This window comes from Gigantopelta aegis, chromosome 3, assembly GCF_016097555.1.
Source record: "Gigantopelta aegis isolate Gae_Host chromosome 3, Gae_host_genome, whole genome shotgun sequence".
NCBI classification, from domain to species: Eukaryota; Metazoa; Mollusca; class Gastropoda; order Neomphalida; family Peltospiridae; genus Gigantopelta; species Gigantopelta aegis.
In genome coordinates this window covers 93,026,263-93,087,210 of record NC_054701.1, presented here as the reverse complement: position 1 = coordinate 93,087,210, position 60,948 = coordinate 93,026,263, and the positions used below count along the sequence as shown (strand labels likewise).

General features: G+C 37.0%; 2 protein-coding genes across 3 annotated transcripts; one reads left to right on the top strand and one right to left on the bottom strand.

The window, feature by feature from the left end:
* Nucleotides 1-231: 231 nt before the first annotated feature.
* On the bottom strand, nucleotides 232-26,791 carry LOC121369362 (acetoacetyl-CoA synthetase-like). 2 transcript variants are annotated; one of them, XM_041494393.1, is made up of 19 exons: nucleotides 26,774-26,791; nucleotides 26,127-26,266; nucleotides 19,789-19,892; nucleotides 18,962-19,079; nucleotides 18,396-18,509; nucleotides 17,815-17,912; nucleotides 16,440-16,554; nucleotides 16,172-16,250; nucleotides 15,280-15,421; nucleotides 14,222-14,302; nucleotides 11,627-11,751; nucleotides 11,273-11,337; nucleotides 10,251-10,373; nucleotides 9,812-9,925; nucleotides 9,125-9,250; nucleotides 8,184-8,253; nucleotides 6,549-6,607; nucleotides 5,928-6,133; nucleotides 232-2,664 (listed from the first exon to the last, which is right to left on the bottom strand). In XM_041494393.1, exons 2-19 carry the CDS (start codon nucleotides 26,239-26,241, stop codon nucleotides 2,527-2,529), a joined length of 1,992 nt encoding a protein of 663 aa, XP_041350327.1. In that variant the 5' UTR covers nucleotides 26,242-26,266; nucleotides 26,774-26,791; the 3' UTR covers nucleotides 232-2,526. The 2 variants fall into 2 exon arrangements, with proteins under 2 accessions (XP_041350327.1, XP_041350326.1); XM_041494392.1 differs by lacking the exon at nucleotides 26,774-26,791 and having other exon boundaries at nucleotides 26,127-26,484.
* A 14,913-nt stretch (nucleotides 26,792-41,704) lies between these two features.
* LOC121369361 (peroxisomal acyl-coenzyme A oxidase 3-like) lies at nucleotides 41,705-60,226 on the top strand. The gene is made up of 15 exons (XM_041494391.1): nucleotides 41,705-42,315; nucleotides 44,028-44,258; nucleotides 45,760-45,834; nucleotides 47,425-47,514; nucleotides 47,916-48,148; nucleotides 50,103-50,199; nucleotides 52,487-52,666; nucleotides 54,191-54,313; nucleotides 54,791-54,911; nucleotides 55,604-55,732; nucleotides 56,150-56,260; nucleotides 57,021-57,175; nucleotides 58,186-58,330; nucleotides 58,701-58,855; nucleotides 59,461-60,226. The coding sequence occupies exons 1-15, from the start codon at nucleotides 42,154-42,156 to the stop codon at nucleotides 59,563-59,565; spliced, it is 2,112 nt and encodes a 703-aa protein (XP_041350325.1). The 5' UTR covers nucleotides 41,705-42,153; the 3' UTR covers nucleotides 59,566-60,226.
* Nucleotides 60,227-60,948: the final 722 nt, after the last annotated feature.

Below are 60,948 nucleotides of genomic sequence, written 5' to 3'. Positions count from 1 at the left end.
GAAATATCACATGAGAAGATAACGTCACTTAACAAATTGATCTCCTTTGGTTTCAATAGTTAATAATGAATAATGTGGGAGGAGGAAAATAACACCCATGAGTTTTTTCACCATGTAATAATAAAAATGTTTATTTACTGTATGTACTACAGTAATATTCTAATAAAAACAAGATTCTTCAATAAAAACAAGATTCTTCAATAAAAACAAGATTCTTCAATAAAAACAAGATTCTTCAAGGATTGTAGTTTATTCACTGTAATAGGTACTAAATACCCTTCTTAAAAGTCAAATTATACATTATTAACGACAATGGTTATTCACAGTAACGGTTGGTACTTTCAACAATGAAAGAAGATATCAATATTGACTGCCCTAACAGTTAACTAATACCCTTAATAGTTAACAATACCCATAAACAATAAATGGAAATAACAAGTGGTTTATTCCATGTAACAGGAATGAGTCAACATATACCTTTTCAGTAACAAATGATATGCTGTTACCAAGATATCAAGAACAATGGTTTATCTACTTGACAATAAACGAAACAGTGTTAAAAACAATGGTGGATTCAAAGACTTTCAACAATAATAACAGTGTTTACAGCATGTTCACAGGATCACTGTAACCTGATGATGGGTTTTAAAGCTATAGGTACTGAACAGAATTATGTAAATGCATACTGGTCTAATACTACTACTAATAATGTGTGTCTGTCACGACTGTTTATTACCACATTAATTGAAAAATGACACACATGTCAACTCATCTTTGGTACCATCTAAATACTGTTGTAAATAATACCCTCTGAGGTAAAATCAATGATGCAACCAATCCAAATGGACAATTTGGAAAACAGGAAAACAAAATCAAATAAAGCAAGGTGAAAATGGATAAAATATAGCTTTTTAGATCAGAAGGACAAACTATTCGAAACATTTTATAAAAGAAATTCTTATAAAAGAAAGTCCTTGTTTGTTATTTTTATACAAAATTTAAAAATAACAAAAAACATTGATTCTTGAATATCATTAGGGCAGTATACAATTTAAAAACATTACTCTAGAATAATTGTAAATGAAGTTAGTTTCCACCTATGTTTTACAAAAAGTATCCAGTTTGGGGTTTTTTTTATATATAAAATGTTTGTTCTGTTTTTGTTCCTTTTCCCCCAGTATTTCTGGTTGTGTTTACAAAATGCATATGTAGAGGATTTTAATAAAGTAACATGACTAAACACACTTTACAGGTAGGCTGCTTATTGAGTGTACTGGTACATGCTGACTATAGTTCATTTTTCTCTCTTACTTGCATAGGTAGAGGATAATAAACAAATTACCAGTTATCAAATTTATCTTCTGAGTGAAATAATTTTCACTTGTCACAAGCTTTAGCTTTATGCACTGTTCTGAGTGTTGCTACAACTTTGTATTTTAATCATGTTCACAGATCATTTTCAAAAATCAAAACTTTAACACTGAAAACAGAAAGCCATAAAAGCAAACTCTTTTGATTACATGACATCATTTTGCCAAATAGTAACGTCATATTCAGTGCTGACGCAGTCATTGGTTTGCAGTCATTGGTTTGCAGTCATTGGTTTGTAAGCGGCAATCATCCAATAGATTTTGTATGTTACACCAGTGCACAATACTTCTCACTGAGAAAATATTTAAAATATTTTCCCCATTATGAATGACTGCTGGGGTAATAAAATACATCATGTGAGTCATAAAATGTATTCAAAATCAGTAACAATAGAACAGCAGCTATAGTAACAGTTTCAACAAGATCATAATAAATACTTTGTAACTAAAAGTGTCCTAAACTAGATAAAAAAAACCCAAACACATGCCATGTGAAATAACAAAAATTCAACAATCTTTAAACTCTTAAAACTAAACAATAGGGATAGAGAATTAAAATATAATTTTTTTAAATAAAAAATGCCCAGTATAATTGTTCGTCATCATTAATACTTGGTGATCATTTGAGCATGTTACCAGTAGTTGAAAATAATCAAACAAAGGAAAATGGCTATAAGCAGTTTGAAGTTACTAAGACTTCACATGTAAATTCTCAAATATGAATACTGAGCAGAAATTAGCAAATCTGTCTAGCGATATACCACATACCTCCTATGTATGTCCTTACAAGGACTGCCATAGTTGCAAATAAAACTTTACAACACATTTATTACCATTTTAAAAACCACAACACCCAATTATATATTTCTTGTTCTCCACTAAATCTACATTCACCGGTTAACAAATACTCCCGATAAAGAATTCATCAACTTAACAGTTATTTTCATCAATCATCTTTCCAACTGTATATTATATCATTAAGAAATATAATATTGTATTGAAAATAACACTTCAGATATCATTAAGAAATGTAATATTATGTCGATCATAACGCTATAAATATTAGAGAAAAATAAAAGCACATTATGTCATGTTATATGTGATGACACACAGTTTACCACTAATATTAAGTAGGCTGATGATACTGTCATGGGAGTTAATATCCATTCAGTGATTTGATGTTGTAATACAGGTCGACGGAGTCAGGGTTTGACAGCGCCCCTCTCTGTGGGACGTCCTTCCCTGCTATTGCCAGCTTCACTGCAACCTCCACTTTCTTGCCACTGATTGTATGCTGAAATAAAATGATGAAAAACTACTTCATTTTTCAACACTAAAGGAAAATAACCATTATGATATAAAATAAGCAAAACACCTTCAAATTCATGTCTAGTGAGCACGCTATATACTTACAGGAATATAGCAACTGGCAGAAACACAGCTGTGACGTGTCTGGCAAAGAGACTATATACTCACAGGAATATCAGTGATTGGCAGAAACACAGCTGAGACGTGTCTGGCGGAGAGACTATATACTTACAGGAATATCAGTGATTGGCAGAAACACAGCTGGGACGTGTCTGGCGGAGAGACTATATACTTACAGGAATATCAGTGATTGGCAGAAACACAGCTGAGACGTGTCTGGCGGAGAGACTATATACTTACAGGAATATCAGTGATTGGCAGAAACACAGCTGAGACGTGTCTGGTGGAGAGACTATATACTCACAGGAATATCAGTGATTGGCAGAAACACAGCTGAGACGTGTCTGGCGGAGAGACTATATACTTACAGGAATATCAGTGATTGGCAGAAACACAGCTGAGACTGTATACTTACAGGAATATCAGTGATTGGCAGAAACACAGCTGAGACATGTCTGGTAAAGACACTATATACTTACAGGAATATTAGTGATTGGCAGAAACACAGCTGGGACATGTCTGGCAGAGAGACTATATACTTACAGGAATATCAGTGATTGGCAGCAACACAGTTGAGACGTGTCTGGCGGAGAGACTATATACTTACACAGGGGACAATATTTCGAAGTCTGAGGTAACCGGAAGTCGGTTCACGTGTTTTTTACCTAGGTAACCAGTTGTTCGGTTACGTGAATTATATTTGCATAACCCATGGGTTATCTGATCGGTTACCTCAAAATTACGTTGAAATTATATTTTAAATACATAGTTTTTAGGTGAACATAAAGTTAAAACAAATACAAAAGAACAAAATTTTACCCAAAAAAGAAGAAGTCTTTAATGCTTGTTAAAGTTAACAATATTATAAAAGAACTGAATATTAGCCCCAGTACTGAAACAAAATACAGGGTCGTAGCCAAAAAATTTCTTAGAATTACGCACGCCAAAGGCGTGCCCGAGCAGGGGGATTCAGGGGGGCCTCCACCTGTGAAAATTTTGAAACTCAGGACACCTGTAGATGCATTTTTAAAAATCTGCTTTCGAGTCAATTTTAAGAGGATATTCTATAGAACAATTACAGACAGCCTCGACCTATTCACGGATTTTGTTTTTGCATTACACACATGCGTACTGTCTACTGTCTAAAACATTTGTCGGAATACCAATAGTATGTCTGCATGAATAAACTTCCTGTAATCGTGAAGTTTGCAAGTTTTCATTTCTGAACGTTTACAGGTCATGACGTAACCGATTTGCGGTTCGCGTAAATTTAATTTTGCGTAACCGGCACGTGAACAGAACGGCGGTTCGCGTGAAATATTGTGCCCTGCTTACAGGAATATCAGTGATTGGCAGAAACACAGCTGAGACGTGTCTGGCGGAGAGACTATATACTTACAGGAATATCAGTGATTGGCAGAAACACAGCTGAGACTGTATACTTACAGGAATATCAGTGATTGGCAGAAACACAGCTGAGACATGTCTGGTAAAGACACTATATACTTACAGGAATATTAGTGATTGGCAGAAACACAGCTGGGACATGTCTGGCAGAGAGACTATATACTTACAGGAATATCAGTGATTGGCAGCAACACAGTTGAGACGTGTCTGGCGGAGAGACTATATACTTACACAGGGGACAATATTTCGAAGTCTGAGGTAACCGGAAGTCGGTTCACGTGTTTTTTACCTAGGTAACCAGTTGTTCGGTTACGTGAATTATATTTGCATAACCCATGGGTTATCTGATCGGTTACCTCAAAATTACGTTGAAATTATATTTTAAATACATAGTTTTTAGGTGAACATAAAGTTAAAACAAATACAAAAGAACAAAATTTTACCCAAAAAAAGAAGAAGTCTTTAATGCTTGTTAAAGTTAACAATATTATAAAAGAACTGAATATTAGCCCCAGTACTGAAACAAAATACAGGGTCGTAGCCAAAAAATTTCTTAGAATTACGCACGCCAAAGGCGTGCCCGAGCAGGGGGATTCAGGGGGGCCTCCACCTGTGAAAATTTTGAAACTCAGGACACCTGTAGATGCATTTTTAAAAATCTGCTTTCGAGTCAATTTTAAGAGGATATTCTATAGAACAATTACAGACAGCCTCGACCTATTCACGGATTTTGTTTTTGCATTACACACATGCGTACTGTCTACTGTCTAAAACATTTGTCGGAATACCAATAGTATGTCTGCATGAATAAACTTCCTGTAATCGTGAAGTTTGCAAGTTTTCATTTCTGAACGTTTACAGGTCATGACGTAACCGATTTGCGGTTCGCGTAAATTTAATTTTGCGTAACCGGCACGTGAACAGAACGGCGGTTCGCGTGAAATATTGTGCCCTGCTTACAGGAATATCAGTGATTGGCAGAAACACAGCTGAGACGTGTCTGGCGGAGACTATATACTTACAGGAATATCAGTGATTGGCAGAAACACAGCTGGGACGTGTCTGGCGGAGAGACTATATACTCACAGGAATATCAGTGATTGGCAGAAACACAGCTGGGACGTGTCTGGCGGAGAGACTATATACTCACAGGAATATCAGTGATTGGCAGAAACACAGCTGAGACGTGTCTGGCGGAGACTATATACTTACAGGAATATCAGTGATTGGCAGAAACACAGCTGGGACGTGTCTGGCGGAGAGACTATATACTTACAGGAATATCAGTGATTGGCAGAAACACAGCTGGGACGTGTCTGGCGGAGAGACTATATACTTACAGGAATATCAGTGATTGGCAGAAACACAGCTGGGACGTGTCTGGCGGAGAGACTATATACTTACAGGAATATCAGTGATTGGCAGAAACACAGCTGGGACGTGTCTGGCGGAGAGACTATATACTTACAGGAATACCAGTGATTGGCAGAAACACAGCTGGGACGTGTCTGGCGGAGAGACTATATACTTACAGGAATACCAGTGATTGGCAGAAACACAGCTGGGACGTGTCTGGCGGAGAGACTATATACTTACAGGAATACCAGTGATTGGCAGAAACACAGCTGGGTGGTGTCTGGCGGAGAGTATATACTTACAGGAATACCAGTGATTGGCAGAAACACGGCTGGGACATGTCTGGCGGAGAGACTATATACTTACAGGAATACCAGTGATTGGCAGAAACACAGCTGGGACGTGTCTGGCAGAGAGACTCATGCGAATGCTCGCCTTGAGGCTGGTCACGAGATCCTGACTGAACTCACTGCCGGGCGCCATCTTGAGAAAGAGTATGACCCGCTCCTCCATGTTGTCAGAGCTCCGCTGGGCCACACACACGCTGTCCTGGATCTCTTTGAACGACTCAACTGTAACAACAGCAGTTCACTTAACTTAGCAAATTTAATATTGTACTGTAACAAAGCATTCAGCAAATTTAATATTCAATTGTGACTATAGCATTTTAACAAATTTAATATTCGACTGTAACCATGACATTTTAACTATTTCAATACTCAACTACAACAATGCCATCTAACAATTTTAATATTTAACTGTAGTCATGGCATTTTAACAAATTTAATATTTAACTGCTTGATCCACTAATGAAATGTTGGCAGAGGTTACAGGAAAATTTACTTACATGGACAAGATGGACAGATAGTATCTTGTTCATGGCTTTTCATCATAGAATCATTTTTAGATACACATTCTGTATAAGTAACACTTTAATAAATACTGTAATATTAAGCTACACTAAAAATAAATTGAAGTGCAGCTCACCTATATTATAAATCTCGGCACTGCCAAACCTCACGCCATTGGGATTTAAAGTGCCATCGCTGAAAATAAATAAATGTTAATATTCATTACTGATCAATGTAACACTATTACACACATCTCAGAACTGTATTTTGTTACAATCGTTAGTTCCTGTAACAAAAAACAAAAAAAAGCATTATAATTACTAGGGTCAACAACAGACAATTTCCACACAATCATTTTGGCTTCATTCAAAATAAATGTAAAATATCTAAACGCAATTAAATTTTGAAAAAGTATTCTAATGGCAATTTTGATCTGAAAGTTTGCCAGAGCACTACGCACCCATTTTATTATAGGGAGATGCAAAGTGACTGCATTTGATACTGAAGTCATTCAAATTAAAAATATAGTGATATTGTTACTTTGTTTTTCCACATATAAAAAAGTTTACATTCACCCTTGTCAAAAATGTACTAAAAATAGTACCATATGTAGAGAAAATATTAAGTTAATATTTAATGAAACAAAAAAGTACCATTCATCAAATATAACTAGTCGACCTTTGATAACTCAAACTTCGATCTTTCAAAAACGTCGATCTCTCGAAGTGAAACGGTGGTCCCAGCCGAACTGCTATACAAACTAGTAATAACAGACTTCGAACATTCAAACTTCGAACATTCGAAAAACTATCTCTCAAAGTAATTTTTTGGTCCCACCATAAAAAATTAAGGGATATTGCACTTCCAAAACTCAAGTTTGTGGAGTGACTGAGCCTTTTAACTGTACCAGTAATACTTTAAAGAAAAATGAATTGTCACCCAAGCCAAGCGTGAGTGCCCCCGACTGGTCTCGGCTATCGATGATACACGCAGTAATTACAGAATAATAGATCGCCAACTATGCGGAACGAAATGATCCTACATGCCTGCATTTGGTTGTCGGTGTTTGTACACAGCAGCGGACCTCATTACACAAAGTACGGAGAGTCTTGTAATCTTCAAAGAACTGTTGTAATAACAATTAACGCTGTTTGTATTTTCTCTTAAACGAGTGAATCATGTCAAATTTGTTATTTGCTATTTAAGTGTGAATTCAAAATGATTCATTACTAGTCATTTAGTTATGTTAGAAACTGATACATCAGAGATCGAGCAATCTGGGGAAGGACCCGGCAACGGGGTGATAGCCAGATCGGTTAAGAGTCACGCTTTCTTGTCATCCAAGCAATCTGGCAAAGGGCCCAGAAATGAGGGGATAGCCAGATTGGAGACATAAAGAAAGGGTGTGAAATGCTGCTGAATCTGTGCAAGATCAACGAAATGATAATACTACAATGCAGTTTCACTTTGGGGTCTGCTGTACGAATTTCGAAAACTCAAACTCCCTGAAACTCGAACTATTTCGTCGTCCCCTTCAACTTCGAGTTAACGAAGTTCGACTGTATGTCATATAAAACAAATACCATTGTAGGTTATATTTATTGTGTTCAAAGCCAAAATGAGTCATCAACCGTATTACATTATTTTGTTTTATGAAGGAATTTAAACAGCAATTTATGAATACAAGGAAAGCCATTTTATTTCAATTTTTGGGGATGATTCAACAGGAAGGTGTCCAGACATGGTGATGTTTTTCTAAATTATAGCTCACCTCCGACCGAGCATTACGACTCCGCCCGTTAACTCATTGAAGATACAGAAGTCCCCATGAGCCCACACACCTGCAATACACAGTGATTGAGGTCAGCTAAAAACCAAATGGAAATAGTCTTTAGTTACAAAGCCAGAGGGGGCATGGGGCCATGCCCCACTCTAATGATAGCTCATTTTACCCCGTCACCACCTTTAACATTTGCCTGTTGCCCATAACACGACTCATAGACAGTGTTGGTACTCCATACCTAATATGATATCCTCATTATGCCAATGGTAACATGCTGTTTTGTTCATGTACTTTGAATTACCATAACATTTTATGCATGAAGATGAAGATACATGACCAAGTTTTGAATTATCAGAGTTCTGACTAAATATCCATAAATGGTAGAAATAGCATTCCAAAGTTTGAGATTCATGACTATTAGAATGACAGCCCTATCAACAACAACAGATGCCGACTGCTGGTCAGAACAGAGTGATGGATGGTTAGTTAAAGTTTGTTTTGTTTAATAATGCCATTAGAGCATATCGATTTATTAATCATCTGCCAATGGATGTCAAAACATTTAGTAATTTTTACATATAGTCAAGAGAGGAAACCTGCTACATTTTTCCATTAGTAGCAAGGGATCTTTTATTTGCACCATCCCAGAGAGGATAGCACATACCACAGCCTTTGATATACCAGTCGTGGTGCACTGGCTGGAACGAGAAAGAGCCCAATATGCCCACTAACGAGTAATGAATGGAGACCATGAATAATGTAAAATATTAATCTTAACACAAGTTAAAATATAACACTTAAATCCTTAAACAATAAATTAAAGCCAGCTAATGGCATGCAATAAATGCAAGAAAAATATAATAGGTAGGTCTAATTAAAAAAAACATAACACAAAAATTAACAATAGGAAAACCTAGCACATGATTGACCTGGGAATTTGTTAAAGTAAGCTTGCTTGTACTTGACTCCTTCGGGGTCATCCCAGAAAAAGACTGGCATGGATGGGAATGGAGTGAGACAAACCAGTTCGCCACTCGTGTTGTACACAGGTTTACCTACAATACAAAAACAAGAGTTAACTGTCAGGTATCAGGGTTTTTTACTCATGGAAAAGGTTGTGAAGACATTCCAAGTATGTGACTGAAACACAAAGAATGAATGAATGAATGACACCATGCGTGAGAAATATAATAGCTGTTGGGTGTCAAAGCTGAAATAATGGATCATTTATAATATACAGCATATCTAATGTAATAACAGTATAAAGGATAATTAAAATGTAAACAATATAAATTGTTTTTGCAAATGTCGCACATTATAACAAACTTATAAACTGTACAATAAATGGAAATATAATGCTACAAAACTTTTTAATTTGTTACAAATGTTTTGCAGTGGCTATATACATATTTTTAAATACTGAAAACTGGATTAATATTTTGACATTTTACAAACAGCAGTTGGTATCTGCAACAAAAATAATATGTGCATCTAAATTGTGTGACATGAGGTTGTGTACGAAAGACCCAAAATAAAATATGCACATATTTTCCCCAGCTTAAAGAACATACTAAATTAATAAGACTCATGCTAAAGAGATCCTTTGTGTTGCATACCCTCTTCATTCCACGCCTGCATATTACAACCAAGAATGCTGCACTGTATTTCACTGCGATACACCGGAAGTGTCCACGTCTGACCCATGAAACAAGCAATGATGTCTGTCCCACCTAAAAAACACAAAACAAGTTACTCAAATACCCACATCTGGCATACAGACTCATACCAGTTCATCTCAGTTAAACAATGCAGCAGAGAAGTCAAAGAAGAAACAATAACCCTATTTACTCACCTGAACTAAATTTGTAATCAAATGTCTACATTCTACAAGTGAAATACAGGTTATATTCAAACAAATATATAATTTTCTATTTTTATTACACACAGAATACACTTTTTATACAGGGTAACGCAGAGATCATATTGCTAAAATATAGGTCTTAATAGGATAGATGGAAAGCCTGTATTAAGACATAAAAATCTTTATAAAAATACCTGTTATTGATGCAAGAAGAAGATCTTTCTTGATGTCACGGTAAACATAGTCATACGAGAGTGGCTTCAACGGAGAACCAGTCGACAATATCATCTTGAGTGTATCCAACTTGTGAGACTGAGCTGGAATAGTGCAATAGGCATCATTAGTTTTAGATTTCATTCCATTATTATGCAGATGACATACAAGAATAACCACACACTTACTCCAGTAACAGATGGGTTACATGAAGATTTTGCATCACATATACAGTCTAGATAGTTCGAGTCATACCCATAAACGTTTTCTAATAAGTAAAATGTTATTAAATCATATGAATTACTTAATATTTGCATCGATGTGACCTTAAAGCAAGAATATTTCACACTTTATTTTAACTACCAGTAGTTGGTTTGAGTATCCATTCACAAGAATTCTCATTTAAAAGATATTTTTAAGTGTAGGTTAATGTTGCACAGTAACAATATGCTATGAAAGAGTATAAGACTATCATATGCAGTCATGTGGGATAGAAAAAGTACACCCAAGGTGGTGAAAATTTCGACCTGGGACGAGGCTTGCAGAGTCCCGTGGTCGAAATTTTCACCACCGAGGGTGTACTTTTTCTATCCCACATGACCGCACACAATGGAGTCTTTTTCTCTCATTCATGCGGTAAATAAACCATTATTTACATGAACAGACAAAGATGTTAACTTTTTTATTTGACAATTTTATCATAAATAAACTACACTATTGTATTTGCAGTGTTTCCATCTGTTAAATCAAATTCAACACTACAAATTAACAAGATAGTTTTTAAAATGAAGGTAACAAAATATTATTTTAAAACTGTCCTCATGACCTCACGTCACCACCGCACTTTAAGATGACGTCATATATTACCCACGACATCATGTTAAACGCAAGCATGTGATATCCCATGTAAGATAGAAATTTCTTACATGGCTTTCTTTATTGGGATAGCTCTGTCCCATATACCTGAGGATGAGAGAGAATGACTATCTTAATGTAACAATACCTGGTTTAACTTCCTTGTCCTCAAGAACAGCCAGCCATTTCGCACCAGTTCCCAACACAGTGATTCTTCAGAAAAAAAGAAAAACCCCACATTCACTACATATTCCAGAGCAAACTACATAAAATATATTTTAAAATAGTGTCCTTACCTTTTTGTTCACATAATAATTATAAATTACTGAATAAGATTTATTAAAAATTATGAATAACTGTCCTTTAAAAGATTTGAAACAAACAAAAATGAAATTGGATACACTCAGCTAATATTGTACACCTCTATCAAGATTAAATCATAGAGATTTTTTAAGTTTAATAAATAATTTGGCAAATTTTCTGCTCACTCAGAGCAACTTACCCGATTTTATCAATAAGGTTCCACAAAATGTCAGGGTGAGGTACCAGCGGTGAGCCGTCGTACAGTACAATCGAAGCACCAACCGCCAGTACTGACACCATCCAATTCCACATCATCCAACCAGTCTACAGAAAAAAACCACTCATGACAAGCATTCTCACAGAACCGCTAAAGCTCCCATTGGTTGTTAACTTTTACATATCCTAAATTCAAGAGCCATAACTCAAAAATAAGGGCAGGATTTAGCTCAGTTGGTCGAGCGCTTGCTTGAGATGTTTGCATCGCAAGATCGAACTACCTCGGTGGATCCATTCAACTGATAAAAAAATTACATGTTCCAAGCAGTGCACCACAACTGGTCAAAGGCCATGGTATGTGCTTTTCTGTCTGTGGGAAAGTGCATATAAAAGATCCCTTGCTGCATTAGGAAACATGTAGCAGGCTTCCTCTGATGACTACGTGTCAGAATTACTAAATGTTTGACATCCAATAGCCAATGATTAATTAATTGCTGTGCTGTAGTGAAGTCAGTAAACAAAACGAACTTTAAAAAATGTCAAAAATGAAAAGTTAAAAAAATGATTAAGTTATATGTGGGACAGACAAACTACAAGAATGAATGAATGAATGAATTTTTAAATCGGCTATTGGGTGTCAAACTATGGTAATGCAAATAAATAAAGTGATGATCAACATCAATATAAAAATTCAAGGTTTAAACAAAAACAATGTGCTAAAATACAAATACAAATATCACAGATCTTGAACAATTATATGTGGGACAGACAAACTGACAAGACTACATAAATCAAGGGTGGGTATTTTATATACGGTTAAAGAGATCTAAATGCACCATTATTATATCAATGTTGGTTCAAGGTGGCCAAACAATCAACTGTGTAATAGAAAACTACTGCCTTATAAAATATATTTCCAAATACATTCAACAAAATTGTAGTCTTAAATGAAGACAATCTGTTTTGCTTATTTAGTTCACACAAATCGTAACACTTTGAGATATTCCTAACACAGCGGTTGCAAAACAAGGTGTCGCGCATCACGTGCGACGTTTACTACCCTCATTTCCGACGTCTATTTTCACCACAGTTGCTCAGACGCCAGTTCATATTATCTTGAACACATACTATCGTACGAAAACAAAAGAAACATCTAAAAGTCACTTTTTTCGATTTGCTGTCACATGCAATATTTCACTGACAAATAGTTGATCACAAGTAATCTTTGACTCATCCACGACATCAATATACCTACCGATGTAACTTTATTCAAATTATAAAATGTAAACATTGAAAAAAAAAAAAAGTTCATCGTATCACCGTCATTTTGTTGTTTTCCTTGCACTGGAATCCAAATATTTGTTCCTTTGATACTAATATTAATAGAGTGCCAAACGGTAACCAGTATTTTATTAGTTTAAAGGTTGCAAGCCACCATTTACGTTTGCAAAACTTTAAAAGTAGAAATTATTAATTTAATTTATAAAATATCAAATAAATTGAAAAAATATATATAAAAAAATAATATAATTAAATGCACAATATCATGGAATATATAAATTTCACAAAGTATCTATATTGAAAAATTACTAATTTGGTGTGTGGTGTGTGGGGTGGAATTGTATGTCTCAACCTATAATACATGAACAGTTTATGCTAATAAATGTTCTTGTTTCTTTTTGAGGTTTTTTTTTATTTTATTTTTTTTGGGGGTGGGGGAGGAATTCCCATTTATAAGTAAATAAATATATACACATTTTTAAGTCATAAAATATTAATTTGTTTTTAATGCGTTTAATTGTTCTAATAGGTAACATGGATAGTTTTTATAACTTAGGTGGTATTAGTGGAAACAATTATTTTTAAATATTAATAAGTAATATTATTCTAAACTGATGAAAATTGTTTGCATGTTTTTCTAAACATACCATAAAATATGCCCAATGAGCATGTTGTGTAAACTGACAAATTGATTTAACATGATCTTAGCATGCAAAATGTATATTATAAAGTTAATTTTTTCAATTTAATGGGGTTTTGTGTTTTATAAACAGTTAAAATTGGGCAAGTGAATTTTTCACCATGACCAGTAAATTTTCAAATCCACTGGTCCCATGGCAAGTGAATTTAAAAAATAAACAAATCTAGAACCCCATGTACATGGAACGCTTGTAACAGTTGGATATCGCTTATTCCTGCATTGACCAATCACATTCAAGGATAGAAATGTGAGTCATACTTGTTCCAATATAGGGCCAACAATTTCACCAGCTATATGCATTACTAGTGGACTACATTGCACACTTCTGGGGTAACCGACTCCTCCCCCCCCCCCCCCCCCCCCGTTACTGAGTGTCTGTAGCTCTCGATACCCCCCCACCCCCCCCAACTCCTACTCTGACAGTTCCAACGCCTTCTAGTACTTCATTTTGCAACCGCTGTATCAGCTAGCAATTATGCTAATAAAAAATATTACACACAGTAAAATAAGTACTAAAGTCTCATTAACTATGTTCACTGAATATCAACAACAATTGTATTGATTATCTAGCACAGCTTGTGATATGGGTACACTTACTGTTGTGTAATACAGCATGATATCATCACAGTCAAGGTCACCCTGTATAACGTGCTCTTCAAGGTGTTTGAGTAATGTCCCCTGAAAACAGCACATTAAACAGGTCAATCTACATTTTATAGTGCCTGAAATTCTTTTGGATATAGGCACATAAATAAAGTAACAGTAACATCTTAAAATATATCCGATACCCATATTATTTATTCCTGTAAAATTAGTCGGGAGGTTTAGAGGATTTTTTTAAATCTCTATTAACCAAGGCATTCATTCATTATACTTATTTTCGTGCTTCTATCCAATTAAAGATTCAAGCACGCTGTCCTGGGCATACACCTCAGCTATCTGGGCTATCTGTCCAGGACAGTGGTTAGTTATTAAGTTATTAGTTGTTAGTGGTTAGTGAGAGAGAAGAGGGTGTAGTGGCCTTACACCTACCCAACCGAGTCATTAAAACTCACTCTGGTACCAGCCTTATGTCCGATGGCTTAACCACGACACCACCGAGGTCGAATGTACCATACTTTTTGTATCATACCAGGTTTCATGCACTTTATAATCCAAATTCAAAACATCTTACTGTATTTATCAACATAATCGAATAATTTTTAAATATCTTGATGGAAATTACCAACCTTTTTTCATATTATTTAACTCTTTGCATGTGATAAAAAAATCAGAAAGAAATGGAAACATACCCTGGTCCCTGACACTTCACAAAATCATATTATCAATAAATTTTTAGTTTCCACAATTAATACATGATGTACAGAGGATGGTTTATTATTTCTACTGATCCCGACAGAATGGACCATACACTTGGGTATCCCAGTGGTGCCGGATCAATAAACTATGTACAGTGCATGGTTTATTATTTCTACTGACCCCGACAGAATGGACCATACACTTGGGTATCCCAGTGGTGCCGGATCAATTCACTATGTACAGTGCATGGTTTATTATTTCTACTGACCCCGACAGAATGGACCATACACTTGGGTATCCCAGTGGTGCCGGATCAATTCACTATGTACAGTGCATGGTTTATTATTTCTACTGACCCCGACAGAATGGACCATACACTTGGGTATCCCAGTGGTGCCGGATGAATACATGATGTACAGAGGATGGTTGAATGGAACTTGCTCAAACTCTATTTCTGACACCTCATCACCATCTTGCAGGAATTCCTCCATTTTACACCTGCAATAAGAAAATTGAGTTTCTAACTATTCATCTGTTCCAATCTCCACTCATGATAATTGTGAGTTACAATGTATTGTAAAGTTACGTTTGATAATTACCCTGAAAGTCTTCAAATGAATTATATATAACAGTCATAAAAATACAATATTATTCTGGGGACAATATTTTAAAATCTAAGTAACAGGAAGTAAGTTCACATGAGGTTTACTTAGGTAACCAATTGTTTGGTTACGTGAATATAGTTCTTGTAACAATGAGTTAGACCTACATAAACTTAATCCTAAAACACTTGAACTACAGTTCTATGCTACATTGGTGTTTGAAATGTACTGAAAAACAAACTGATTTTCACTTTCATTACAGATATATGGTACTTTTAATTTTAGAATGTAATTGTTCACCACGTAACCGACTGGCGGTTTTTGTGATTTTAAAGTTGTGTAACCAACACACGAACAGAATAACAGTTCTCGTAAAATATTTGTATATTTGTATATGCAATACCCCAAGATTGTTTTCTTGAACAGTTCTTACGACAGATCGGGACGCTGGAATTTAGATGTTACTGTTACTTTATTTATGTGCTAAAGCACATTTATTTCTACAATAATTGATCTTGAGTACAGTAATATCAACTTTTAAACATGTCCCCCAATTACTGTCGTAAAGTTTACTCAAAGAGTTCAAGCGACCTGACAAATATATTAAACTTTATTCAATCGAGAATCAGAAAAGTAGAATATTTACCCATTTGAAATATTGGAAAGGTCGACTGGGACCTCTTCAACAAATGGAATTACAACACACTTTTGTAAATCAGGCAGACCTAGAAAACAAAAGAACTCACTTAATAGTTTAATCAAAACATTTCCGTTAAGTCCAGGATGCTATAAAACAAAGAACCAATAAACATGTTAATTCTAATATTGGCTTTATAGTGAAATTATTTTTAAACATATTTTAAACGAAGTAAACTAAAGCAAAATGAACGCGTAAGAAGACAAAACGTTCAGACCTCGAACGACTTTGGTGAGCTTCTCTGTATGGTTGTGAATCTTCCCATTGTAGTGGACAGCATTCACACTGAAAATTAGCTTGGGTCGAATCTGGCTAAATCTCTCTAAAACACCCTAACAACAGACAAAAATCAAAGTGATATTTACAATAGAGATAACAATTACAATAAATAAAAGACTCCAAAATCTAGGACATTTTCCATCTGCTTGTTTAGTATTAATAGCTATAAAAAGTATTGATTTTGACACCATAATTTATTAAATGGTCAGTTTTGTAAATAAAAATGGTACAATGATTGTTAATGGTAATGTTTATATGTTGAATTATGGCTTAAGTGAGTAGAAAGCAGAGTTAAAACGTATTTATGCCACTATAGAGCTTCTAAATATGACTTAACACATGGCTTTTAGACAAAGAAGAAGAAGAAGGAAATGTTTTATTTAACGACGCACTCAACACATTTTTATTTACAGTTATATGGCGTCAGACATATGGTTAAGGATCACATATATTGAGAGAGGAAACCCGCTGTCGCCACTTCATGGGCTACTCTTTTCGATTAGCAGCAAGGGATCTTTTATATGCACCATCCCATAGACAGGATAGCACATACTATGGCCTTTGATGCACCAGTCGTGGTGCACTGGCTGGATTTAGACAGTTGAAATACAAACAACAATGTACCATATATCGCTGTGTATCAGCCGACTCTGTGTATTAGCTGATTCTGTGGATAAGCCGACCCCTTAGTTTGACCCTCAGTATCTGGTACAAAAAGGTTGGTATGATGTATTTTGCAGTTGAAACGGGCAAAAATATACATATTTCCAATCGATATAATGTTGGTCTCGTGCAACAATCAATTTGTTTTAGTGAACCGATCAAAGTACAATGTCCAAAAACTATTTTAATAAAGATTTTAAGATAGCTAAAAAATAATAAAGGTTTATAAAAAAATTCCCTAATGTTGGGTAACATTGTTCTGTTCTATCATTTCTGTGTTTTTCAATTGAATGAATCACATGGTCTTCGCTAGCTGACAGTGACAAATATAGTTTCACTTTTATAAGGCAGTGTAACTATTTAACACCCACAAGCCAACATTTTGTCTTATTTTCCTAGACAATTTTGTTGACTCCGTGTATTGGCCGACCACTCTTCTCATGGTATTTAGAGGCTTGAAAAGTCAGCTAATACACAGCGATATACGGTACTGAAGAAAGATATCTCACATTTTATAGACAGGTGATTGTTATACAAGATTCCTCTCTCTCTCTTTATAAAACATATCTCTCTCTCTCCTCCCTCCCTCTCTCACACCATTAGACAAGTGTAAATGATTAAGTGTGATGAGTATATATAATTAGACATACCACTACTCCGAAGTCTGGAGACGTTGAGCTCCATATTGCACCAATACTGGTTGCAGCTAGCATCGCTTCCACTGCTTCCACACAGTTCGGGATATAGCCTGTTGATTAAAGAACACAATAGATGGATAAATAGATGAGGGAACCAGCTAAATGAATGAGTCTCCAGCTGGAGCAAAACCACTGGTTACCATGAGTCAGTGTAATTAAAACAATAGATATTGAATCATTAAAATACAATATAATACTCTTTCATAGTGCATTATATACTGAGAATCCCATGTGATTAAAGGTTTGGAGAACAGATGTCTTAACCCATTACGTACATGTCTGTAACAAATATGGCTTAAGATGGGTTGTTGTTTACTTACTCATTATTATGTAACCTATGTCTGACAATGCTAAACAACTGACCTGTCACCTGTTGATAAATATTAAACAATCAAACTATTAAATGAAAATTCTCACAAGATTGCACCTGAACAATGGTAAATGAATGTGATGTCAGTGATGATGATGATGAGTGTAAATATCTGCTGTCAGTGATCAGCAGTGTTCATTGTGTCAGTGTAAGGTTGGCTTACCTACAACTCTGTCTCCCTTGACAATACCCATTTTTTTCATGGCAGACGCAAACCGTGCAACGGACTGGTATAACTGTGAGAAGGTTTTCTTCATAATTTCGGTCCTGCCCTCTCCTGGAACCAAGTAAAGAAGTCTTGTTATTATTACTAAATAACTAACATTCTCCATTAACCTTAATTCTTACCTTAAAACATTAAATATAGATTCAGATGTTTAACAACAGAAGAGAATTTTACATGAATAAAAATTCAATGCAGACACTGATAAGAAAAAATTTAGGGCAGTTATTAATATTTCCCTAATTTAGCATGTTACCAAATTCACTTGCAAAGTGGAAATAAAACTTACTTTTCTTTAACTATTTTCAAGGGAGTGACAGGGAGCACGAGTGAAGCTCCCCTGAAGTGACAAGGTCTGTAATGGTTATTAATTGCCATGAATAACTGATGGCCAATTTCCAAAATTTCACATACAGAACCAATCACTTCACATATATGTTGTGTATCCAAATTCCAATTCATGCAACAGCAGATTAGAACACCATTCATTTACATCACTTGCTCACCTGTGGAATATATAGCTATTCTATCATCCCTGTATCTCAGTAAATTCTCAGCAAAATTGAGTCTAGCCCCATGAAACCACTCAGGAATATCAGCAATACCCTTAGTTTTATCAATAACCTGGAATTAAAAAGGAATGCTTTATTTTAACAACACTATAGAAAACTTTTATTTATTCAGAAACAAGACCGAGAACAAGTGTTTTTCAAGAAAAATAGCTTCTTATAGTGTAAAATGCATGACAACGAGTGCTAACATTCAGTCGCTTAACCCTTAAATCAAAGATGTTCATTCACCAAGAAGAAAATAAAACAACCACCACTACCCTTCTTTTTAAAGGGACATTCCCGACTTTGCTCCATTGTAAGATGTTTCCGACAAATAAAACATTTCTACGATTAAATTTACATATTAAATATATTTTCTTGTTTAGAATATCAGTATCTGTATATTCAATGTGTTTCTGGTCGTCTTAATATTTGTAAGAAGCCCAAACTGGATTTTGTCTTCAAATAATTTCGTACGTACGAAAAAATCCTTTTTAGGAAATAAAATTAAATTTAACCTTTTACAAATATTAGAACGATTAGAAACACATTTAATATACAGCCACTAATATTTTATGCAGAAAAATATATTTGATATGTAATTACAGTCGTGAAAAAGTATCTTTTAGTCGATAACATCTTAAAACTTGCAGAAAACTCAGGAATGTCCCTTTAACTGGATTTTTGATGTATTCATAAAAAATGCAAACAATGAAAATAAATCATTTTACAGCATCGGAATACCACTAAAGATTGGGACAAACAAATAAAAACATACTCACTTCCTCATGTGGTTTGGAATGTACGATTTTTGTAAACTTCCAAGTTTGTTCCCAAAAATCTGCATAGTGATCACAAGACCACCTGTGGAACTGCTGATATGTTTCTGAAAATAATAACTGGGTCATTAGCAAACAAAACATTTCAATCCCAGATCTCGTATTTATTGTTGCCATGTAAAAACAGTCAAGACACTCTCTAAATACTCAAGCATATATATTTATATGTGGATATGAACTCATATACATGTATATATATAGTGAAACATCTTTAAACTCTATATACTGTAAATCCTGAAATTAATGTTTCCTTAAATTAATGTGTGTGGCGGTAGTCAAAATAAAGAGGCAGTGTTTGAAATAAGCACTTTTGCATTTGTCCTGACAAGTGATAATCTGCTGGTACGAGCAAAATGTACATTAGTGGTTGTTAGTGGACAAGTAAAACTATATAATGCTGTTTCATTTTGAGCAATCAAAAACATTGTCCTTGCTCTTAAATAAAACTAACAATTTATTTGGACAAGTAAAAATATTAATGGACAAGTAGATTTGTAGATGTACTTGTCTGGTGGACTAACAAAAAATTCTGCTTATTTCTATCACTGAAAGGTGACATGAAAGTAATGCGAATGGCCTCCCTTAAAATACAACCTTTTTTAAAAATAAACATTTTTGCAGCCTTTAATTAAATCTGAGGTACAAATGTCTTCATTAAAATCAAGTCATTACGGACAACACAGCATACCTGTGTACCAATCAATGGTGATTTCAAAGTGACAATGCAAGAACAATTAACAAAGGTGTGCAGTGAACACTGCAGTCAGTTTATATAAACAATAAGACAAAACAATGACCAGCCGTGAGATTAGTGAAAACTACTGGGTATTCACAAGTACTTGTGATGGGAGTGGTAATATTATTACCAGCGTTTACTGCAACCTGCACTGGTGGCCGACAGCAGCCTGGACTATTGATTCAGTAATTATACTTTATTACATACATGTACACTGAATTGTGTTTTATAAAATATATACTAGTATTTGAATATTAATAACCTGCAATACAAAGGAAAGTTACAAATAAATGTGTCAGTTTATTAATGCAAATAACATCACCTTGTATTTTTTGCATTAAAGGAGACCGGACACCAAACCATATATACAGCGTAATGAATTGTTTGCCGTCATAAACCACAACACGCAACTACCGCGCTCCCCTTATTGACTAAGTTAAGCGTGCCAGTCTTGGTTGGGGGTTTTTTTCGCCGATTTCCGATGTTTGCCGGAAACTGTCGACAATTGATGAGCTAGACCCGTGACGTCATCGATGAGAGGAAAACTGAAGAAACTACCAAGCAGCATGGACAAACTTAGCGATTCGAGTGACGAAGAATTGTGTCCAGCTTGTGCTAATGGCATCAAACCGTATCAGTTTGAACCACTTATCAGACTTTGTCCCTAATCCTGGAAATGTTGTCTTAGACGAAAATTCGGATGAATCAACTGCCGACGAAGACAAGGAAGCCACACGGTCATAGACTAGCATACAAGCATTTTTTTTAAACATAATTTTTTATGACATTTTTAATGTAAACTGAAGCAAATGGACCTTATTAGAAGAAAAGCACACAAAATTCAATAATATTTCATCATAAATCTTGTTCAGCATAGATGTAAATATGACATGTCAGTGGATATTCCATAGGCCGATTTCGCAAATTTGCAAAAAGCGTCCCCTCTTCACCAAAGCAAGATATAATAATTTAACAAAAAACTTTGTTCTCTTAACTAGTTACCCTCCAAGTTTTAATGTGTTTGGTTAAACCGTGTATTTTTAATTATTAAGAAAATGTGTTACCAGTCTGCCGAAACTGTCCACAGCCGGGTACAGAAACACAGAAATGTTGGGAAATATTATACTGTTGCCATTTACTGATAATCACTTATCGACAATATAAAATACAACAGACCCGTAGGAACTGGGGAGGGGCGGGCCTAGGGGCTTGTTCTCCACCACACACTCTAGGATGAAAATGTATGTTTTAAGTTTTCACTACTTTGCATAAATAATGCATAAATAAAGATGATATAAAGATAAAAATCTAGTTTGTATCCCTCACTAGAGACTGTATTCCCCCTCCCCCCACAAATGTAGATACTATGTAGAGAGTGAGGTTAGGAACCAGTTCCTTTTATCTTTAGGATTTTGTAATCATGATTTCAAACCAACTGTTTCAGGTAATTTGCTCCACATACTGACATAAAACACATTTGTTATATATTGGAATAAAATAAAAATAATTACAATATATCCAGTGTTATTTTCTTTAATCATTCATGGAGGAAGAAGGAAGTCCTGATGAAAATATATTACAGGTAAAACAAAATAATATATGATGCTTATTCCATGTGGTAACTATTGTTAATTTTGATTTAAATTGCTAGATGCCAAAAGTGATTAATTATATTATTTTATGGTAACAGTCGAAAATTAGACGACCAATTGTTTCAACCTCTGCCAAAGGTACCAGGTGGGGGTGGGGGTTGGGGGGGGGGGGGGGTGGTGTGCCCTCCACTTGTGAGCTTTTCTTTATCACATTAAGTTTTGCCATTGTAACCAAAATCTGATGTAGAGTTTATACCCGGTCCGTCAGTGACCTCCACCCCCCTCCCAAGTCGTTCCTGCGGGCCTGTAAAAACTAAATATATTCAAAGGAGTATATTGGGTGGTTATGGGTTTGAAATGGGGTTTTTTACTGAACATTTTATTTCATGCACTTTTATACATTTTAAACAGCAATTATGTTACTATAATCTATCGAAAAAATAAAACATTTATATATATATATATATACACATTAATTTCTGAGATTATTTAGTACATACATGTAAGTTTACCCTCCGCACCCTCTGGCAGAAACCCAGGGTAGGTATTAAAATAATTATGTGGTGTAGAGTATTTTTAATATGACATACAATTTTATTATGCTTTAATAATCGACATTAGCTTTAAAACTAATTAACCATCATTCCTTCTGGCCACAGTACATATGTTGTTCCTGCCAAAGTGTTAGCATTTTAATTTTAATGACAAAATACTCAACTGACTATAAACATTGTTAACTAACGTAATAATTCACGTTTTGAAGGTGTTTTGTTATAAGGTTAACAAACCAACTAGATCAAGAGACGTTAGTATGGAGTCGTTATGGGCTGTCGGTGAAAATTAATTTGGTAATTATAGGTAAATAAATGTGAAGTTTAAATATTCGTATGTGAACAAATTGCAATACCTTTATTTAATGTATATCTTAAGTACATACTTGTTTTAATTTTCACATTGTAAATGTACCATAACCTGCTGTATGTAGTTGGTGTAAAGTCCATTCGACGACAATAATGCGTCCATGTTTTAAAACAACTTTCGTTTTTTTGGAAATCGAAACCATGATGTTGGCCGTTTCTTGGGATGCATTGCTGTTACTGTTGCAGTTAAACACTGCGCAGTTAACCATCATATAATTACGTCGACAGTATATAATAACACTAATTATCTAGTAAACTAAATTTCCGATAAACCTGGAGACAAAAAAAGAAGAAGAAAAGACGACTAAAAGGCACAACCAAAGAATCAACACGTATACCAGTATTGCTTGTTAACTCTCACCGATGACGTATTGCCTCGCTTTCGTTCAGATCTATGCATAATCCCGCCCACTTCTGTTTTTACCCCAAACCTAAGACGCGCAGCTGACTGGTGCCTCGCAGCGAGCCGGGCGTTAGAGTAATGCGGTCTTTGACGCTAACTTAATCCATTACACACTACATGTCTTTTGGTGTCCGGTCTCCTTTAATATTATGATTGTATTAATTTTGAGATCTACATAAAAATACTGACCATAATATCTATGATACACGAATAATGCAACTAATGTGTACATTTAACTGTTCTATCAATATTGAAATTGAATATATTATTTGACACATTATATTTATAAGCATACACATACAAACAAGTATAAATTGCAACATCTATTTTTAAATAAACTAAGCTGGCTTGTCTCTTCCCAAATGATCAATCATTAAGCCTTGCCTATTCCAAAAGCACAATGGGATTTACTCCATCCAAATATATATACTATGCATATATACTCACACACAATTATCAGCTAGTGGGAAGGAAGGAAACGTTTTATTTAACAACACACACAACATGTTTTATTTATGGTTATATGGCGTCGGACAACTAGTGGGTGTTAAATATTTCACAATTATAACGACATCTTGCCTTAATTAGTGCCACGCTGCCCTGAGATTAAACAGGCCTTTTTTTTTTCTTTTCTTTTTTTATTCCAGTGCCCCCTTTCCTTTCTCTCCTTTGAATTCCATCTCATTTCTTCCCGATCTGGCAACTCCTCCTATCTTTCAACTTCTTTCGCTGTCCACCTCCACATCCCAGTCCTTGTCTCTCCAACCGCGACAGGTGCTTGTCTCTTGTGGCTATCTCTGCCACACACCTGTTCCCCATCAGCTTTTAGCTGTGGGCTTAGTCTGACCACTTCGGGGAGTGTTCAGTAGTTACTTCTGGCATTGTTAAGAGGCACTTGTAACCACCTACTATGCACCCCTACTACCGGCAGTCGTTAGTTAGTGCCGTGGGTCAGACCAGCTTTATTAGCGGCAGAGGACGAGGATGCCAGGTGGGTGCAGGGATATACACAGAGACTGCACCCGTGGAGGAAGTTGAGACAGGTAGGCGATGGTGTGGACAGCTCAGAAGACAGAGTCAGAGGAAATTGACAGAAAGGGTCAAAACAAGACTGTAATCATGGGAGAAATTGGGAAGTTTTTTATATTAAGATAATGAGAATGATAGGCAGAGGGTGATAGATGAGAAAGATGAATGAATGTGTGAGCCAGCTTTGACGGGATTAAACAGGCCTTTTTTTAATAATTATAAAATTGTCTTTATAAAAAACACTGAAAAATTTATTATTAAATTAATAAAATATCCCTGTTATATATTTTGTCATTAATTTATGAAAGCAAGCACATTAATTACATTTATTTTTTTATTTCAACTGGGTTTTTTTTAAAGTGCCCTGAAAATGGGAAAAATGCACCCTCAATATTTAGTGTACCGTGCCTTGCCAATTAAATTTGTAGGGAAAACACTACGGTAGTCTTTTAAAAAAAACATGCTTATTTCTCACTGGTTATATTATGGTATGGCGTACACCCACTTTCAATAATGTTCCGGTTAAATACATACATGCTATCAGGGTTTTTTCCTAAAGTGTGTGTATTATTTTAACACTAAACATAGGATTGTTGTATTAGAGTGGGAATCTTTAACTACTGTTTGGTAGGCACATATTGCACAGTTCTGATATAGTTTACTCTGACCAAAATGAGAGCATCATAACTGTCAAAATGTCCATCTTGCTCTCTTACGGACAGAATTACTATGATTTGGAGCTGAAGGACGGGCAAACACAGCACAACTAACAGAACATGCATTTAATCTCTGACAGAATAAGGCATGAGGGAGAGGCCACAAAGATTTAGATCAAAATACGTAAAGACTTCCGACTGTTCGAGCATGTATTGGATAGCGATATCAAAAGTGGACATTGCATTAAACACTACAAATGACGTAGTGCTAGGGTCTGGGATTCAAATATAAACATTATGTTGCTTTTATAGAACAAAATGTTTAAAAAAGTATTGTATATAACTAACCCTATCCCTAACTTTACATTAATTCTAACAAATATAAATTATACCACCTGAATGAACTGAATGCTGCAACAGTCGTTAGTCTTGCTCAAAATACACCTGGGGCAAAACAAACCAGATAAAGGGCAAAATGACCATACCGAGGGACGAAACGACTCGGGGTAAAAATGCATAAGGGCGAAATGACACAGGTTGAAGTTCGAAACTGTTTTGGGACGAAACGACCTAGATTTATTTAAAGGGGGGGGGGGTAAACAGTCGAACTCATAACAAATCCCATTGAATAAAAAAAAGCGTTCTGTGTGATGCACTATACACTGTGGGGAGTGAAGTTTACAGGAGGGTCGACTCTTACTCCTCTGGAAAATCTATTGAAAAAAATTGCTTCAGCAGTGATTAGACACCGATTCGGAAATCTCCCCACCCTCCTGCACTCGCGCCTGAAAATATTGGACCCCCGCCCCTTCCTAACGATATATCCTGCATTTGTCTCATAAACATATAGTTTGGTGGGGTTGCCCGCGAATATTTTCACAAAATGTGGACAAACCCCCAAAAATATTATAACATTAGATTAGTTAAATCATAACACCAGCCTACCCAACTTCACTCCAAACTGTTCATTGATTCTTTCCTTCAGACGATCCATTTTCGTGAGTCGATTTTTGTTCGGTTCCCACATGACACGTGGATTGCCATCACCAGCGGCATCCATCTTGTGCACTGTCTAATGCCAAATTCTAAAATAAGAAATATACCCTTGCAGCTGTCAATTAAACAATAAAATTGCCAAAGCAGTTTTGACAACATGTGCCGATCAAAAGAACAGTTGTCAAAAGCCACTGAACGCTCCAACGGAAGTACAGCCGCCAAATATAGTTCCTGTCAAAAATTATGCAGTTATACCCTCAAAAATATGCAGCACGTGTATTATATTTTAGTTCTGTTAATTATGTGTCACTGTAGTTAATATTAGCTTATACAAGAGCTAGCTAATAATTTCTTCCACCACGCCAGTATCCTTGACGGTTCACTTGATAAAATGTTCCTGTATTAAGACGCGGATATTTTTTGTCGTCTGATTGGCTTTCATTCATCGGAAGAGAAGAGTTCTTTGAACTGCGGGCCGTTTCACATGCGCGTATTACATGTTTAAATTTATCGACTAGTACCGTTACGGACAATCAAAGTGACATACATGACACGTAATTTGTCACACACACACACACACACACACACCCCTCTACCTGTCTGTTTCTCTCAGCCTGGACACACACCCATGGATCAGACGGCATGGACCAGCACCCCGTTGCATTAGAAATGTACTTAGAAGACGTGTGAACATTTTAACACCTAGTCTTGCTCGGTCCGTGGTGTATAAGTGTATCAGAAAACATTTCATATACATCACCATTTAGCTCAGTCGATTGAGCGCTCGCTTGATGTGCTTGCCTCGCATGATCGAACCACATCAGTGGATCCGTTCAACTGATTGGGTTTTTCTCGTTCCTACCAGTGCAACACAACTGGTCAAAGGCCGTGCATGGTATGTGCATTCCTGTCTGTGGGAAAGTGCATATAAAAGATCCCATGCTGCATTGAGAAAATGTAGCGGGTTTCCTGTTGACTACGAGTCAGAATTACCAAATGTTTCACATCCAATAGCCGATGATCAATATATGAATAAAAACACTTTATTTCGACACCTAGCCTTTCCCAGTCCATGGGTTTTAGGTGCATTAAAATATATTGCATATGTACATGATTATGCACTTTTAAATATATTAATTTGGCGACTGGCTGTTGGAAACCGACGTCGTTTTTGTGGGATAGATGGCATGGACCACCACCCCACTGCATTAGTAATGTAATAAAGATATTGTGTGAAAATTTTGACACCTCGTCTTGTCCGGTCCATGGGTATAAGTGTATCAAAGTACATTAAGTATACATCATTACGCTTTTTCTGCTAAGTTTCATTATGACGAGACGCCATCCACAAACGACGTCGTTTCTGTGGGATATTCGGCATGGACCACCACCGCATTGTAATAGGAATATACTAAGAACAGCTGTGAACATTTTGACACCTTGCGTTGTCCGGTCCCTGGACTATAAGTGTATCAAAATATATTGCATATGCATGATTATGCGTTTTTGCTAATTTTCGGATCATCATTTCTGTAAGTTTCTGAACTGTTTTTAAAGCATTTAAATCCCCAAGCTAATCCATTTATTTGTGTATTGACTACGCAGCGCTGTTATATGTATTGTACATACAATAGTAATTATTTGTGCTCTGTTCTGTGACTATGTGGGTTATCGGCCCATGACAGTGTGCTAATGATTAGTTGTTAATGGGAAAGTCGGTATAGTGGCGTTACACCTCCCCCTTGAGCTGTTGAAACTCGCTCTGGGTGTACAGTAAGAGCTGTTACATTTTGTTACTGCACATGAAGCAATTTATTAATTGGTGAATACACATTGTCATCAAATAGTGTTTGACAGCATCGTTCTTGCGTGACTGCTTAAATTTGGGCATTCATTGTGTGAAATTTTTCTTTTGTTTAACGACACCACTAGAACACATTCCCTTATTTTGTGGACTAGGGACTGTTAAATATGTGAATCCATTGAAGTAGGTTCGAAGCGCACTATTAGACGATGCTTTCATATTATGCACAAAGGCAGATTAAAGTATTTTAGAGAGATTTGAGACATGTATGCAAATAGACAAGAATGATTTTTTAAAGCAATATTGTGTGAGGTTTTTGTGTTTTTTGTTCTTTGTTTTGTTTTTTTTTTTTTTTTGGGGGGGGTATATTTATATTTGCATAGTTAATAGAAGAATATCAAAATTATAATTACAATGAAAGTTGTCAGTCCGCTTAGAAGGAGACTGTCATAGTATATTCAGTTGGCCTGAAAATATGTCTAAAACTAACCCTAACCCTAATTTTCTGATAGTAAATAATTTTATTTGGCTGTAATTTTTTACTGGAATGTAATTCAAGGCATAATCTTTCTATCGCAAAACAAAATGTAATAAATAACTTCGGTCATTGTGCAGCTTTGTGTGGAACAAGTTTGGCTCTTTTTTCATTTAGGGGTGGGTGGGTGGATTCGTGGCACCAGTAAGTTTTTGTATTTGTTTGACACCTTACAGCCACTGAAGACATAATATAACTTTAACCAAACAAGTTTACCATTATAACCATTAATTTGCTCAACTTATAACACGATTGCAAGACATCATAATTGTTATATTCGTTTTCCTAAAATGTTGTCTGTTAACATTGGTTCTCGAGGACTCCATTTTGTAATTTGCCTTTAAATATTTAAAATATGTTTTTGATATATAAATTATTATAAGTGCATGTTTTGTTGAACAACATATGTAACAGGGTGTTTTAACAGACATTATATGACAAACATACATTATTTTAAAACACTATTCATTATTATGTTTCTGTTTAAGTTGTCTTGGTTGGCTATTCTTTTGTTTCACTCTGTATTTGGCTGAGTCAGCTTGGGTAGTACTCACTGACTTTCTGTGGCCTGGCCAGGTAACCAATTCAATGACAAGCCCAGTGTCATTGTTTCTGGGGTTTTAAATTGACCTGGTCAGAGGCAATTCAGTTTTAGACCAGAAAAGACGTTTTTTGGTTTAGCTCCAGGTTTTCAAGTTTCATTCAGCACAAATACTAACAGCACATAGCCAAGGTAAATGCATCCCGTAATGTACTATTAATTTTAAATGAATTAATGTTTAAAGTGTGTGTTTAACTAGTTTCATTATCAAAGGATAATTAATTAGCTAATAATAATTTGATTATGTTACATATAACATGACTCAAGCTATGTAGTTAATGGCTAAATGTTTAGTGCATTCTTATGATGATAGGTTTAAGTAAAGATTTTATTAATAACTGAATTAAATGTAACTTGATATATTTATCAAAGATAAAATGGATGTTTATAATGATACTAATTAAATAACTAATATATTTTATTTCTTGAAGAATGTGTAATGTACTTTTGAGTATTTTATAATAGTAGTACCTAAGTTAACAAGGCCTTATTTTGTTAACAGTTATCATCCCGTAATGTAGAGCACAACCAGCATCTACTTAAAGACCTGACCCACAGTCGGTAGGTACAATAGTTGAATGTACATATAATATGCATTTTAGTATTTATTTAACATTATGATATAAGCACAATGCTGTGCTTTGTAAAAAGTTACATTCAGTAATGTGTACTGTAAATGTTTATGTAAATTCAAGGTATTTATATATAGTGGCAGTTTTGTATTTATGTATTGATACATTTGAATGTGTCAATCCTATTCATTGTGTGATACTACTAAGATAATGTTATAAAGATATGGAAGGACTTTCCTTTGGCACTGTCACTAACCCTAACCTTAACCCTAACTCTATGATAAGTATTTATAATGTTCTTTATTATAGCCTACGCTACGTGACAGTGCCAAAGGAAGTGCTACCAAAGATATATTGTATTTGTGGAAGTAGATGACTGTGATATGTATATTTCGATATGTTATTGATTATGGTTTTTAATATTATTTCAGGGGTTTTTAAAAAATCCTTTTGATGATGTTGATGATGTGATGACCTCCAGGATCCTCACATCCTGTTGGTTAGGGGATCCAATAAAAGAATCCTAGACTGCACCGAGTTGTCCTTTTGTCATAAAAAATGCACCCGGTTTCACATACATGTTTTGATAAAACGCTGAAAAGTTTTGTGTTGTATATATTTTGCTGTAAGCTATACCACTAAACGTATCACTCACCGAAAGTAGTATAGGGGCCTGCCGGGTGCCATGACCTACGTTTCCGTGACCTTGACCTTGGTGTAGGTGTGACATCATAGTCTGACCTTGGCATAGCTGTTTAGGCGTGTGACCTTGAGGAGGATAACACCCCGCTCTTGTCCCTGATCGACTTAGGTTGGTACTGACGTCCTTGGACTGGTCCTGACCGATTTAGTGTGTGACCTTGAGGAGGATAACACCCCGCCCGTGTCCCTGACCGACTTAGGTTGGTACTGACGTCCTTGGACTGGCCCTGACCGATTTGTTTAGCATTGACCGACTTAGAGGGCAGTGACTGGTATACCTGGGCAGGTGTGCGACCTTGGTGTAAGTCATAGCCTTGACGTACTTGGTGTGTGACTCATGGCTTAGCCTTGACCTACCTAGAGGAGAGTGACTGGTAGGCAGGCCACGACTTCCATGAATAACCGTGCCCTGACCTACTTAGACTAGTTCCGTTGTGCCCTTGGACTGTCCCCCGACTACTGTCCTTGGCCTACTTACGACTGGCCTTGGCCTATGTAGCCTCGTATTTGGATATAAAAAGGGGTGTTTTGTTAGTAGCGTCCCCGGGGGAAGCTGAACAAAAGAATATCGGCCTCCCCCACACAAACCCCCAATACTTGCTGCTGGTAATAACTTGGTGATGCCTCGACCTGAAGCGGTCAGACCCTTTATAAGGGCCCTATGGGCAACCTAGCATAGGGAGACACCACAGCATCGTAAAGGTCTAAAATTAACGAGCTACTCTCAATTCACTAATATCAAAACCTATATTAGCTTGGCCATTTACCTTTCGACCGACCGTTCAAAATTGCGCCAAATTCCCTCAATCAAAATTGCGCACCCTTTTCTCTTTGGCATTTAACTGCTCCATTCAAATTCCATAGCACCACCACCACCACCACCCGCCTGCTACCGATTTGATCGGACTGCTGGTGCTCCCTTGCACCTGCCAGAGCAGGTGGTCCCTCCTTCTCCCCTCCCCCTACCTTTCCTGTCATGGACGGAGGAGCCGGCCAAGGCCGGCTCTTGTGCCCACGACAGGCGTGCGCTACAACAGCTTGTTCTGAATGTGCACGTAAAACCCTATGACATGACATGACATAGCAGCGTCATTCGCTTGCCGAAAGTTCTGTGAACGAGATCTATTTTTGCTTTGGAGTTTGAAGATATTCTGGTACGAAGAAAATGACATCAGGATATTCGAGCAGTGTTAGTAGCAGCAGCAGTAGCGACGAGGACGACGTCTTGGTCTGCAAATGTTCAGAAAGACATACAATCAAATGTAAAAGAGTGACTACCAAACAAGATGAGAAGAAGAAGAGTATTCATTATACGGATCAAACGGATGCTACACGTGAAATTGGGGTTGGAACTGAAGATGGCGAACTCGTGGATGAACCCACAGATCAGATGGATGCTGCCTGTGAAACAGATGCTGCCTGTGGGGAAGATTGCTATTCGCGACGTTACGTGTTCTGTCATCGTCCCGAAATGAGACATTTCTATGCCCGGATGCTGACGTATGCTCGGTGGCCCATACAATTACGTCAAAAACCAAAAGAACTTGCCAAGGCCGGTTTCTACTACACGGGAGACCACGATGCCATCACCTGTTACTGTTGCGGACTTCGCGTCTACCGATGGAAGAAGACAGACGACCCAGTGATGGAACATTACAGACTCTCTCCAAGATGTCCTTATGTGAACAACATGTTCAGACATTAAATGTTTTAGACACTTGTGTGCTATGTTTTCATGTTGTATGTTGTGAATAAAACCGTGAATAACATGTTTTGCTTTCTTATTTATGTCCTGCGTACATGAGTGTCTCTGGACGTGTCCCTATGGTAATGACACTGGTAAAGGGTAATATTTTGGTAACGATGTTTTTTGGGAGCTCGCACGATGAGATTAGTGCTTGGGAGGAGGGGCACTGGTCATACGTATCACACACATTCAAATATTCCTGTACCATATCTTTATGCGTCATAAGGTATATAAGTAAAATAGTTTAGGAAAACTCGTCATTTGAGGTAGAACCTTCAGAGGAGCAACATGTCAGACCAGTACAAGTTATATGTACTCGACGTGGATAAGTGGACCCGTTTCTATAAACTGCAGGCACAAGGTAAACTTCAACCTCACTTCGAAATTCAACGTGGTGGGAAAAGTCAGATCATGTACAGTGTGGATCGATGTCTAGAACTCTACGATCCCACGTGGAAAAAAGAAAAAGAGGAACAGAACAAGCCCCCGACACCCAAAGTCGTCATGGTCTCAGTTTGAGGAAGCTACCCACAGGCCCTACGGACATCTCTTGGTGGACTTGAAACCGACCACGCCCGAACATTGGCGTCTTCGGCCTAATGGTTTAGAGACGAAGCCGTCCGAATGGTATAAAAGCACGAGCGTAACGGCGAATGTCTATGTGGCTCTATATCAACTCAACCAGCCAATTGAATGCCACACTCTATACCTAATCAAAAAAGCTACTGATCAAACCCCCTTTCCACCATTTAAGAAAGTCCTGTTTGAAGCCGCCGCTAATGAAAACATATCTATATCTATACGGATGGCTAAACAAATCCAGATAACGGTAGGGTTGGCTTCGCAATAGTTGAAGAAAAAATATCCAAACACTCTAAACTAGTTAAATATGCCAGGCTGTCAGATAATCTATCAGTCTATACAGCAGAACTGACAGCCATATATGAAGCGCTAATCTGGATTAAAAATAAACAATGCCCTAAAAGCGTTATCTTTTCAGATAGTCTTAGCTCCATCCAGTCACTTCAAACTAATAAATCTACCAGGCCAGATATCCTCGCAGCTATCCATAATAAACTTCAAGAAATAAACCAGCTTAATCTAACAACAGTATTCGAATGGGTCCCAGCCCATGTAGGTATAATTGGCAATGAAATAGCTGAATATGGAGCCAAAACTGCACTTTCAATCACTAGTACAATTACAGCACTACCTTTAGGAATATCAGAACTAATGTCAAAAGCAAGAAAACACTACATTAATCAATGGCAGGCAAACTGGGACCTATCAACCAATACATGGCACTATAACATCCAAACACTTATGTGGATAAACTAGTCACTAAACTACGCATAGGTAAATCTTCACAGCTCAACAGCTGCTCTTTCACCAAACTAAATCCTGACTGCGAATGTGGCACCCTGGAGGATATGAAACACTACCTCTTGGATTGCACGCTACACAACAGCCAGAGAAAACTAATGACAGAATCAATAACCGAAGCCAACCAAAATAAAACAATTACTCCTAATTTTTTACTTAACCCTGATAAATTCCTCAAACTCAAAACCTTCAAAGCAGTATACCAATTCGTCCTGTCCACCAAACCAAAATTATAAAAGCCACGTGCCACTCACCGTGCCAGCGTTCGATCGGCGCGAAACATCAACTCGACAGATCGCAGGCAGGATGGGAAGCCGTAGCGCACCCACTGGGCTCCTGGCAAGTCATTTAGTCAAAAGCTAAAACATTTGAAAAAGATCGCAACCACCCGCCTGTACGTCTCCTGGAGGGAAGAGCGACCTTTCTACACTCAACCGACACGCACTCCAATCTGGGAGACCAACGGATGGAAGGTGGCGATCTATAACTAAGATAAGTAATTAGTATACTACTTAACTCGTGACACCTGTGACTCCCTGGAAGGAACATCCACCCTACGCACTCGAACAGACTAGGTATTCCAACCCGGGGAGAGAACGGTGAAACGACAAAAGTACAACCATATGCCTAAACTAGTTAGCTGATATAAATGCAGCTATAAATTAACAATTGCTCAAAACCTCCCGCCTGTACATCTCTTGGATGGAAGAGCGACCATAAGCACTCGACCAACAAGCACTCCAACCAGAGAGATCAACGGCGGGACGGTAGCGAGTGATTAATAACTACTAGATATGACAATACTTAAATCGTGACACCTGTGACACCTTGGCGGAACATCCACCCTTCGCACTCGACCAGACTATGTATTCCAATCCGAGGGGAGAACGGTGAAACGACACAAAGTAAAAGCATATACTTAAACTAGATTGCTGGCATAAAATAAAATTATTAATCAACAATTATTCAAAACCAACCGCCTGTACAACTCCGGGAGGGAAGAGCGACCTTAAGCACACGACCGACAAGCACTCCAACCCCGGGGTTCAACGGCGGGACGGTAGCGAATAATTAATAACCATTGTTAACCTTACTGTAAATATTTATTTAGGTTCTGAAACTCGTGTGTTGCAATTGGTGTAGGGGAGACCGGGGCTGGTTGTCACACTTTTTATGTCGTTACATTTTTACAATTTATAAAATCTTATTGTCAACTGATTTTCTTGTAAAGTTGAAGTCGTTTATATCAGCCATATAGTGTAAAGGTAAATTTCGCCCAGCTTCAGTTAAATATAGGATTCGGGCTATTGAAAATATTAAAATTATTGAGACAACCTGCCCCGTTACGGGGTTGGTTGTCACAGGTCCTGAGGTTGGTTGTCACAATAATATTATGTTTAATGTATGAAAATACAGTAAGACACAATAAGTTGAAGTTCTTGTAATTGAATATTACAACTCAGTGTTGTCCAGTTTAAGACTTATTAATTTAAAAATAAAAAATATTTTCAACAAAATAACTATTTAATATGCCATACTTTAAACAATAACGATATACATGTACTTGAATTTTCAAAAGTATATGTATGTATGTATGTATTTATAAATGTATGAATATCTATATATTGTATACATTTCGGATTTGACGGACACAGGGGATAAACATCTGTTTTGGCCTCATATTGTCTTTCATGCCGTTGTCTGGACTCGAACATATGGCACCCAATTGCTCACATCTCCTTGACCACCACGATTACCGCTTGGTCACCGAGACATTATAAAAATAATGTTAACCGAGGATATATGCATGTATGCATGCATGTGCATATGTATTGCATGCATGCAGGTATGTAAATTGCAATTCACCATACTTTTGCGTTACCGGGGTTGGTTGTCACGTGTTATTGTATGTGACAACCAACCCCCGACACAGTGTCACAACCTGCCCCCTCACGATCCATTCACAATAATTACTGTCCGTCAGACTAGTGTACTAGTCTACTGCTTATACGTTTAAACCATAAGAAGCAGACTTTCATATCTGTTTAACACTGTACTAATCTCAAACAAAATGTACAATTGGTAAAAACTAGAATATAATGACATTAATTTTTTAAAACTACATACAGAGCGAAAAAAAAGTCAACTTTTGAAATCTCAGAAAAATACCGTGAATTCTTTATAATTTAAATATGGCGGAATATAAACATTTCAAGCCACACACCTGTCTTAGTCCAGTACGCTTACGCCGTTTAATGGAAGAGATATGGCCATTGTGACAACCAACCCATGTGACAACCAACCCCGGTCTCCCCTATACCACTCCCAAATGTGTTTGTGGCCCTTAAAACAAACAAGATAGGATACCACTAATTACCACTTTCTCTTGCAGCATTCTCACTGGTCCAGTCCAGCCAATCGCGAACAAGGAACCTCACATGTAAATAAACTGCACAATTGTCACTCCGAGCTATGCCTTCGATGAGGAAAGACGTGTCGCTCTGCTCTCTCGAGTTGCAAGCTACGGCTTGCTAGCCCACCGTTGGAGGAAACTGGTGCCACAGTTCAACGCCAAGCACTTCATCTCGTCCCCGTAGTCGCCAACCGTTCCAAGGGCTTAGTTGGACTTTAATTTTTTTTTTTTTTTATTTTTTTTTGTAAACAGTCCGACGCACTTTATTTTGGCAGCCCGTCTAAATTGCTCAAATCACTTTAAAACCCTTTCGGTCGAGCAGTCTAATTTTGTTCTTTGGACTTAAATTTTTGTCCAGACATGAGTTGTATGAATGAGCTCATTTTGGCTTTAGGTCTTTGACCTAACTACTAAATTCGTATTCCAAATTCCGCCCGCCTTAAACTCACACGCCCCCCCCCCCCCCCCCCCCCCGGACCGGACCATTTAGATCGGATTTTAAACTTTTAGACCTCCGTTCAAAATTATATGTCGAAATTATTCTTTTTTTTTTAATATTATTAAATAGTCCGATCCTCTCTTCTTTCTCTTATTTATTTTTGGACTGTCCATCTAAAATGCTCCAAATTATATAAATATTCGGCCGAGCAGTCAATTCTTTTTATTTTTGGCTTGTAACTTTTTATTTTTTTAATTCTATTAACTTTTTTACTAATAGCTATTTTCAAAATTCTGCCCATTTTCAACTCTATCCTCACCTCATCCCGAGTCAGGCCACCGATCTTATCGGAGGTCGGACTCTGGATGGGCGTGTTCGAAACCCTAGTGGTATATGGACACGTTAAACTGTTATCTATCTATCTATCTATCTGTACAATTGTGTTTTGCACTCGCACCATGTCTTTATTACTGATGCATGAAACCATGATTGACTAAGGTAGATACCGTTCATTTCGCCTCAATCATTTCATTTCTTTATAAAATAATTATTCAGGGGGCGGGAATCAAAAAATTCTTAATTACTTAGCTGTCAACTATACAACTGCTACTAGATACTTTAACCCTATTTTTCTTTCTTTCATTGATTGGTAATAAAGTTAAGTATGTCAAGCATTAGGCTTTTTAAACCAATACCTACACTATAAGGGTTCCACCCTTCAGATTAGTCTAACTCCCCCTCCGTCATTTGTGTTCAATGCTATACAAAGACGGAGGGGGATGGGTGGTCATGATGACCGTTGAATTCACTAGAGTAGGGACGTAAGACAATAAGTACAACCTTAACACCAAACTAGGATTTACATACAGACTACACGCTCACTGCAACAGTACACAGGATGCATGGACTAATGATAACAATGCATCCGCCCCCCATTTAATGGCCCAGCACGTGCTCTAATAAGGAACCGGACAAAAGAATACCGTTCCGAGTACACAATTGCAATGCACCAGGGGGAAGCTGAACAAAAGAATATCGGCCTCCCCCACCCAAACCCCCAATACTTGCTGCTGGTAATAACTTGGTACTTGGTGATGCCTCGACCAGAAGCGGTCAGGCCCTTTATAAGGGCCCGATGGGCAACCTAAAGAGACACCACAGCATCGTAAAGGTCTAAAATTAACGAGCTACTCTCGATTCACTAATAAACTTATATTAGCTCGGCCATTTACCTTTCGACCGACCGTTCAAAATTGCGCCAAAATTTCCTCAACAAAATTGTGCACCACTTTCTCTTTGGCATTAACGGCTCCATTCAAATTCCATAGCACCACCACCACCCCCACCCGCCTGCTACCGATTCAATCGGGATGCTGGTGCTCCCTTGCACCTGCCAGAGCAGGTGGTCCCTCCTTCTCCCCTCCCCCTACCTTTCCTGTCATGGACGGAGGAGCCGGCCAAGGCCGGCTCTTGCTCCCACGAAAGGCGTGCGCTACAACAGCTTGCTCTGAATGTGCACGTAAAACCCTATGACATGACATGACATGCGAATGTCTCAGAAGACGTGCAACCACCGTCGAAGAAAGAGCTCTACGTGCAAATTATGCAAAGGGACGCATTCAAGAGAAAACTACCAGGCATACCCGCCTACGAAAGTGACGACGAAGAAGATGATGAGGTAGAACCCTATCTGAAAAAAGTCAAGAGGATGCAGTCTTGCGATACGTGTGGTCTGGTCTTTAAAGACGGAAGCGACTTGCAGCGACATCTGCGATTTAAAACGTGCGAAGAGGGAAATGGAGAGCCGTCGCCCGACCTGGTACACGAAGGCATTCGTCTCATGGTGGAACGTGAATTCGACATCAGTCGTGACTATCTCCAAAGCAAGAGGAAACGCTACGAAGAAAAAAACATGTCCCAAGAAACCATCGAAAGAAACATGAAGACATTGCAATGGAAGTTATTTAAAGACACGTACTCTCGCTTTCTGACATATATGCATTACTTTGACAAAGGTCCCAACACCAGGAAAATTCTACAGTTTGTGAATCCAGACAGAGATGTGAGACCACAGATTCGTTCTAAATTAAATCAGTATCGTTCCTGGATCGGCGAACATTAGGATGAACAAGACGGCGACGATACCGACGATGAGGAGGACGACGATGATGAAGAGAAATGAACACTCATATTATTCACATGTCGCCCTTAAGGCCTCTCGATGTAACCCAATGTGTGTCCATTTCATGTGTAGTTGTCTCTATAGAGACCAGTGATTGTAATTTAGAAATAAAAAAAATGAAAAACCAAACCATTGCGTTTGTTTTTTGTGTTTTTTACTCTATGACTAGATTTTTCATTGGATATTTCTACCGCTACTTTATAGTAGCAAGAGCTGTGTGTACAAGACAGAACATACCACGACCTTTAATATACCAGACATAATACACTGGTTGGCTATAGCTTAATGGGCCATCGACGGGGATCGATCCTAGATCGACCACTGTATTTACCCATTTGGTAATTAAAAAGCCCTGTTAAAAGGCTTGTACTCTAGGGAAATACTTGTGTTTAAAATGCAGTTAAAAGATCATAGGTTAGGTTGGAGGGTTGAGTTGCAGTCACGCGTTCTTTCTTCAAAGCAATGGGCTGGGGATGTTTCACAGACACACACACACATTCCTTTCTTCCCTTAACCAACATCCCTTTCTTCTGCTTAACAAATATTCCTTTCCTCTCCTTAACGGATATGCCTTTCTTAGAGACAAACATTCCTTTCTTCGAGACAAATATGTCTTTCTTTCCCTATGACTAAAACAAAATACTAAAAATAAATATTTGTATTCAATTAATATTTATTTTACGAGGAAGGAAATGTTTTATTTACTAAACACATTTTATTTACGGTTATACGGAGATTTGGTTAAGGACCACACAGATATTGATTGAGGAAACCCACTGTCGCCACTTCATGGGCTACTCTTTTTTTTCTTTCTTTTTTTTTTAGCAGTAAGGGATCCTACACTATCCCACAGACAGGATAGACGGTCGTTGTCCAGTTGTGGAGCATTGGCTGGATATAGCCCAATGGGCCCACCGATGGGGATCGATCCCAGACCGACCGCACATCAAGGGAACACTGAGCTACGTCCCGTCCCCACAGGGTTATTAGAGGATGCTTGTATTGGGTTCTGCTTGAACATAATAAATAAATAAATAAATAAATAGACAAATAAATAAATAAAATAAAATAAAAACATAAATAAACTAATTAAAAAAAAAATACTAGAAAAAACAAACAACTCTACCACATGAGATACGAACGACGTACCTTTCACGTTGACTACGCTAACGACTGAGCTACCGAAATATCACTAAAGCCTGTCATTTAAACCATATATATGTGTGGGTAGGTGTGCGCTCGCGGAATGAAGCGACGAAATAGGTCAGTTCATAATAATCTTGTGAATGCGCTATCAGATAGTGTAGAACAAGAATTCCTTTTTTCACCTATTTAAATCATTTCGTCTTTCTGCCAGACTTTGAGAACGTAACTTCTAGAAGTTCCGTAGAGTATTTTATTTAGAGACTGACAACACAAGATACCATCACTTGCCGGATGTAAACAGTGATAACCATTCATCATTCAGCGCGCTAAAATTAAATACACTCGCGTCGGGCAGTCCTTAGAAGTGGTAGGTTTTATTTAACGACACCACTAGAACATCTCGATTTATTAATCATCGGCTATTGGATGTGAAACATACTTCTGACAGTTTTAGAGAGGAAACCCGCTGCACTTTCCCATTAGTAGCAATTAGGGATCCTACACCATCCCTGTCAAGGCTAGGCGATGAGTCACACACTAAGTACGTCAAGGCTATGACTTACACCAAGGTCGCACACCTGCCCAGGTATACCAGTCACTGCCCTCTAAGTCGGTCAATGCTAAACAAATCGGTTAGGGCCTAAGTCGATCAGGGACACGGGCGGGGTGTTATCCTCCTCAAGGTCACACACCTAAACAGCTATGCCAAGGTCAGACTATGATGTCACACCTACACCAAGGTCAAGGTCACGGAAAAGTAGGTCATGGCACACGGCAGGCCCCTATACTACTACCGAAACAGGTTACGTGGTCAATATTTACTGCTAGTGATGTTCCAAAGATCAATTTATATTAGAACATTGATCGGTTTCGCTCTACCGATTTGATGATCGATTATAAAAATCCGTAATCGATTGTGTGGGAAAATGCTAACTGTAATTGTACCCCCAATTTAGATGCCATAATTGATTTAAATATGGGGTTAGTGTTTATTTTCATGACAACATAAATAAAAGGTAAAATGTACCATCCGTAGGGTCCAGATCCCGGTGAACAAGGCAATAGGTATATGACCCTTATTATTCCAATTCTTATATTCTAACCGATTGTGTAATCGAAAGTTGATCGGATGGTGCCAACCGATTATAATCGATGATCGATGATGACATTCCAATCGATTCCCAACACTATTTACTGCTGATGCATGCTACAGTTTCTGACGCACGTGCGATCATGGCGATAAAACTTAGCTACTTAGCGGCCAGTTTAGTGCTCATGTCAAGCGTAGATATACTAATAAAAAGGTAAGCATTTGAATAACAACTGTCTGTTTATAAATATTAATATGCTTTAAAAACAGTGGCCGTTAGATACCATTTATCTCACAACGAATTGTTTTAAAATGTATCTAACGAGCGAAAGCGAGTTTGATAGGCTACGTTTTTAAACAACGATCGAGTTGTGAGATAAATGGATTCTAACGGACACGAATGTAGGCCTATTATTCTATTTCTTACATATCCTCAAAAGCCAGGTTTTAAGCAAACTTCAACATCTTTTTCGACTAAAAATTATTTACAGCCGTTACACTTGTAGCTGACTTACGCATCACAGACACATTATTGTCAGGTTAACTAAACGTCACAGTGTAATCGATTTCCATCGCGTTGTTTTTTTATTGGACGTATGACATTGGTGACCTGGTCATCACCCACGAGCAGCCAGTCGCATGTCTTGAAATTGTTAACACACGTAGACTACATGTGTAAACAACTATGTCTTATCAAAAATAACACCTGATGTTCTCACCAACGGGTGTGTAAGAAATTATAATTTACCCCAAAACAGATTGAGCAGTCGTAGTGCATTAAAATAAACTCGATGTTTATTATAATGAACTAGTAATTAAGATGTAGGTCTGTTCGTGAATAGCCACAACCTTAACCAAATCATCTAATGGTAAACTCGTATCGTTTGTCAGCAGCACACTGGTCTAGGCCTATTACAGTGGCATCGGGGGTGGGGGGGAATTGATAATAGACGGAGCGAGTGGGAAGGGGGTTCTCCTTACTACACGGGTTTTTTGTTTGGTTATTTTTACTCTTTTTTTTAATTTATATATTATTATTATTATTATTTATTTTTTTTACGTCGCACGAGCACCGACGTCCCTGTATCGTAGCTTCAAACGAAAACACTTCGGCAGATTACGGATTTGCGAATTACTGGACTCTGTCGACCGAGACTAGCGTTATAACATATCGAGACTAACATTTATCGACAACAAATCCATGTGACAATGTGTAATATCAACTTTTGTACTTTGATCTCGACTCGTATATCCTATCTACTTTTAAATTGTAAAACGAGAATTGTTAGTTTACCACTGTATTCTTTAATATAAGCAGAACAGTACTGCTGCGTTAATTCTGTGATTGACTGTTTGGCGACGATGCCATCTCGTGACGGCCAACACTGGCCACAGACTCAGTCTGATAAACCCCTGTTGAAAGACTTGCCCCCTGGACCTCTTGATGTTTACAGAAAGAAAGCTTCGTTTGACTGGAAATTAATGAAACTTCATCTAGAAGGAGAAGACATATTACACTTTAAGGTTTCACTTAATTTATGTTTCTTTATTATTTATTTTCTTAATAATACTAAGGCCCAAAACACACTGGCTGGGTCTGGGTCAGGCGAATATGGTACGACTACTACGAGTGACAAGTTGAAAATGAAATGCACTGAATCGAATGTAACAAAATACACCACTTCTGTGCTGGCGCAAACTATAGATCTGTCAACAGACGACATAGAACATGCGCAACACTTTTACACTGCCAGACTGGCAGCTGCACAATGTTCAAATCTTATTCATGGATTCATTTTTATTAATAACCAACAGGAAAGGTATACATAATCAATGTGGATTTCTCATACTTATTGTTAATGTTTATAGAACCAAATTTATCGAAAGATATGAACATTACAGATGTCAAAATACACCAGACGTGGCATCTTTGCCACACTCACCAGATCCAGACCCAGCTTTCGTGTGTTTTGAACCATTTTATGTTCTTATTATGTTGTCCAATGTATGTCATGCCATATTATATGATCCATATATATACATATATATAGGGCCTATGAAATGAACAATTTTATTTTGATTTAAATGGTCATATTCTGATATATTACTAATTGTGTAATGAATATGTTCGTTGTACATCACATGCATGAGAAATAAATAAATGCCAGGAAGAATTTTGTTCAGTATCACATTGTGTCATTTCCAAGATCGCTATACAATTTTAATTCATTAATCAGTAGTTGCTAATCAATTGTAACTTTAAGTTACTAATCAATATTGCTAATCAAGATTTTGAAAACAAAATGTTCCCCGATGTTGGATGAAAACAATGTTTCACAATTAACAAATTGTTAACCAATGTGGTAGAGGGTCTCCATGTACCCCACCTATTTGAAATTAATATTTACACTCACACACACATGCACGTATGCATACACACACACACACACACATGAACACACACTAGGGCCCCCACAAGTCCAAAATATTGGACTCGAGTGCTCAAGGGTCAAACTCGACCCAGACCCAAGTATCCGACACGCTAGATCATAATGAGACAAAGGAATAACGTAAAATACTTTAATAGCACTATGCCTCTTAATTCCAGTGCTGAATATCATAACCATATCTTGCCATTATATAATAACCTATTGCATTCCACACATTCGACTTTTGTTTTCCCTCCATGTCTCAAAGCGGCTATTAACCCCATAATGTAACCGGCAGTAAGCATATGGTAAAATGACCTTTAAAAAATATAATTAAATGAGTGTTCTTCCTTGCTAGACTCACCCGTACTCGAGTACTCATGGAAACCCTAAAACACACACACACACACATGCATGCACACACACACACACATACCAAAAAGTTAAAAATTAATTTGATGCAAACAAATTAATATAATTCATGAAGAGATATTCTTGTACATCATTACAATGCTCCCTCCACATTTTTTTGTATTTTCATGTTTGATGAAAGTATACTTTACATACATGTACATCAGGGAACATTTGGTTAAGTATTGTGTCGCAGTTCGCTACACAAGTTTCAGAGATTGCTACACAATTATAAAAAATTAAAATAGAAATATCGTTAATCAAGATTTTAAAAACAAAATGTTCCCATTACATGTACTTTAAATCATTTGTCATATTTAATTTTAAATGTGTGTTTTTTTCCTAAATATAATTTTACCTTCTTGGAGTATATTGTTAATATTTTTAAACTTTCAGCAAAAAATATGGACTACTCTTCATGAAGATCCGTTATTTGCACGTGACTTTGAAACGCCCCCGCTCAACATTGTTCGAGAACTTGCCTTTAAGAGGAGTAAAGCTATCCATGACTATAATTTCCTTTCAGACGAGGAGCTCTTTGGAAATCCGCTGAAGCATTTAATTCATTCTGAATGTATTTACATGGTCGACCCTTCTGTCGCCACCAAAATACAGCTCAATAATGAGGTAGAGTTGTCTTTCTTATACACAAACATTTAAAAAAAAAAAAATTGTCAAACCCAATGTCTAACTTTTGGAGTTCAGCAATACTTAAATTCACATAACTTCAAAAACTGCATTGTTCCTGAAATCAGCAATCAAACAAACCCATATACATGTATGTTTTAAAAATTCAAGAGCTCTGTTATTGTGTAGAAATGTATTTTTTAACAACATGTATTTTGAAATTTAAAATAGAAATTACATGTAGACTTAAAATATGCCCCCTCACCCTAGATAAGTACATGGAGTTAGTCCCCAGGCCATTTAGAAATATTCTAATGTTATTCTTATGCAGTGAAACAAAAGGTTGGGTTTTGGGGAGGGTTTTTTTTAATTAACAAATGTTGCATACCTATAAGTGACATAATGTACACATATGTAGTTTCAACCAATAATGTGAAAAAAACCTCAGAGGTTTTCCCATAGAGATTAACAGAGCTCACCCTGTCCATTGCCAAATTAGCCATTTGCTAATTTTAATACAAAGTGGCTACCAGTACATTTAGTCTTTGGCAAATTAAAAAAATGTTTTAACGTAACCACATTTTAATAGTTTTCTTATGTATTTTTAAATTGACTAACCCGAAAATAGTATTTAGAAAGTGTGAGTCCTGGATTAGTAGCCTTTCTAGTCTACTTGTCCATTGGGCCAATGTAAACATTTTTTAATTTGTACCTGTGTTAAATCCTTATATAGATCTTCAGATCTTCAACAGTGAGATATGTACATGTAATAGTCATTCAGGTTTCACATTCCGTATTTGAGGCATAAAACTTGAAAAAATTATCTTTGAATTAGTTTTATAGGATATGGATATGCAGTGCTGCCACTTTATACGTTTTAAAAAGTATTATACTTTTTTCTTGGAAATACTACTTTTTATACTCTGATCCTGCTGCTCTCAGTGACCAAGTGACAGAGTACTGAAATATGCAGAACAGAGTGTTCAACAATCACAAATCCTCACAACATGGTACACACCATTCCTTGAGGTTGGTCATAAGCAGCAAACATTAGTAGGACAAAGGTAGCGAATTTCATATGGTTACCTGTCTGGGTAAGTTGATGAAAAATTATACTTTTTAAATACTTTTTTTTGAGACAATTTAATACTTTCTTTTGGCAAGATTCCATACTTTGTTTTGAAAATACACAGTGGCAGCACTGGATACGGTTCTATGGACCTACATACAGTATGAATAGACACATTTACTTGATGTACTTTAACTCTTTTATTATGCCCTGTTGGTAGAATGACCAGTGAAACCTTTCAAAACGGGACCCTCTAATAACCGGAATTCCCTCAAAATCGGACTCTTTGCATAGTACCTTTTTAAAAATAAGGACAGAACTAAACTGGATCCTTCTTAAAACGGGCATTTGTCTTGGTTTCATGGTTGTCCGGTTTAAAGGTGTTTCACTGTATATTAATTTGCTGTCAATATCAGTTGTTGTATATTGCAGATGTATGGAGGAACATTGGTATCTATGGGATCGGATAGGCATAAAGAATTGGCTGAAAAGTGCAAAACATTTGAGGTATGTAAGTATGCATGACAATGAGAAAAGTTTTGTTTTATAAAATTTGACAACTGACTTTGACCAAAGAAATGTTTGTTTATACTATATCAGTTTTGGAAAAGTTATTTCCCCTACAAAATAGAGAAGGAAATACATATATTTATTACCTGTATGGTCTCAAATATACGGTAATATTTTTTCGATTTCTGCAGTGTGCAGATTGCTTCTACAGCCACTGATTGGCTGGCTTAAAAATCATGGCGTTTGGTTGGTTGTTTGCCATGGCCAGAATTTCACTTTCATTCATATACTGTTTCCATTCAGGAGTCTGATTACACATACATTATACAATCTACAAAGATTTACAGAAAATGTTTGACTCATTTGTTTCATAAACATAAAATGGTATATTTTCATAAGCAGTGGCTTTAATAGATTAGAAAAATAATTATTTTCTAATTCAACCACTGTCGTATTATTTTTTGTTATAAACATATTATTATATTAAAAATCGGTTAAAATTAACAATGTGTAATAAAGAGAATAACCAACTCACAACAAGGAGTTACAAATTATCTGTCCCTAGTGAATGAATGTTGTAAAAACCTCGCCAGAGGCTTGGGTTTACAACATTCATTCACTCAGGACAGACAATTTGTCATTCTTCATAGCTTGTTAGTTTTTCTCTAAGTATTGTTCTGGTAAATGGCAGTCCTTTAAACAAAGCACGTATACAACTTTAACTAAAATCTTTAATGATGCTTTGCCATAATGTTAAAGTCTCAAGACATTGTTAAAATCCTGATTCTAGACTGAAAGTTTTAGACACACAGGTTCAGACAGTGAATTATAAGAGCTGTGATGGTGTTGGATCGATCCCAGTCGGTGGGCCAGTGTACCACAACTGATATATCAATTTCCGTGGTATGTGCCAACCTTTCTGTGGGATGGTGCATATAAAAGATACCTTGCTACTAATGGAAAAATTACCAAATGGTTGATCTCCAATGACTAATAAATCAATGTGCTTTAGTGGTGTCATTAAACAAAATAAACTTTATAACTGTCTTGTGTACAGAGATACAGTTGCAACTTATGATAACAAAGTAAATATGTGATATGCCATGACAGATAATTTTTGTAACAGGTTTTTGCGGCAACACTGCTGATTGCAGGCACATATTTTCAGACCTGATTTTGAATACAAGTGGTTTTGTGGTTCAGTTTAATGACTTGAGAAATGTATTTGAATACAAGTGGTTTTGTGGTTCAGTTTAATGACTTGAGAAATGTTTAATGACTTGAGAAATGTATTTGAATACAAGTGGTTTTGTGGTTCAGTTTAATGACTTGAGAAATGTATTTGAATACAAGTGGTTTTGTTTTTCAGTTTAATGAGTTGAGAAATGTTTAATGAGTTGAGAAATGTATTTGAATACAAGTGGTTTTGTGGTTCAGTTTAATGAGTTGAGAAATGTTTAATGAGTTGAGAAATGTATTTGAATACAAGTGGTTTTGCGGTTCAGTTTAATGACTTGAGAAATGTATTTGAATACAAGTGGTTTTGTGGTTCAGTTTAATGACTTGAGAAATGTATTTGTTTTCCAGAATTACGGTTGTTTTGCTTTGACGGAGATGAGTCATGGTAGTAACACGAAGGCCATGCGTACTACAGCCACATACGATCCGTTAACGAAGGTGATTTCAGGTCATAAATAATACACAGAACAGGTGGTAGAAATGCATCATAGTATGTTATATACACAGTTTTATATTGCAGAAAGAGATGTTGCTGATGAATGTATTTAGTAAAATATTACCATAACTTCCATATAATGACACATAAACTATTTGAAAAGGAACAATCAGCAAAAACGTTACAAAGATCTCCTGAGATACTTATGATTAGTAACTATTTTAAATAATGTTTGGAATGTTAAAAATATGTCTATGACTTATAATTATCCCATGGAAATAGATATAATTTTTACAAATTACATTACAACCAGTGTTTTTTTTGCAAACAATATATTTAAAAATCTTGTTTATTTTGTCTCCTTCTTTTAACATATTACTTAAGAATTACGTATTTATTTTAGGAATTTGTTTTGAACACGCCTGACATCGAAGCTGCAAAGATCTGGATCGGGAACCTGGGAAAGGCGGCGACCCATGGTGTGGTGTACGCCCAACTGTTCACCCCCGACGGCCAGTGTCACGGGTTACACACGTTTGTTGTGCCCTTGCGTGACCCGAAGACGTTGTTCACATTACCCGGCCTCACACTGGGGGACATGGGGGAGAAGATTGGACTCAACGGCATTGATAACGGGTAAACTCGGGGGGCAAAATGTTGATTCTTCTGGAAGATAAAGCATTGTTTGATTATACAACCCTGGTCAGCTCTGGCCATGTATAGTTGGGAGGAGTAAGGAGGGTAGTAGCTCTTAGAAATAGATGAAAAATTAATGTTTTAAATGTAAAAGACTGTATTACTATGCCTTTATTGTTTTTTTAATGCTCTACCACCTTTCAGTTATTTAGGTCCTACCCCGCTGTTTCAGATACGGGGTTGTCTGTATGTTTCAGTTATTTAGGTCCTACCCCGCTGTTTCAGATACGGGGTTGTCTGTACGTTTCAGTTATTTAGGTCCTACCCCGCTGTTTCAGATACAGGTTGTCTGTACATTTCAGTTATTTAGGTCCTACCCCACTGTTTCAGATGTAGGTTGTCTGTAAGTTTCAGTTATTTAGGTCCTACCCCGCTGTTTCAGATGTAGGTTGTCTGTAAGTTTCAGTTATTTAGGTCCTACCCCGCTGTTTCAGATACAGGGTTCTCTGTAAGTTTCAGTTATTTAGGTCCTACCCCGCTGTTTCAGATGTAGGTTGTCTGTAAGTTTCAGTTATTTAGGTCCTACCCCGCTGTTTCAGATGTAGGTTGTCTGTAAGTTTCAGTTATTTAGGTCCTACCCCGCTGTTTCAGATGTAGGTTGTCTGTAAGTTTCAGTTATTGAGGTCCTACCCCGCTGTTTCAGATACAGGTTGTCTGTAAGTTTCAGTTATTGAGGTCCTACCCCGCTGTTTCAGATACAGGTTGTCTGTAAGTTTCAGTTATTTAGGTCCTACCCTGCTGTTTCAGATGTAGGTTGTCTGTAAGTTTCAGTTATTGAGGTCCTACCCCACTGTTTCAGATACAGGTTGTCTGTAAGTTTCAGTTATTTAGGTCCTACCCCACTGTTTCAGATGTAGATTGTCTGTAAGTTTCAGTTATTTAGGTCCTACCCCGCTGTTTCAGATACAGGTTGTCTGTAAGTTTCAGTCTGGAACAGTAGAAGAAGACCTGTTTCTTTGCTTTTATCAGCTTAAAATGTTTTTCTTTCTTTTTTTTATCCCACTGCCCCCTTTCCTTTCTCTTCTTTGAATTCCCTCTCATTTCTTCCTTATCTGGCAACTCCTCCCATCTTTCAACTTCTTTTGCTGTCCACCTCCACATCTCAGTCCTTGTCTCTAACTGTGACATGTGCTTTTCTTTTGTGGCTATCCGTGCCACACACCTGCCATGCGCCATCAGCTTTTAGCTGTGGACTTAGTCTGACTACTTCGGGGAATGTTCAGTGGTTACTTCTGTCATCGTTGAGAGGCACTTGTAACCACCTACTATACACCCATCAGCTTAAAACGTAGTGAAGTAGATAGCTTAGAGAAGAAAGTACTGTACTGAGTTAACTTACTGTAATAATTGCATTTTCGTTCTGTCTACACCCTTTACAAAAACCTGATTGGTTGGAAAAAAAAAAAAATCGTGAAGTTAAGATCAGCGAAAAAGACATCATTTATCAAAATTGTGTTTACCAAATTACATCATTTGATGATCACCTGAGTCTACAGTTAGTAAATTAACGTTTGTTTTTCGAAACCACATACGTGTCAATAAAGTTTGTTCAAATTATACTACAGATGTGTATTAAACTATGCACATAACTTTAATTACAAGATTTGACTTCGTATATGTTTGGTTCAGGCAAGTATGAACTGACAGAAAAATGTGCTTACGTTTGTATAATTCTGTACATAGAGTCATCCATGTGTTTGTTTTTTTGTTCTGTTCATACTTGCATGAGCCCAGAAATAATTATGGTCAAACCTTAAATATTACTGTATGAAGCATGTTTTTGTTTACCTGTTGACATTATTTTTTAAATATTTAAATTTTATTTTTTGTAACAGTTACTGGTATGTGAAATAATTGAGTATTCTTGTAATAGCTTATTAATTTTATGTTACAGCTTTTTAGCATTTGACATGTACAGAATTCCTCGAGAAAATTTGCTGGATAAATTTGGTGATATCACAGAGGCAGGACACTATGTGACTCCATACAAGGTATAAACATGTTAACTACTTGTCACACTGAAACTGCTGGCTGATGTACAATGTCGTGGATAAAATTAGTTTTCCGAGTTAACACACATTCAGTACAGGGTGACTGGTCTCTTATGGTGTCTTCTCTACATACAGTATTAACAGATCACAGTTTATCATCCATTAAAGTCCTTTGTAGGAGATATTGCTGGTACTAATTTGCGATATCTTCTGCGATATTCTCCTTGGAGATATAGCTTCTTTTTGTTACGTCACTGTGTATGTATCAGTGTTTTTGTTACGTCACTGTGTATGTATCAGTGCTAAACCTGTCATTAGTGATGTCACGCAACTGTTGTTCTACTAGTTTACCGCTGCCAAATATCGTGACATTCAACCCACATTACTGACATTGTTTACCATTGTTGCAAATGAAAAGATTGATAATGGATGATAAAAAGAATACCCCCCTTGTGTCTTGTGATATCATAATGCTTCAGCACTCATTGATAAAAGTATAAAAATCCTCAGTAAGCCTCGAATTTCATACTTCTCAACTCGTGCTGATAAATTATGATATCACAAGACACTCGGGGAGTATCCTCTATATAACAGAGATGCCATCCATTATGAATTTGGCAGAATCATTACGAATTTAGAGAATAGATTACGCTATTACAATTGTCTTGTTCGAAATTCCAATTTTTAGAAAGAAAATCATAATTTCGCGTATTTGGTGTCTGATCATATTTTGGGAGGCACAAATGTTGTTAACACCTGAGAAATGGAACCTTTTTCCTCTTTACCATCAACAATCATAGATTGGTTTCCTGCCTTGTTCTTTAAACTTATGAATTCCTAATAGTGAGCATAGCATGTGTGGCGATATAGAATAAACCAGTCTAGCAATCGGTCTTCCGAACAGCTCTGATATTTGCTGATTGGGTACGGCCTTGAACTTGACTTTATTAAAATGTCGAAGTGGAAAGGTTAAAAAACGCGCTCCTGAGCCATCACTGATAACGTTCCTATTTTGGGGTATGCGATTCCTATTTTTGAAAGCCTAGATTCCTATGACACTCTAACTAGGGTTGGCATCTCTGTATATAACATAAGATATCCCACATATACACTAAGGAGAGGCTGTGGCTGTAAATCACTGAAACACTGACTGACCAATTCCCTTTTCAGGGGTTTTCACGTGGAATGTCACTCTGTGGTGTGATTAGTCATGGGGTCACACAGGTTCCCTGGGCTTCAGTTTTGTCTGCCTCAACCCGTGCCCTGCTGGTGGTATATCAAAGGTGTTGGTATACATGTGTTGTGCTGTCTGGAAAGTGCATATACATGACCCCTTTTGGGGTTTTCGTAAAAGTAGTTATTATCAAAATGTTTTCAAAATAACATATGTTAGATATTAAATAGGCATGATTTAAAGTGTGCTGAGGTACTGTAATCAAATACAGTCGGACCTCGTTACAACAACCACGTTCGTCCCTGGGTCACTTTGTTGTTATATCAAAATTGTTGTTATATCGATTTATTAATCATTGGCTATTAGGTGTCAATAGTGATCATTTATATGCACCATCTCACAGACAGGATAACACATACCAAGGCATTTAATATACCAGTCATGGTGCACTGGCTGGAATGAGAAATAGCCCAATGGTCCCACCGAGGGGGATGGATCACAGATCATCATTAAATACTAAGTATATTATTATTAATCAAAGTGCATTCACAGTCGGTCTAATTGATTGGTACCTACTTCCTTTACAAAATGTCATAAAACTAGTAGACTTGATTGTTCGAAGTTAATTGAATGACGAAAGACTTATGTTCACAAGCAATACACGTCTACAGAGTTAGCCGACATCAGTAACTCGGACATCATGTGACACTGTTGGCTCACGACAGGATCAAGGATGCCAAATGGCTGTGTGTACTGCCAATGTACTACGGCATCTGTGATTATGTAATGTCGTTGTAAAGAGGTGTTTTAGACGTTGGGTGCACCTTTGTTCTTAATTTGCTCTGTCAGTGTCGGAAGGTGTGAATTCCGGTGTAATGAACAGAATAACATTGGTATATGTTCGTTCCCAACAATTTGTGGTCAGATGGTGTAAATGTCATAGTAACGACAGTCGTTGTAACGAGGTCTGACTTTATATCTTTTCTTCAAATAGTTTTCTATTTGTCATATTACAAGAAATATTACATAATAATCTGCTTCAAATCATTACTATATCTGTTGAAAGGCAACCTTTTTAATGTTGTAATAATTAGTTGAACGTGTTTGGTTTAGGATGCCAACAAGAGATTCGGTGCATCCCTTGGGGTTTTGTCAGCAGGTCGAGTTGGCATCACTGGCTTTGGTGCTACTAACATGAAACTAGCTCTGGTTATAGCCATCCGGTACTCAGCCGTCAGACACCAGTTTGGACCAACAGACAAGGAAATTCCTGTCTTAGAATACCAGCTGCAAGTAGGTGTTACTCTTTTTCATAGTCTCATAGTTTGAGGGGTGGGATTTAGCTCTGTCAGTCGAGTGCTCACCTGAGGTGCTTGCATTGCAGGATCGAACCACCTCAGTGGATCCATTCAACAAATGAGGTTTTTCTTGTTCCAACCAGTGCACCACAACTGGTTAAAGGTCATGGTATGTGCTTTCCTGTCTGTGGGTAAGTGCATATAAAAGATCCCTTGCTGCATTAGGAAAAATGTGGTGGGTTTCCTCTGATGTCAGAATTACCACATGTTCGACATCCAATAGCCGATGATTAAAGATTAATTAATCAATGTGCTCCAATGGTGTCATTAAACAAAACAAACTTTAACTTGTCTCATAGTTCAGCTGGTATGTTAGTTTCTCAGTTTATCACTGCAAAGCTTGTCAGCAAGGTCTAATTGGATGGATGGATGGACAGATGGATGGTGTTTGGTTTGAATGGATTGGATGGACTGATCAACTGGGTTTGGGTGTGTATTAGTTTGAAGTGGGTGCACAGTGCATTTAACCATTAAATGTTAAACTCATTCTCTGTGTGTATATGTGAGTGTATCTTTTTTTATATGCACCAATCGTTTTTATCAGTTCGTACTGGATCATCAAACCTTGCATGCAAATACCACTTGTGATGGCCGTACTATAACTAGGTGACCACAACCTACTTTTGAAGGGCATATCATGTACCTCACTGGTACTCTTGTTGAAGTAATGATAACATTTTAACTGGAGAATTATTCCTCAAATTATTATAATTATTATTACAGTGAAATCCCTCAACACCGGACCCCCTCTAAACCGGACGTTTTCCGCGGTCTCGTGATTTACACATCTTTTAACACTATATTTTACCCCTCTAAACCGGAAACCCCTCTAAACTGAACACCGGACAAACAATTCGGTCCCAATGTGTCAACTTAGTGTAAATCCTACCCCTGAAAACCGGACGATCAAACCAATACCAATCAATATGGCGCCCACCTGTCTGTGAACACCGATGGCTAGTGCAATATGCGCATGCTCGAGATCGCTGTTATCAGTGTAATCACTGCTGCATACAGTACAGGTACCACTCAGCAGGCAAGATTAGCAACTTGACAATAAACAATTAAAAGGACTGATCGCAAGCTTTGGTATGGAGTTAAGTACTGTAAACACATTGATTGTGTTGTAATTATGGTTAACATTAGCGGAGTTCGGGTTTGGGTTAGATGTCTTTATTAAGTTACGAGTGTGTTTTAAGGTCTTAAATGTGATCCTTCACAAACATGTCTCATGATTTGCTTCAAAGATTGACACAAATAACAGGGAATTTAATTTGCTGCCTTCCTATTGTGTGAATGTGTTGGGTTTTTTTTAAACGTTTGTTTAGCGAAATAAAGAGTAAGCAGACCCCTGAAAACCGGACACCTCTGAAAACCGGACATTTTACTTGGTCCCATGGATGTCCGGTATTGAGGGGTTTCACTGTATAATGTTTTATTTTTAAATATTTTCTTTTAGCAATGGCGTCTTCTTCCATATTTAGCCGCAGCATTTGGTATGGAACTCTTCTCACATTCGTTTTTCTTAGACTATGTGTCTCTGCGGATTGGGATGATGATGGGAGACAACTCTGAGAGGCAGGTGGGAATGTACTCGTCACTTTTAATTACAAGCTGTGAATCTATACTTATCTTTAACAACAAAATTTTAGGTATTTTTTGGTCAATTAGTCAAGATATGCAATAGTAAAGACAGATTAAATATAGAGTTGTTTACGTTAAACAAATGTTTTATGCAAACCAAACTTGAATTATTGACTAAGAATACTCAGTGTGTTTGCGTGTACAGGGTATAGCTAAACATTGTGGGTCGAATTTATGAAGCCTGTTTTTCTTAAACGTAGGTGTTTAAGCATAGTAAATGTATGTAGTTACATGCGTGTAAGTCTAAAACAGGCTGTGTAAATTCGGCACTCTGTTTTCATAAATGTTCTTTAAACATTTTGTTAATCCAATTACAATAATTTTAAAATTATTAATAGTGAGAGAGAAATTCATATTATCGTTTAGTATTTAAGACTGTAGATAAATTTATTTTGTTTGTAATCTGAACTTCCAGGCTGAGCTAGGACGTGAGATTCATGCTTTGTCGTGTGCTAGTAAACCCGTCTCAGGCTGGCTGGCACGAGACTGCATACAGGAATGTCGGGAGGCCTGTGGTGGACACGGCTATTTTAAAGGTAAACAGTCTCGGCTCTCGTTAATATTTTCACTCATTCTATACATGGGTATTTCAAGCTTTACAATTAACCACGTCAGTCAGTCATGCCATGGAGATTGCCATTGGTGTTTTAAATTTTCCTCTGCCATTATTTTGCCATGAAACTTTTGTATTACTTTCTTTAATTAATATTTTTTGTAATCCTCACAAATTAAATTACATTAACTGCAAAATTGCTGTTGAAAATGCCACAGTAATGTAGGTAATGTTTTCATCTGTTTTATCCTTGATGCCATCATGTATTATTGTGCTCTGAAAAGGTTGAGTTATGTTCTGTCCTCTCTTGGATGTAGCTCAGTGGTAAAATGCTCACCTGATGCATAGACAGTCTAGGATCGATCCCCGTCAGTGGGTCCATTAGGCTATTTCTTGATCCAGCCAGTCCACCACGACTGGTACATCAAAGGATGTGTGCTATCATCTCTGTGGGGTGGTACATATAAAAGATCCCTTGCTACTACTAAAACAATATAGCAGGCTTCCTCTCTAAGACTATATTATCAAAATTACCAAATGGTTGACATCCAATAGTTGATAATTATTAAATCAATGTGCTCTAGTGGTGTCATTAAACAAACGAAACTGTAACTTTTTGTTTGATGGATGACAGTTTGATTTGCTATGTTTTGACTCTTTCCTCATCTCTTGCAGTAAACCGGCTAGGCGATCTTCGGAACGATCACGACCCGAATTTGACCTACGAGGGAGACAACAACGTCATATTGCAGCAGACCAGTAACTATCTGCTCGGTATGCTGGAGGTGGCCAGGCAGACGAAAGGTGTGTGCTTCATTATCGTTTCACTGTCAGTCTGTATTACATAGAGAATAGCTAGTTAATGACTTTATCTTGTGACGGTAAGAATCAGAAATACTGTGAGGTTTGAACAGGATAAAGCCAATATCCTATGTTATTATTTTTATCATGCAGTCCATCAAACATTAATGGGAAAAGCAGATTTCTGTTATTTTACCTATGTATGATGATCTGCATGACATCAAAAGTGATAATCTGCTAGTATACCTTTATGACTTTGCTTGAATCAGTCATCCTAATCGGCCAATAGAAGCAGTGGTTGCTGGATAAACATTAGTAAATACTTGTCTATGCTGTTTACTTTTCACTTCTGTGTATGGATGTAGCTATAGTGAATGGATATATGGTTGACATGATAGATATATTGGGTTTTCACTACAGGAAAACCTCTAGAAACTCCACTGGGCAGCGTCCAGTTTCTGGGCAGACTGGATAAGATTCTTTTGTCCAGATTCATGTGCCAGACCGTGGCTGATTGTTTACAGCCTTCAGGTGAGAGCTGACATAGTCTTAAGGTATTACTTTTTAAATTTATACATACTACACAGGTGATTTACCTGCAAGAATAAAAACAGTTAAAATAATCAACAAAGTGGCAAATAAATTGTTGACGTAAGTCCAGTGATCTACAGGGGAAGCCAACGTGGGCATTAGTAACTTGTACTGCCTATTATATATAATCTTTTAACAGCTATTAATGATTATAAACATTTTCACAATACACGCCATATGCTGTATACAGGGGTTAATGCCAAAACAAATGTTGGTAAACATTCCATGCAGACCACTTCGGTGGATCCATTCAGCTGATAGGTTTTTCTCGTTCCAACCAGTGCACCGCAACTGGACAAAGGCCATGGTACGTGCTTTCCAGTCTGTCAGAAAGTGCATATAAAAGATCCCATGCTGCATTAGGAAAAATGTAGCGGGTTTCCTCTAATGACTACGAGTCAGAATTACCAAATGTTTGACATCCAATAGCCGATGATTAATTAATCAATGTGCTCCAGTGGTGTCATTAAACAAAACAAACTTTATAAACTTTACATTCCATGCACAATTATTGTTTAAGAAGGAGAATGAGTAGCAGTAAGGAGTATGTTTTCTACACTTGAGAGAATGTTGATAAGCAGTTAATAACATGCAATTGCTTGGTGGTCCAACGAGTTATCTATTATACGTACTCACGGATACAGTTTGTTAAGTTAAACTGCCAGGTATCACTATGAACTGCTTGATGACTATTTTGCAGTGGTTGTGGATGCTTACAAGTGGCTCGTGTGCTATCTGCTGGTTGAGAGCGCTTCACGGCTTCAGGAGCAGCTAGCAGCGGGTAAAGATTCCTTCACCGCCCGCAACGACAGCCAGGCCTACTACTCCAGATCTCTCTCCCTAGCTTATATTGAGGTAAATCACATAGCCTTGTTTACAGTGAACGTGGAGAGATAGCCTTGTTTACAGTGAACTCGGAGAGATAGCCTTGTTTACAGTGAACGCGGAGAGATAGCCTTATTTACAGTGAACTCGGAGAGATAGCCTTGTTTATAGTGAACTCAAAGAGATAACCTTTTTTTTTTAGTAAACTCAGAGAAAAAGAATTTGGACTGTGGTTTTAAGAAATGGCCTAACCGACCATTATTTATAGTACTCACAGCACTGTATATTTTGAGTAGCTTCTCCATTGTATATAATTTTGACAATCTAAATTTCAGGGCTTCTAGAATTTTATAAAATCCACTAGCCATGGGATCAGTGATTTAAAACATTTACTAGCCACGATTAAATTTCACTAGCCCTACTTTACTTTAAGTTAATATAATTGTACTAAATGATAGTAATAATCAGAGATAGAGCTTAAAAACACTAACATTGGGGGGTTGGGGGAGGGGGGGGGTTGGGGGTGAGGGCAGGATATTCATATTTACAAAATAGACTTAACTGCAACATTTGACCTCCCAGAAATCACTAGCCATCAGGCATGGCTAGCCCAATGTGACTGAATATCACTAGCCATGGGAGTCTGAATATCACTAGCCATGGGAGTCTGAATATCACTAGCCATGGGAGTCTGAATATCACTAGCCATGGGAGTCTGAATATCACTAGCCATGGGAGTGGGGTTACCATTATCTAGAAGCCCAGGTAATAAGTTGGTTTCATGCAGAATTTTCAGTGTTCTTTACTTTACACTCTTTTCTGCTATTCAGCTTCAAAAAGTGGGGCATATTTTATGCATTACCAGATGAAAACATTGAGTTTATATTGAGGTAAACTCTGACCAAGTCTATACTGAGGTAAACCCACTGATGTTTTGTATTGAGGTAAATTCAGAGTGACGTTTTCCTTAGGAATATTTTATGAGTGTGTGAACTCTAGTGGTGGAGGCCTGTATTGAGCTGATTGATTGTTTGTTTCAGCACATAGTGTTGGAGAGGTACACCGCCCTGATAGAGGAGACAAATGGTGTAGCCACGCCGGCTAATCTGAAACCAGTTTTACGCAGGATGTGTCTTCTGTACGGGCTGTGGAGTATGGAGAAACATCTGACCACGTTCTACCAGGGTGAGATTACTCAACAATCTTCATTGCTGCCAAACAATTGGGGGAAGTGGATGTGTGTTTAAAATACACTGATGTGATACCCATTTCAAAACAAAAGATGAACTTATCTTCATAAAGCTTAAACCTTTCTACCATAAATAAACTTTTAAGTTAATTTTTAGCATTTCAGATAAATTCAGTCTGCTTGCCTTAGTTTGACACCCAATAGCCAAATTTGTTTTTATGCTTGGGTGTCGTTAAACATTCATTCATTCATTCATTCATTACTTTGTACAAATTATTTTAATAAAAAAACCTCAGAAGTTGATCCCAGAAATGTAAAAAAATTACCTGCTAGGATACACTGTTCCTATTTGTTCTTGTCAACTAGGTGGTTACATTAGTGGAAGTAATCCACCTCGAATGATCCGTGAAGCTATTCTGCAATTGTGTCGAGAACTAAAGGATGATGCTGTAGCTTTGGTTGATGTGATTGCTCCACCAGACTGGGTGCTACACTCTCCGATTGGGACCTCTGACGGGCAGGTGAGTTTTAGTTACAGATGTAAACATCATAGTAATACCATTCGAGCTTGAAACATGGAAACTTAATATTATAATATAATTTTGTCTTGTTTCTGAGGTTTTGTTACCCGTTTTCTCTTAATGACAGTCGAGACACTTGACTATTAAAATGTGTGATGGCAATCAACAGAGTAATTGTAAAAAGTGGTTGTAAAACTGATTTGTTTGGTATTTACTTTATTATCATTTGTATAAACTTGCCATTGCTAGATGATCCAAATATCAAAAGCTGGAAACTTTTTAATTATTATTTAAATATGGTAGATACGACTACCAAGTGATGTATGAAAATACCAAAAAGTAATGCTTGTGTGAGATTTGTGAAATTGGTGGGTTGAAATATCACTCATACTTTATTACCAAATTTAAATAATGTTAGTTAATTGAAATTTGTAAATATGTTGATTTACTGTTACTTGCACTGACCTGCAATGGACCCAACTTAATAACATCTACAGTATCTTGCAGTATTAAGCAGTACCTAGATTATCATGTGTTTTGTTTAAAAAAAACACAACCTGTCAAGACAATAAAAAAGTGTTCTTTTAACTGTTTTGTTTTGTCAGGTTTACAAACATCTATACAGTGCCATGATTCAGGGACCAGATGTCTTCAGAAGACCAACTTGGTGGAAGGATTTTGTGAAGAAACCAGCCCAGGCGAAATTGTGATCAGTGTGAAAGTTCAGTTTCAGAAAATTTGAAAGACATTCACTTTGTGAAAACAGCAAAACCCACCTCGTATACTGGTATAACCAGTTTCATTTACATGGTTATTACCAAGTTGAATAATGGTGCAGTTACATGAATGATGGTTACATAATGACTTTTCAATCAGCATTTTGTGGGGAGGGGGGTAATTCACCTTTTATTGAACACAGCCAAAGAGCATTGTATAACTTAATCGCATATCCTGTTCACCATTCGTTTCTGACTTTTTTAATGCATTTTTATTACCTCTTCAAGGATTATTTTTGTGATAATGACTGCATTTGTTTAATTTCTCTGATCAAAAATTACTTTCTAGGTCTGAAAAATAACATTTTCCAATTCCATGACTTTCCAGGTTTTCCATGACCTGTATGAAAGTCTGTTATCTGTGGACTCGGTTCCCACCATGGGTCAGAGGAAACAATTGTCAAGGAGAATTAACTAATGACATGAGATGGAGACACATTTCTAGTCATGTTTTTTTACAGAATGTTAATGTGCTTATATCTTAAAAAAATTAACCTGGTGCAAACAAGATGTCAAAGGAAAGACAATCATGTTTGAAAAGTTTATATTGTAGTAGTTTTATATTGTATGTGCCATAAATAAATTAAACCTCAAATGTTTTTGTTGTGCATTTCGAAATCTTTATAGTTTGACTTGAGTGAATTGGAATTGTTAGCTTCCCCAAATCACATTTGTAGCCAATAATATGCCAGAAAGGGATAACTGTTAATGAAAGGAAGCAAAAATATTTAATGGCACCCCACCTTATTTGTAAATTACAGCTATTAATGATATTAAAACACTTTGTCTAGGGAACAACATGAAACAAGCATTCTGAGAATACTGCTGAAACGATACATGTCCGCTTCTAGGCCCAACAATGTTTCATGTCTCAAAGGTTCAAAGGTCATAACTGCAAAAAATGGGCAAAGTATGTGTGGGACAGATGGATAGACAAACAAGGGATGGAAGGAAGGAAATGTTTTATTTAACAACGCACTCGACACATTTTATTTACGGACGTATGGTTAAGGACCACACAGATATTGAGAGAAGAAACCTGTTGTCGCCACTTCATGTGCTACTCTTTTCGATTAGCAGCAAGGGATCTTTTATATGCACCATCCCACAGACAAGATAGCACATACCACGGCCTTTGATATACTAGTCATGGTGTATTGGCTGGAATGAGAAATAGCCCAATGGGCCCACTGAAGGGGATTGATCCCAGACCGACTGCGCATCAAGCAAGCACTTTACCACTGGGCTACGTCCACTCGGACAAACAAGGGAAATGTAGACAAAACCTATAGTTCCCTCCAGTTGGTCAGAGAGGGG

What these genes read in the sequence shown, in the direction of transcription:
- LOC121369362 (XM_041494393.1), bottom strand. Translation starts at nt 26,241, where the DNA reads ATGGATGCCGCTGGTGATGGCAATCCACGTGTCATGTGGGAACCGAAC. An exon ending in ACAGTTTGGAGTGAAGTTGG is followed by an intron (nt 19,893 to 26,126) that starts GTAGGCTGGTGT and finishes TATTATTTTCAG; the next exon opens with AAACATATCAGCAGTTCCAC. An exon ending in AATAGCTATATATTCCACAG is followed by an intron (nt 18,510 to 18,961) that starts GTGAGCAAGTGA and finishes ACTTGGTTCCAG; the next exon opens with GAGAGGGCAGGACCGAAATT.
- LOC121369361 (XM_041494391.1), top strand. Translation starts at nt 42,154, where the DNA reads ATGCCATCTCGTGACGGCCAACACTGGCCACAGACTCAGTCTGATAAA. An exon ending in AAATACAGCTCAATAATGAG is followed by an intron (nt 44,259 to 45,759) that starts GTAGAGTTGTCT and finishes TGTATATTGCAG; the next exon opens with ATGTATGGAGGAACATTGGT. An exon ending in CTCAACGGCATTGATAACGG is followed by an intron (nt 48,149 to 50,102) that starts GTAAACTCGGGG and finishes TTTATGTTACAG; the next exon opens with CTTTTTAGCATTTGACATGT.